We start from the raw sequence: 63,001 nt of genomic DNA on the forward strand, positions 1-63,001 counted from the left end.
GATATTGTGTTTCATATAAATATATAATGAAAAAGAATAATGCATATTTAAGAATTTGAGGCGGAATGGTAAAAAAAAACATTTGTGGTGACCAAAAGTATTGTCCTGTTTATTTAATCCTGTTCATTGGATAGCAGACTCTTTATAGTTTATGATTTTAATTTTTTTTTTTAATCTGTTTCTATATACTTTTCCTCTTTTTGGACAACCCCCACTTCTGCTTCTACTGTACTTTCTGCTACACTAGACTGCCATTTTCATTGTTTGATTTTCCGGTATTAAAAATTATTAGATATAGGTTTTACAGAATTTTATTATTTTCTATACAATCATCTTAAAAATAATTTGTTGCATAATTTAAGCTGATCTTTAATAATTAAAAATTTTACTTCTGCAAAATTATTGGTTTAGTGATATTAGTTATATGTATATACAAAAATGTAACCAATAACAACAAATTATTTTTTTATGACATGCTTAACGTTCTTTTTCTATCAAACATCCTATTTTTGCAAATATAAAGTTTTAATTCGTCGTAGGTATTTTTTATTAATTTTAACTTAAAACTGATTATTTAAAATATCCAATATTTTCGTCAATGTGTATAAAGATATTTCAGTAATATTTTCTAATAAAAGGAAAATACGTTTAGAATTTACCCTATCAAAATTTTTCAATTTAGAACTTATTCTGATTCTTTTTGCTACTTTAACTCTTCTGATTTTTTTTGCTACTTTGAAAGGGTACTTCAAATGACAATGAGAAAGGTTTGTATCTATTGTATTTCTATAAATTTTGGGATATATTTTTAATAAAACTTATTTTAAATGAAAACTTTCATCTTCTGGCTATTGCTATTTTTTCTTGCAAATATGAAAATAAAACTCCAAAATTTATTTATATAGAAATCTTTTTAAATATTTTCAAATGAAAATGACTTAAAACATAAAAGGGCGGTGAAATTTTTTTTTTTCTTCATATAAACTTTATATTGGTTTTTTTAAAAATCATAAAGGAAAAATGAGAGTTGCTCTCTCTACCCACTGGCCTTATACGCACCAGGGTAGTTTACCTACCTACAATTAATTTTTTACACAAATTACTTAACATTTGATATGCAAGATTTTAAAAAGAATAATAAAAACAAAACCAAATGAAACTATAAAAACGTTTAGCTATTTACTGCTTTATTGAAAAAATTGTAAAATTTAAATTTATAATTTTTAAAATTGAAAAAACAAAAAATAGAATAAAGTTAATGTATAAAGTGAATTAGTAGGTTAATATTATATATAGGTTAGTTATTATGTAAAATTATATATACAAATTATTTATGATTTCATTTCGCAGTTCCAGCGTTTATAAACTTGTTTTATTATAAATTATATGAAAAATATATTTATTTAATAACAAGCTTTGAATTTATTATAAATAATTAATTATCATTTCTTTTTTAAAGCAAAAGTATAGTACTTTTATTGCACCATTTATACAACAACGCAACAAATTCTAAATTATCAATTACTAAGCATACTAATTACTTACTTTAAATTTATTCACTTTATTTCTTGAGTAATCGTCAATCTTTTATATCAAAATTTTTAGGTGAAATTACTAGTTTTCTTGTAAAGATTTGCGTGTACTGCCTTCGTTAAATAAAACCGCAATATTTGCTAATCTGTAGGAAATGTTCGTTTCGTGTTCCACGCGAAATAGTTAAGAAATGTCATTTTTTATTTGAGCAAAAATAATTTCATGTAAAAAAGAGCCGGACCCTAAACTTTAGGTCAAATTCACTCAAAAGTACAAAATTTTTGAAAATGTTGTCAAGATGCGATATTAACTTATACACTGTTATATTTTTGCATAAAAATTAAAATATATTTGCACTGATACAAACCTATTGCTTGTAAAATAGAATAGATCAATGAAAATGATATATTGAAATGATATATGAAAATGATATATTATAATTTTGCATAAGTTCCGGAGATAACTTAGAGAAAATTAAATCTTATCTTTTATACGAGTATAGAAATTCAATAGAACCTGTATAATGGGAAAAGTGTGAAACCGAAAATTGACATCTCACAAACTACGAGAAAATTTCGTATTAATACAATGTAAAAGCTTTAAGGACTAGCGTTAGTGATGATGATTATAAATTATATTGAACAATTAACTTTAATTGTCAAACAAAATTTTCAATAAGAATTTTTTTTTGAAAATTTACTTCAGAAATTTTTAATTCTGTAGAATTTTTGTTTATAAATATGACAAACACGCCAATAAATATATAATATTAAAATAAAATATTTGGAAATATTTACATATTTACATCCAGTAGAATAAGAATAATTTTTTAAAGCAAATTTTAAAGGATCGACCAATATTGAAATATAGGAGTGCACAGATAAATATTCTGTTACAGACCAAATGTCTCCGAAAATATTATAATTTTATTTCTCTATCATGAAAATTTCCATTGAAAACTCAACATATAGAAATATGATACGATAGCGATTGCTTTATTAAATACCATAGAGTCGATAAGTATATAAAGGAGATTTTTTTTTTAAATCTTTTCAATTTTAAAGTTGCGTATTAATAAATTTTCTTAAAATTAACATGATATACGTATAAAAATTTTATATATATTATGTACGTAATTATCAACAACGGACAAATAAACATTATTTAGTTGTAAAGTTTTTTAACAAGATTTTATTATGTATCATTAAGTTAATTATTTTTATACGAATTTAATAAGTATTAAATAAAAACTTGTTAATAGTTTATGTTTTTACTTTTAGATAATAATTATATCTAAAGACTTTAATTTACCAAAATTAATAAAAACAGTACATAACGTATACACAGTAACATAAAACCGTTCAAGATAAGATAAAAAAGCAATATGGAAAAAATACACCTACATTTCTAATAAAAATTCATATATCGACTTATAAAATCTTCAAATGAACAAAATGAAACTGGTTTGATACATTCTTTTTTCAAGTTTTTTTTGAATTCTTTTACAACCTGAGTTTTTAGCGTAAGTAATTAAATTATTCACATTATACAGGGTGTTTCGCATAAGGGGACAATTAATTTCAAGGATTATTCTTTGATCAATTTCCAGTGAAAAATTGTATGGATGTGCCGTCCGAATTATGCGTAAAGTTCGTCAGTAACTTCTGGTAACAACTATAGAACTCAAGTATTAAATTTCAAGAAATTCTATCAATCTATTCCGTAGATATGGTAAAAAATGAAAAATCGTAAAAAAATTTCCTAGCCTTGATCTTTCTAAAAAAAATTTATAGATTCATTGTTTTAACACCTCAAATTTAAATATTAAATTTGAATAAAATCGGTTGATTATTTCTATTTATATACGCAAAAATGCATATTTAGCCCGAAGTAAACGTCCAGTTGCCGACACCTGATTTCATCCAAAAGTTAGGGCGTTCCGCGTAAGGTCGAATGAAGCTTATATATGAATATATATGAATATAGCTATTTCAATTAAATCTGTTGAATATTTTCTTCAAAGTAATCAAATACGTCAAATACAGGCCGACTAAAATCCAGTTCCCGTAGCCTTATATATCCCAAAAGTTGATCAATCCATGCCATAGTCGAAATAAACTTACATATAAAATTTCATCAAAATCGCCTCAGCAAAACTTGAGATACAGGTGTGAACACACAGACCGACAGGTTGCTAAAAATAGTTTATTTACACTTCCCTACCACGGAGAAGTGCGTTCCTACAGAAAGCTTGATATGCAAAATTTGTTGCCATCACATACACAGATACGGAAAAATATTCGTTTGCGACTATCAAAATTTGAAAAAATTTTCCAAAAAAATTTTTAGAGCTCAATCATAAATGACATGGGTATAGGTACATAATGTCATAATTATGTTGTCAATGAATATATCATATTTTTTATTATTTTTTACTCGAGTGACCCATACTCATACCCACATAGTACATAAGACAAAAGTCTTTCCAACGGTTGACATAGAGTAACAAACGTAGGCTGGTTCTAAATAGGTAATTGATTTCTCCTTATTTTCGGTCTTTCAATTAATTAGATTTAAGCCATATTTTTCGAGATTAAGCTCGAGAGAAGTAATTTTAATTTAAAACAAAACAAAAACAGGTGTTTTCTTTGCTAAATTAAAAACTTAATAAAATTACAAATTATTAATTAATCAAAGCACTATCGAATAAATATTTCTTTTAATTATTGAAATGAATAATATTCACATGTACATATGTATATGTTGTAATAAAAGTATGGATTTGTTTTTACAATTGCAGAACTACCAACCTTTTTCTTTTTCAACAGATTTTTTTCTTTTTTTCACTTGTTATAATTTTTTTATAAGTTTTCATCAAAAAGTATTATCTTTTTAACACTTATTATGAAATATTTGAAAATTTTTTTTACAAACTGCACTAATTTTATAACTAAAATAAAAAAAATCTTTGTTTACTTTCTATATAGTGGCATCATTTTCTAAGACATTTTGCATTTAGAGTTAATTTCAGTTTGACAATGTTCTGAGCAAAAAAAGAGACTTACCTAAAATTTTTGGCTTCACTATGTTTTTTTAAAGATACGATTTTTAGTGAGTGTAAGCGAGATAGAAACAAAGATAGTCTCTTTCTTTGTTGTCAAATTAAAATTGATATTAAGTGCCACTGGTTTTTTTTCTTGAAAAAGTTTAAACCAACGGCGAAAAAATAAACAAAGAAATTTCCGTGAGTTTTTTTTTAACTTATAAAAAAAAATAAAACAAAGCGAAAAAAGAACAAATTCTTTTGGAAAAATGAAAAAGTACATACCAAATTTCCACCATGATTGTGAAGATTATTTATTTCATTCATCAAAAAAAAATATTTATTCAATAGTGTTGAATAATAGTATTAAATTTTTAATTTTGGTTAACATTTGTTTTTTTTTTTGTTCTAAACTAAAATTACTTCGGATGACATAATTTTACCAGTAGCGGATATTTTCCTAACCAAAATTATTGTGTGGTCAATGAAATGTACCATGCACACAATATTTAAAATGGACATTTTTAATATACGGTATAACCCGTTTAAAAGAAACTTCACTTTGCCATTCATTTTGGTTCTTATAAGCGGGAGTTTCCTTTAAAAGGTACCCTTTTCAATAAATTTTGTATACATTTTAGAAAAAAAGGAGATACACAACATGGAATAACTCTTCCCACTTGAAAATTATGCAGACGAATATAAGCCAGTGAATCACTTTTTTCTCACTTTGCGAGTAAAATAGCGAAATGGACGATCATGCTCTTAATTTAAACTGATTGTGAATTTTATTTTAATTGGGTTTTTTTGCAGGCTTATATGAAGTGAATTTCTATGTTGTGTTAACATTTTTGCCATTCATAACTGCCGCTTTTAAGAGGGTTTTTCTTCTAAGGAAATTTTAAAAGAGTAAAAAGAAAAGCATTGGTGCAGTGGTTATGGCGCCGGCCCTTTAACCGAAGGGTCTCGGGTTCAAACCCCGGTCAGCTCACTATGAAAATTACATTCAATATTTATAACTTAATATACAATATTTATAAATATTATAAAAGTAATTTTCATATATTCATAATATTCGATATTAAAAAATAAAAAAATAAACAGTAAATATTAATAAACTTAAATACTTAATATAAAAAAAAACTACGACAGGCTAGTTACCTACCTAGTTAAAACTCTATGACGCCATAAAACTAGTGCATGATATCATGCGCTAGCCCTATGCTCCTACTAGGAGTGAACAAGGAAAAAAAATAATAAAAAGACATTAAAATTTATGTAAAATGACAAGTGCATGAAAAAGTAATTATTTAAAGCAAGGGTTTCTTATAAGCGGGTTTTACTGTATTTACAGTTTTTCTAGAAATGGTGAAACGAAAATAACGTGCAATCCAATTGTTAGTAAAAAAGTTTTCATTCGCAATATTTTATTAAATTGTACTTTGATTCAAAATACAAAAAGAAATTATTATTAATATTGTTTAGAGTTGTTCAATAAGATTGTCAAATAAAACTGAAAGATAAAAATTCATTTTCAAGTGTATTTTGATATTAAGATCCATACATTTATGTGTGTAATTTCAATTTATAAAATAAATTTATCTAAAGAGAAAAATAACAATGGAAATAAATGTGTTTTGTTGAAATTTAATTTCTTTTACAGATATTTCAAATAAATAATTTTTAAAATATTTTCAATTTTTACTTTAAAAAAAATTTTTAGCTTATCTTTCTTAGATTATATATGTATTTCACATATTTTATAATGAAGTTCAAATAAAAAAAAAAAACAAAATAAATACAATCCAGTTACAAGTTTGACAATGCTTAGAACAAAGAAAGAGACAACCAGAAAGAATTTCGTTTCATTATTTTCTCAACGAATTAGAAATAGTAAAAGAAGGAGCATCTTTATTTCTACCTCGCTTGCACTGCCTAAAAAATGGCATCTTGAAAAAAACATAGTGAAGACAAATATTTCAGTTAAATCTCTTTCTTTGCTCTAAGCATTGTCAAACTGAAATTAACATTAAGCACCAAATGTTGTTGTTTATTTTTCTTAGAAAAGTACGTTGTATTAAAAGTAAACAAAGAAGATTTTGTTATTTAATTTATAAAATTGATGCAGTTTGTAAATAAAAAATCATAAAATATTTAATAATAAGTAATATTTAATAAAAAGAATACTATTTGATAAAAACTTATAAAAAAAATATAAGTGAAAAAAAAAATCTGTTGAAAATGAAAAAGGTGTATAGATCTGAATTGTTATTCCCATTTTTAAAAACAAATAGTATTGTTACGCTATATGCATATGAATATTATTGATTTCATCATTAAAAGAAATATTTATTCAATAGTGCTTGTAATTATATTAAATTGTTAATTTTGAAAAATGTTTTAAGAAAACATTTATTTTTGTTTTGTTTTAAATTAAAATGACTTCGAATGATATAATTTTACAAGGGCCGGTTTTTTTTGAAGCAGAATGAATTTGTGTTTCATAAAATCAAATATGTTAAATTGATGTTTTGCTTTTTGTATAATCACAGTTTTCCTAGAAACGATGAAATGAATATATTTCCCATTATAGAGTGAAGATTTGGTCAAAAAAAAATGTATGAAGACGGCTCGATGCCCGTGAATTCAGTAAGTAAAATAAAATATGAGCGTGAATTATTTAAGAAATAAATTATTTTAGAACAAATTAGTATGCGAAGCTCAATTAATGAACAAGGAAGAATACAAGGACATACCATTTACTTCAGTGAGTAATAACCACATATTAATTAAAATTTGTTAAAAATAAAAACTATGCTGTTTTAGATTTATTAAAATATACATATATGTATTTATATTTATTGTTATTAATATTGTTTAGAGTTATTCGGTAAAATTGTCAAGCAAAACTGATAACATAGGAAATTTTTAACAAAAATTTCCAACTTATCCTTCTTACAAATTACACGTAGTAGAAGCCGGATAAGAAAATAAAATAAATACACTAATGTTGCGACTTTGACAATGTTCGGAGCAAAGAAACATACAACTAGAAAAAATTTGGCTTCACTGTTTTTTGAAGATACTCCATCCCTTAGTATTTCTAATTTGTTCTAATGTGTTTGCGGTTTCTTTTTTATGTTTTGATATTTCTTTTTCCTCTGTTTTTTTTTTCTGTACATCAGAAATTGAAATCTGGTGCAGATTTCATCCAAGTTCAATTGATACGACTAGCAAAAATGGGAAAATCGTAAAATTTTTCATATCCAAAAATTTTATACCAGATTGGATAGTCTGATAGACACATGTATGCGTTTTTGGTTTTTACTTACACTCTCATTATTTTTCTTAAAAAAAAAATTGAGAGCCGCATATTAATCCGAGACAGAAACCACAGACAATAAGATTTTTTTACGTTTAAAAATATAATACTCTCTCAACAAAAACGGCAACACATTCAAAAAGAAAAATTTATGACATATTTAAGATCAAATGTGACATTTTTGAAATGTCATAAACTTGATTTTGTATTTGTTAGCCAGAAAATTTGTAAATATTTCTTTTCTGATATAAAAAAAATAAAGAGAGAAACAAAAAAAAAAGCCATTTACAAATTAAATCTATAAGATACCTTTGTTTTTTTTAGTAAAATATTAATTAAAGGAAACAAAATGAAACAAAGGTAAATAGCTTTTTGAAAAATAGAAAAAAGAAAAATTCAAAAGACATGAATTCAGCAAAAAAAGGTAAAAACTTAATTTTTTTTGTAAATATGAAGCACATGAACGAAAATTGTGAAATTGTTGAATTTTTTTAATAGTTTATCAAATTAAAATAAAATAAAAGAGAAATAATTTCAATAAAAAAAACAAGGAAGTCTCAATGAGCTTGAAATTCTAAAATAATAAAAGGAAAAAACTTGACAAGAAAATTATTGTGAAATTAGATTATCATTAAATCAAAATATACCATATTGAATGAAAAGTATTCGCTTTTTAATTTTAAATTAAAGGTAAGAATCAAATTAAATAAAAAGTAAAAATTGTTTTGTTTTCTTGATTTTTCAGAAAAAGATCTAGTCAGATACCTATGTTTTTCTTGTGGCATCCATAATATGTATATGCATATCTAAAAGAAAGAAAAACATGAAAAAAAAAACACAAACAAAACACAAACGCGTATAAACAATTAATAGGTTAGCGCTTTAATTTATATAAAAGTGGCTGTTATAGAAACCCTAAATTAACCAAATTAATTAGGATATTTAAAATTCGCAAAATTTTATTATATTAATGTATTTTGTATACGTATAGTGTGTGTCACTATATATCTTTTTCCATACATACGTTATTTTTTAACTATTTTTTTTATACGTTAACTATTTAAAAGTTGAATCAAAAACTGTGCAAATTGTTACCAAAGAAATGCATAGACTACTGTAGTAACGAAAATTTCATTAATAGAAAAAAATTATACGTTACTATTTGAAATTGGTCTTATTTAAAATTACATATATTTAATTTTTTGTTAAAAAAATTTTTAAGTTTCATTAGAAAATTTTCTTAAATTTTAAAAAACATGTTCCGGAACGCATTTTTCTCTCCTATTAAGTAGTGGGATTCCACTCCATCCCGCCTCACTTCGAGCACTGCTATAGGGCATAGACTGTAATGTGTTCAAGCTCTCTTATATGTATCTATTTTAATATCTCGAAACTTTTCTTTATGAATTTCTAAACCATTTCAATAATTTTGATTAAAAAAACAACATTATTTTAATAAAACTTTCTTTGTCAAAACTAACAAAACAAAAATAAATAGGTACATAATACATAAAAATCAAAAGTTCCAATCTGAAACCTAAATCCTCTAAAATCAACTTATTAAACCTTTAAGTAGTCTTCCATATCCTCATTCAACATGCAATATGAAAATATATAAGTACCTATTTATAGTAAATTTTGTAGCTAACATAAAAAAATAAAAATCTTACCCAACTCATAGCCCTGATTAGTTTTATTATAATTGCAATCTACGAAAAAAAAAACAAGTTATTTATAAACTTATGTTATTTTATAAACTTTTTACAATAATTTTATATTTTTTATTACCATTTTTAAATTGTTTTACTAATCCGTTTTCTTCTTCGATTTTTACTTTAAGGGAGCTCGAACATCACACGGAATAATAGCAAAGACACGATAATGATGAAGAAAATGCAATTTTGTGTATTTTATAATTTTTAATACTTTTAATTTTAAATTTTTAATTACAAAAGAAATTCATTACATAAAAAGTTTTAATATTAATCTTTTTCTTTCTATATTGTTTGATATAATATCAATTAAATTATAGAAATTATTAAAAGATTAAATACCATAAAAGTAAAAGACTGAGTTAAAAAAGTTTTAGAAAAAAAAATTGGATAAAATTCCATAATTGGAAAAATTTTCATAAACCGTTCGCTGTTTTACTTTTAATACTAAAAAACAGGATTTAAAAAACTTAAAAAATAGAAATTTAATAAGAAACAATTTACGGAAATTCATAAAATTCATAGCTACATAATATAAAAACTGTAATTTGTTGGTTTTTCTCCTTTTTTTTGTGTTTTAAATTTTATATATTTATATTTCATTTTCTAAATATATTTTATAAAACAAAAAGACATTGTAAATATTTACAAAGATTTCCAAAAATTTGTTAAAATCTTATTGAACTTTGAAACTTATTGAAAATTTGTAATAATTGAAATTTATGATATATGAAATATATAATTGATTTATGAATAAATAAATTGAAATTATAATTGATTTATGAATAAATAAATTGAAATTATAATTAATTTATGAATAAATAAATTGAAATTATTTGTAATACAAAAAATAAATATAAAATTTATAGTAACTATATAAAATAATATTTAGAGTGGATTATTAAATATAAATTACATTTTCTACTTTCTCGCTTTCAATCTTTCACACTTGTAATTTTCAAAAGTAGATGTTAAGATGTATTGTGTGTTTTAAGCATTAATATTAAGATAACCTTCTCCAGTAAAATCAAATAGAAAATTATTTCCATCCATTTATATTATTAAAAATTAGAAAAAAATTTATTTCAAAAATATTTTTTTATCCTTTTATCATTTTTATCTTTTTCTAAAATCAGAAGGAGAAAGAAAAAGTTGTATAACATAGAAAACATCTTAATTTTTATTAAATCTATTAAAAATATTTTCTTTTTGTTTATTGTTTAATTAAAAATATAACTCACGTCTATTCAGAAACTTTATGGAAATAAAATAGAAAAATATTAAAAGCAAACTATTTGGAATTTTTGTATTCAATAATTTGCACAAATTTCAACATAAGTAATATCGCATGTTGTATTTTAGAAAAAAAGTAAAAAATTAAAATATAAAAAAAATCAATTGGTTGTTTATGGTTATTGCGTTAAATAAAATAAAAAAAAAAATTTTTAAAATCAAAATTTTTTTTACATTACATTTATTATGTTGTAATATTATACCTACATTTGCATACATATATATATATATATACATTAATAAATTGAGTTTGTTTTTTTCTTATTTGTTAATTTTTGAAATTAAATATAAAATTATATATTTAGCATATTATTATAAGCAAATAACTTTCGTAATATCTAATTATGTAAAACGAAATTATTCGTGAAAATTGCCTAAACAAAATTTATTTAAACAAAAATTTTCAGAAAATCGTTTTTATACAAAACCAACACTAAAATAGAAAATGTTTAATTTTAAATTTAAAAACTTTTTGTGTAATATCTAAGGAAATGTGCAATTTTTACTAATTATTCCTTCTTAATTTTTTTTTGTACCACAGAAATAATAATTTATATAAATATTTGATATGATAAATAATTATATATAAATTTAATACAAATAAAAAAAAGTTAATTTGATAAAATAAACTTGACATCCATTTACAATTTTTTGCTTTATTGTCAAACAAAATAAAAAAAGAAGAGCTTTATATAAAGGAAACATTAACATAATTTTATAAAAGTAAAAAAAATTCTCTTTGTGCCTTGAATTAACAAAAAAAAAATTAAAAAGTATATTCTACAAAGAAATTAATTCAACTAAATTTTTTTCAAATTTTATATAATTATAAAAACAAGATGTTTATGAAATTTCATATCCTCAAATTCTTATCTTAAATTAATTAAAAAAAAAAGAAAAAATAAGAAGCTTGATTATATTCAAAAATATTAATTTTTTGTAAAAATCACTATTAATGATTTATTTATTTTTTTTGTTGTTGTCAAAAACAAAAACTTTTTTCTTATGAATTTCTACATATATTCATTGCATTTATCATTTCACTTTCTATGTTCATTTTATTATTCTTAAAAACAATATTTAACAAGATTTTAATACTTTAAATTGTATTTGCTATATAAAGAAAAATTAGAAAAAGTAGAAATAATATTAGAATAATTATTTAAAAAATTCTAAAAAATAAAATTATTTCATATTCTTATTATATAATTAAAGGTAAATTAGAATAACGATTACCAATATAATCTCTGTACCCAAAATATTAAAGTAATTTTTATTGATATTTAATATATTATATTGTTTGTACGTTTATTAAAAAATTATAAATTCTGAAAAAGTTGTTGATTTTGAACTAAAAACAGAAAAATTTATTTTATATTTGTTACGCTCACAATTTGTCAATTTTTTTTTTTGATTTTATGAGATATAAAATTAAATTAAATAGAAAATAATAGAATATTTATAAACTATATAGGAAAAAAGATTTTATGATTGTATTTTTTATTTTGTTTGCTTTTTTCTACTAAGAAGTCAATTTATATTTTATTTGAATCACAAATGTAAGTTTATTAAAACACAATTCATTTCAAAGAATTGGCAAAAGAAGAAATATAAATTTTCTAAGAATTTCATAAGAGAAATTTAATAACAAGATAATAATGAAATATTATACATTATATTTTTAAAAGAAATTAAATCGGCCAAAATATATATTAGTTTAAATGTAATAAATAAATAAAAATAGCAACAAAACACACTGAAAACAAATATAATATACAAACAGTTCGATCACATAAAATGCTTTTGAAAAGTTTTCCTTTATTTTACTTTACGTAGGAAATTGCAAAGACAAATTTTGAAATAATTTTAGAAAAAAAGGCAAAATAAATTTTATAGTATATTGCAAAAAAAGAAGAAATTAAAACTATAATTTCATTAAAATGTTTAAATACTAAAATATAATTTCACAATATTAAAATTATCAAGTTATATATTATATATTAAAAAGTAGTTATTTTTTTTTTCTTTTTTTATAATAATAATTTTTTTTTTAAACATAAATTTTATTTTTTTTTTTGTATATAAATTAGAACAACAAAAAAAAAGAAATCGAATGTTTCTTATTCTGTCTCTTAAATAAAAATTAACTATATATATATAATAAATTAAATATTCTTGTGACACTTACTATTTTTTAAATATTAAATATAATATATTCTTATGTTATTATGCAATATATTCTTTTTTTTTTTCGAATATAAAAAAGCAAACATTCTCAAATTACATTCGTGATAACAAATAAAAAAAAACGATTAACAAAATATCGTTTTACATTTTTATTATTCGCTCAGGTTCTTACATTTAAGTATATATTTATATATATATAAATATTTATGTTATATAAATAATATTAAGTTAAATATAATAAATTATAGTAAATTATATAGTTATAATAACTGAATTTTTAAAATTAATAAAAATTTATCAAAAATTAAATTGAAATAGTAAAGTTGTAAAAAAAACATAAATACGGTTGTTAAATAAAATTTAAAATATATATGTTTAAATTATTTGTGAATTTTGCGCAAAATTAATTCATAAACTATTGCTACTTCTTTTAAATTTATATTCAAAATTTCCGAAAATTTTCTGTTTTATAAAAAATCAAAAACATTAAAGTTATTATATGTTATATATTGTGTATATTATATAATATATTATACACTAAAAAACTAGCTTTATGTAAAATAAATTACAAATCTATTATATAAGAATATACTTATATATATGTATGTATATATATATAAATATATAAACATTTCAGCGAAATTTCAAAACTGTTACAATATATAATATATTTTACAATTATAATTTTTTTGTGAGAAAAAATAAATATTAAATTTAAATTCGGAAACAAAAAATTTTATTATCTATATATATTAAATTAATCAATGAAAAAATATTTAAAAAAGAAATAAGCAAATAATTAAGAAATGGTTTTTGTTTTTAAATATTTAAATTTAAACATAAATTAGTAAACATTTTTTTTTTGAATAAAATTTTTTTTTCCAATTTCGACAAAATAAATATTTAAACAATATTTGGGTTACTGATTCTGTTTAAAGAGGTTCGACCTGAATTTTCGTAATTGCAAAATATTAAAAATTATAAAAAATTATTTATTTATCGTATATAAAAAAAAAAGAATGAAAAGTAACCGTGCCATTTATTGAAATATATTAATAAAACATGTAGTTATCGTTTAAATTCCTAAGTTTTTTTAATTTTACATAAAAGTTTTTTAATTTTAAGTGATTCAAATGTTTTATTAATATACATTTATATTTTAAAATCTCGAAAAATATCATATTATAACTTCATATTTCTTTAATTATTATTATTGTTATTATATTTTTTAGATAAACGTATTTTATATAATATTAATTAACATTTAAAACAATGAACTAAACACAAAATAGCAAACATAATATAAAATATTCAACAGTATTAAAAATAAACTTAAATTTATTTACAAAAATAAAAGTAGAATACAAATAAATGTCGAACAAAAAAAACGGAATAAAAAAAAACCGACTTTAATTAAAAATAAAATTACAACTAAATAATAATTAATTATACGTAAAATAGAAATCATATTTATTTAATAATATAATAAAATAAATTAGAAAGAATAATTATAAATCTCGTATTAAAAAAAGAATTTTTTTTTAAGAAAATAGCGAACAAAAATATAAATATTAAAATTTAAAAAAAGTAAATAAGTAGGGAGAAAAAAAAAATATTTAGCATAGATTTGAAATCTTAATTTTATTTTCATTTGTTTGTTTTTTTTTCAATACGACATACAAGAAAAATGTCATTTTGGAATTGCTTTTCTTGTTTACGTTTTCCAAATGATGATATTATAAGACAATTAGATTATACTAGTTTATCATTACAAGAATTACCACAAGAATTATGGCAATATGATAAAACATTAGAAATATTAATATTATCATCTAATCATTTAAACGAATTACCTCAAAATTTATTAAATAATTTTCATTTATTGAAAATATTAAAATTTAACGACAATGAATTAGATAATATACCAAATAATATCGGTATATTACGTCAATTAAAACAATTAGATTTATCAAGAAATTCAATAAAATTAATACCAGATACAATAAAATTATTAAAAAATTTAACACATTTAGATTTAAGTTTAAACAATATACAACATTTACCAGATGCCATAACAAATTTATCACAATTAGAAGAATTATTATTAAATGAAACATATTTAGAATTTTTGCCAACAAATATTGGTCGTTTAATTAATTTAAAAATATTAGAATTACGTTCAAATAATTTAATAACATTACCAAAATCAATTGAATTATTAACATCATTAAATAGATTAGATATCGGCGCAAATGAGTTTACTGAACTTCCACAGGTAAGATTTTTCTTATAAAAGGGTAAAAGTAAAAATATTTAAATAGAAATTTTATATTTTGTGTGATATACATAAGTACACATTTTTTATATATTTTTTTTATAGGTAATCGGTAGTTTAAATCAATTAAGAGAACTTTGGATTGATTTTAATAAAATTACACATATACCAGTTAATATATCACATTTATGTGAATTAATACATTTTGAAGCGAATAGCAATCAATTAATTTCATTACCGAATGAAATAAGTAATTGGAAAAACTTGCAAGTAATGTCATTGTCAACAAATGAGCTTAAGGATTTACCATTTTCAATTGGAATGTTAAAACAGCTAATAACACTTAAATGTGATAATAATCAATTAAAATATATACCAGATTCAATATGTAATCTAATAAATATTGAAGAACTAATATTAAATAATAATTCAATAATGCGTTTACCAAATACAATTGGAATGTTAAAAAAATTAAAATTTCTACAATTAGATGAAAATATATTAAGACGTTTACCTAATGAATTATCTAATTGCCAAAATTTAACAGTATTATCAGTGCATAGCAACAATTTAAATGAACTTCCAGAAAATATTGGTCTTTTAATTAATTTAAGGGTTATAAATATTATTAATAATGTGATACAATATTTACCAGTATCAATATTAAATTTACAAAATTTACATGCACTGTGGTTATATGAAAATCAAACACAACCATTAATACCATTACAATATTATGATTCAAATCAATTATATTTAACATGTTGTTTATTACCTCAACAACAACAACAACAAATAAATGATGAAAGAAAAGTTCCATTATATGTGCTAGATAATGAGGGTAATTACGATCAAAATGATAATCAGCAAAGTGATGAAGATAATAATATGAACATATCAGAACATAAAAATCAAAATGATGGAAATCAATATGACCAAGAACAACAACAGCAGCAATTATTGTTGATTGACACTCAAAATAAATTAAACTACAATGATAAGCCACAGCCACAGTGGTTAAATTTTGTACGAAAGCCACAGCAATGTATTATGAATAGAAATAATTATCACAATTCACGAGAACATCAAAATAATACAGTAACAAGTCCATTGAAAAAAATTTGTTTTGCTGATGAAAATAATAGCATTAAAAGCAATACAAAAAGTGGTAAGTAAAAAATTATTTTAATCGCTTTATTATATATTGTACATGTGGGTCATTATACAATTGAAAATAAATCATTATACATTTTAAAATCTTTTTTAATCAACTAAGTTTTAAGATATACTCAAGCAATATTTAGGTATTATTCATGCCTTTTTGGTTTTATTTTTCAGACGATAAAATCGACGTTAAAAACAAAAATACTAAAATAAATACATCTTGTGGAATAAAATCAAAAGCAAATACAACAACAACCGCTGGAACAACAACAATAAACACTGGAACAGACGTATCATCTATTACATCAAAATTAATGCGTTCTCCTACACCATATCCAAAAGAACTACGCATAATGGCAAAATATATACGTAACCAAGTGCAATATCAACAACAAGCACAACAACAGCAACATCAGCAACAAAAGCTACAGCAGAATTTTAAACAAAATAATACATCACAAGATTTAGAAGAAAATTTACCTTTAAAATCGAAACAATTAATAACACAAATTAGTGATCATCAATCACTTATCAATGATGACATTATTTTAAATAAAAGTAGTTCTGATTTAAATACAAATTTATTGCAGAATAATGTATCAATTTTAAATCAGAATCATCCTAATAATAGTATTATGGAACAGCAACAATCGATTAATTGTCACCCGCCCTTACAAACACAGCAGCAACAACAACAATTAATATATGAAACTCCTCTAAGGCAAAATAAACAGCAACAAATTGCGCAGCCTCAGATATGTAACTCGTTCGATATTGTTGATTATTCGAAAATCGACGAAAATAATATATATGTTAAACATCCACCATCTATAATGTCAACACAACACCCAATACAATATCATCTGCAATTAAGTAATAATAGTATTCATTTTCCGCAACAAGATCAAATGCAGTATGAACAGCAACAAAATTACAGTGGTATTCATTATCATCATCAAAGTTATAATTTGGCAAATAATATTCAAAATAATTCTGATAATAGTTCATATATTGAATATCCCTCAACAAGTACTAGTAATTATAAAGATATTAGTCATATACGTTATTTGACTTTAGTTGATTCATTATCATCAAATTTAACGCCTTCGTCAACTGGAACAATGCCACAAGCATTACCAGCAACAGTTACAGCTCTATCAACACCAATTGAATATCAAAAACATCAACAACGGATACAACACCAACACCAGCAGCAACTTTATCATCATTCTCAGAATGATACCCAACTTCAACAAAATCAATTAAATATACTGCCAATAAATTATTTAATACAAAATAATGAAATACAACAACAGAAATCAATAAATGATTTTACCAGTCCACCACCGTATTATGTAGCAAAAAATTATACAAAAAAATCCCAAGAAGATTTATTAAATTACGACACTCTAAGAAATATTAAATATTCTCAACAAAAATACCAGCAAGAAAAACAACAACTACATCAACAATTACAACAACAGTATGATCAGGTTATTCCAAATAGTGGAAATGATAATGAAAATGGTGATTTCAATTTATTAAAAAATAATTTTGATAATATATCAGTTGGCAAAACTAGTAGTAATAATAATGAAAATAATTTAAACGATGATAAAAAACAAATGCAACATAATTTGAATTATTTGAATAATAATAATTTAAAAAATAATACCATTAATTTAAGTAATTATGATAATGAAGAGAATATTTGTAATGCATCGCAACCAAAACAAAATATTGATTCATTACAATCATTATCGAAATTATCAAATTCGAATACCGAGGTTATTAATAAAGATGATAATAAAATTGAAGAAATAAATGATCCACAAAATAATTGTAAAGAAAATAATTTTAAATTATCATCAAAACAATTAATCAACAATAATACAAATGAACTAGAATATATAACATCTGTAACATTTAACGGTGATGATAATAATCAAGAGCAACAGCAGCAGCAACAACAGGAACAACAACAATTAAAAAAGTTAAATTCACAAAAATGGTTATTTGGAACACATAAAAATCCAACAGTGGTAATTATCTCACAATCAAATTTAACAAAAAAATATCTTAACACTTCAAAATAGAATTTAAATATTATAATTTTCATTATCTGTTTTATTATTTCAGAAACAAGTTTTAGTTAAAAAAGATCCCACAATTGGTTTTGAAATAAAAGAAATTCAACATCAAGGAATTTTTGTTAACACAATAATTCCAAATACTTCAGCAGATAATTTACTTAAAGTTGATGATAAGATTTTAGATGTTGATGGTAATGATTTTACAAAATTGGATTTCAATGATGCTAACCAAATTTTGATTGATTCTGGTCCCGTTTTAACTATAATGATATCTCGAAAATAATTTAGTTATAATATATAATAATTAGTATGTAATGTAACAATTAAAGTAAACAAGAAATATTAAAAAGCTCAATATATGATAATTCTAGTTTAATATATTGTTAAAAAACTATTAATAAAATTAATTAATAAACAAAAAAGTATATAATTTTCAGCTTTAGGTAGCTTCCAAAATTAGTGTTTAAACTGAAACTCACAAAATCTTCCTTAAAATAAAGTCCAATGTAATATTTAAATTAAAATACAGTAAAGATTTATTTATCTACTAAATTTAAATAAAAAATTTTATTAAGAATTTTCGGAACATTGTAAAAATTGTACTTAATCATTATTTTATACTCTTAATGATATACATTAGTTTGAATTGTGAAATTACTTTTTGGGTGTTCAAATGCGGAAAAAAATACTTTATCATAGTAATTATTCCACGTACGTCTTTTAAAATTCAGATAAAGAAGTCGTAAAATTATTTAGCTCATTGGTTCGTAAGACTAAGCAAGAAAACTGCAAGTTAATTATGTTGCAAGAATCAGTTTTAAGCCACCAGAAAATAACAATACCTGTTAAGCATTTGTAAGATTTTTCATTCAAAAAAGTTGCTATGCGTTTAAATAAAAGAAGGCATAAATGAAACAAATTAAAATGGTAATAATAATTTTTTTATTCAGTTCATTATAACAAAATTATGCTATTAATTATTTATTCAAACAGTTGTTTAATTAAATATTTAAAAAAAAAATAGTATAATTATTTTAGTTTTATATGTGTATGTATTATATAAATATTTATGTAAATAACAACAAAAATACAATTTTAAAAACTTGAAATTTAAAATTATATTTAAAAAACCGGGCTTCAAAATTTCGGGGATATACTATATAATTTAACTATTATCGCCTATAAAATGAATTTCGTAATAGTACAGTATTACTATAATTTCAAAGTCAATAATTTAATAAATTGTTACATCCTTTTTAGTTTAGAAAGTTGTTTAAATATCTCACATTATTTTCTCCATTGTAATTCAGTTTAAAAATAGAGCTTTTTCGGTATTTTAGTTCTTAGTTAGATTTGACAAGGAGTATGTTTTTTATTGAAGAATTACAAAATTGTGTTGTTCGATTTTTAAGTATTGTTTTGCAGCATGTTCTGTAGCTCATGCTGCAAGTAAAGTTTTAAAAAAGCTTTGGCGTATGAGCAATTTTAAAAAATTTAGTGCAAAAGTGATTTTTGACATTAAAAATTATTTACTAATGTAACCTGTTTAAATTTTTAAATTAATTTGAAATTGATTAATTAAACGAATAGCTGACTTAAATTCTGACATACTTGCGCATCACACAAAAATGGGAGCGTCAAATTTTGTAATAATTGAAATACATATTGCAAAAAAGCTTTTTTAGTTCTGATTAAGAACTTGCAGCGCATCATGCAATACCGAAAAAGCCCATATTTTGCTAACAAGTTACGAATTATAAGTGCGTTCGGTAACATTGGTATGTATCTGTTATCATATTCTTGAATTAAAAGAAATTATTAAATTTATTAATAACCAATTAAAGATATTTATGTTTTCTATAAATTTTTTTATTCTTTTTTTTTTAATTTTATTTTTATGCGTTGCCGTTTTTTATATAAAGTCCAGAAGTGGTTAAATTGCTATCAATTTGCTTTATTCACAATAATTCGAATTAAGTTGCCGAATAAAGTAAAATTATTGCTAAAAATTTTTAAGCAAGAGCAATCAAGCAATATAAGATGGTAAGTTCGTGTCATTGTAAGCACATTGATGTACTTTTCAATTTGTTCATTATTTTTATAATATATGATATTTAAATAGTAACATACATTTATAGTGACTTTCAAAATGTATTAAAAGTAATACGATTACACGATTCGGTATTTATTTCCTATAAACTATAATATTAAAATTTTTTAAAAATCAAATCGATAAATTTACTCATTTAAATTGATACTTAAACAATATCATATTCTTTGTTTTATAACTACAATAGTTAGTAGTTTGCTTAAGTACTCGTTCATTTGCTTTTTTTTCAAGAACAAAAACTTGCAAAATGTCACTTGTTCTTTCAATATTATAGTTTTCAAATAAGTTCAATAACGCTGATGTCAAAACTCCAGTAATACGGTACTAATTAAAATTCAGAAATTACATCTCATAGGTTGAATTCCGTAATAGTATAATATTGAAGACAGAGTACAAAAATAAGAAATGAGCGCAAAAATAAGAAATAATATCTTAAGAAAACCCTGACGTTCAAATTTTAGCAATACTTTATTATCGCATAATTCCATCAAAAAATACTTAGCCCTGTCATGAATTTTGTTTGAAATTTGGAAAATTACGAATATTATCAGCCCGAAAATTACGGATATCATATTACCAATAACGAATTACTAAAATTCTGCTCCGAATATTCGTAGTAGACTAATCATAAATTACATTCGTAGCTCGAATTACACTAGAAAATCTATGAAAGAAATAATCACTCGTAGCAAGCAATTTAAAGAGAATAGTCGTATATAATTTTCAAATTTTGAATTTGTTTGCTTGAGTTTGAATTACTCTAACAAAGCTACCATTAAAGGAAATGACTTCATATTGCCAAATTTTTTTTTCCATTTTTCAAAATATTCTAAAACTAAAAAAGTTGCATAACTTTCATACAAGAGGATATTTTAAAAATATTCTTTTGTATGATGTATGAAAGTTATTTACTGAAATAGCAACCAAAACAAAAAAATAAACATTTGGTATTAAAATAATATACTGATTTTGGCACTCCGAAAAAATGATACTGCCATTGGCGATTCATAATCTCCATGAAATTAATTTTGTAATCATTCAAAAGTCTACATCGTAGTTATTATCGTAATTCGTTCAATTCTATGAGTGGAATTCATGATAGAGCTGACTATGTATTTACAAAATTATATTGTAACATAATTTTATTAGAATTTGAACGTCAAAGGAAATAATTCCTGATTTAAAAATTGCAGTAATATGGTATCCATATGCAATTCGGTAAGTACAACTTATAAGCTGAATTGTATATTAAAATTATATTTCTGCAATTTTGAACTCTGAGTTTGTTTCGCACATATTATTTTATTTATTATTTTGTTTTTTTAATTTCGGTTTTAATTTAATTAAAAATTATCTATATCTTAAAATTTAATTTAAGACAATTAAAAATATATTTACTTGTATTTATTATTATAAAAAGTAGAATAAATCAAAACAAAATTTTTATCTATATCTCAGCTGCAAAAATTTATTTAAGGCACCAAAGTATTTTACTGCAATGAAAATTTTAAAGAAAAAAAGATAATTGTATAAGTTTCAGATTATTTTAATAAAATGTAAAAATGTCTGAGCCTACAAAATTGCGACAATACTAATACGCGTATTAGTATTGTCGCAATTTTGTATTCAGCTAACAAACTTGTATTCAGCTTACAAGTTATAATTCCTGAAATGTGCTGCAATACAATATCAATGCATTCTTGATGTCATGGTATATTTTAATTACGGCACTATTAGAGCACGTTTTGTATTATTTTACATTTCGGGAATAATATTTTATAAGCTGAATTATAAATATATTAATACTGTATTTTCTGCAATATATATATATTTTTTGGAAAATAAGTTTACTTTAAATTTCGCTACTTACAACAAAACGATTAACTTGAATTCTTGGTCTATTTGCGGTAATTGTTGTTTGATTTTTTAATTCTTCAAATTTAGCTCTTAATCTAGAATTAAATGTATTTAAAAATGAAAATAATATGAAAATATATAGATAATATATAGATTTTACGTTTTAGCGCTCTCTGTTTGACTTTCTTCAATATTTTCATGTATATTAACACCATTTGCGGTTCCATTGTTCATTTCACGTTTAATTTCATTTGCTTCCCATTTTTCAAATTTCGCTCTTAATTGTTTTGCTCGGGCAGCTGATTTAGCCTTCATATAATATTTAAAAGTATATCAAATTATGTTTTTTAAAGTAAAATCTATTTTAACAATAATTAGAAATCAAAATTGTAAGAAACCGAGAAAAATCTTTGATTTCAAAATTTCATCAGCACGGTATTAATACATAATTCAGAAATTAAAAGTTATAAGTTATTAAAAGTTGAAATATGTAATAATACTCTTATTTGAAAAATAATACTGTATGTTAGTAAGCAATAATACTGTATGTTATTCAGCTTGTGAATTTTGATTGCTGACTTGTGTAACAATATGTTACAGTGTTTTTTCAATTTTGCAATTTCAGAAAAAAAATTTAAAAATATGTATTATTACTAACCATTTCAATGAATTCATCATGATACTTTTTATTTTTTTTATTATATTCATCTTCATAATCGTCTTCTTCAATTTCTTCATCATATTCTTCTTCAACTTCTTCATCTTGTTCTTCATCATCATATTCTTCTTCATTTTCATCATCGGAATTATAGATTCGTCGATTACCATCTGGTGGTGGAGTAAATCTTTTTAATGGTTTTATGCAAGAACCTTGATTCGAAATGAATTTTTGTTGTTCCAGTTCACGAAAACGACTTAACATTTTTGTTGCAGTATGTTGTTGTTCAGCTATTATTGGGTCATCATTATAATTTGATTCATTTTTATTTTTGTTATCGTCATCATCCTCTGGTGATGGCATTTTAACAACACCTTCTCTTGGTGGTGTAATACGAAATTGTTTTTTAGGTTTATAATTCTCTTGTCCTTTATACGTTTCAAAAAATTTAAATTTCGATGAAATTTCTGATGTTTCAACTTTAATATCTTCTGGTTTTTCATCATATTTTACTAAATTTTCACCATTAAAAGGCTATTTATTTAATAAAAAAAAAACAAGCATGCTTATCAAGAAATTGTACATCAAATATTTTAAAAATGAGTTAAAATGATCTGAATTCAAAATTTTATAGTAATACTTCAATTAATAGACACTTAAGGTTATAAGATTTTAATGCTGAATTGTTTAGAAACGCGGTATTAAAGTAATACGGTATTAAAATAAAATTCAGCTTTTAATTTATTATTGCTAAATTGTGTAACAATACAGTAATATACTAAATTTTTGAAGTCAGGAATAGTTAAAACCACTAAAAATATTTTATTCAAAACATAAAAATTAAAAATCATCTCTAATTCTACAAGTGTTCGAAATTTTAAAAAATTATTTTTATATATATGACTAAAAATGCGTACGCTTGTATTCATTTAAATTCTTATAAATGTTTAAAATACCCTTAATAAATCCTCTTGTAATGGACTCACAGCTATATTTGATCTTGAATTATTTATTCCAGGTGTCCTAGGTGTTGATGGCATTGATGGACTTTTTGTCGCTGTCGCATCTAATTCAAGAAACAGTGAGCGACTTTGTTTACTAATACCAGATTCAAAAACATCCATTTCATCTTGAATTTTATTATGATCATGTTCCTTAAACATTTCACCTTTTTCAAATTTTTCTTTTAATGCTTTTGCTTTATCCCCAATATCAATGTCGGGTTTTTTAATAGCAGTTTTGATAGCTTAAAAGTAATTATATTATAATTTTACTATTGCAGTTGTGAAGTAAGAGAGTATATGTCATTAAATAAGGGTAATTAATAGTTAAATTAGGATATTGTTAAATATAAGATTAATAAAAAATCACTTACTTTGTTCACTATCAGCAACAGCTTGTTGATATTGTTCTTTAATTCTAGCTTGTTTGCCTAAAAATAAACGTGAACGAATATTTTGTAATTCCTGTTTTCTCTCTTCGCGACGTTCTTCACGTGTTTGTAGTGTTCCTCTTTCAAATTTAGATTTAATATCATTCATTTGATCAAAACGTATTGGACGCTCTCTTTGCGCTCTTTTAGCTCTAACCAAATCAGGATCTTCTTCATTTGAATCAATCGGTTCTTCGTCTTCAATATCTGAATTATCAGATAACTCGCTATTATTTTCGCTATTGTCATTTTCATCTCTATTACGAATGTTTGGTTGCTTTTGAAATCTACGAAAAAAAAATGTTTTATATTTTTAAGCTTAATTGTGCAGTATATTTTATTGCTAAAAAATTTATCTAACAAATAATAATTTACTGAAGTTTGTCGGAATACAGTAACGCACGGATAAGAGCACACTCTCGAAGATTTTAAATTTGTGCACTTACGTGTCATTTGCTCTTACGCATAAATGCACAAATGTAGACATAAATGTAATTTGAAAATTGGGAAATTTAAAAAAAAATAGTAGTATATTTTTATATTAAACCCAAAAGTTTGTTGTAATTCACATTTTATTGAAGTATAGAAAATCCTTTTTTTAATTTTTTCTTATTAAGGTTTCGGTTTTTTAATGATTTTTGTTAGTTTAACATGTGATTTAATTATTCTAGATACGGTACTAGTATTAATTCCATATTTCGTTTCGATCTATTAACCCAGTTAGCAGACCAGTTGATCAGGGAAATCCACTGTCATCGGAGATCGGTCCCATGGATTCTGAGGGACTTGAACATTGCCTTCTTCTATTATTTCCTGCAGGAGTTACATCCTTTAACAAGTAACAAGCGTGTATCTGAATCGGCCAGTAATATTGAAAATAAGGCCAACACAACTAGTTCCTCACTTGATGCCCAAGTAGCCGCAAAACTTACAACAGACGAAATTTTGGAATTGATATTAAGAAAACTTGACGATCAAACGTAGGAAAAAAACTAACGTAGAAATTTATGGTTATAAGTGCTATAACGCAGTTCAACCAGATAACAAAGGATTTGATGATTTCCTCCATCTACTGTCCCCAAAGGTATAATTTAAAAAATAGAGGACTACAGGTCAATGCTGGTCTACATGGGAAAGATCGGCACTTTCTGATCGGTGGCGATTTTAACGCTAAAACTACTTTTTGGGGTTCAAGACTTACTACTCTTACGGGTAGGACTTACTACCCTATATGAATCAGCAGCTGAAATGGGTTGTGACCTTCATTCCAAGTGAAAGCCCACTTACTGGCCGACAGATAGAAACAGAATTCCAGACCTTCTGGATTTCTTCATAAGTAGAGAAGCCTCTGAAAGCGAAAGTAACGGTCTGAAGTCTGACAACTTTCCAGTAATCTTGACGATCTCCGAAACAGTGATACTCGAAACAGATATTCACAAATTAATAAGCAATACAACTAAATGAGATTTATTCAAGGGCGTAGTTGAAAACAGCACAATTCTGAACATACCTCTAAAAAATAAGTATTAACATGAAGATGAGCTAGATATATTTGTTACTAACGTGTAAAACGCTGCTTGGAATAGCTCCTTAGAAATCAAAACAAAAGAAAAAAATATAAATTATCCTCTTGAAGGAACCTAGTAGCTGAAGAAAGAAGAACACGTAAAATATGGCAAATTACTAGACTTTCCCAGGATAAAACTCGTAAACCATAACCAAATCTTTAAACAATTTATTAGCTGACAAAGAAAACAGTTATTTCCTATGGAAAGCTGACGAATGTTATTGAAAATGCATTAGAAAATAAAGAGAATTGCTCTACAGCCTTTTTGTGCGTGATCCAATCATTCGACAGGGTATGGCACAGGGGTCTCAACTTCAAAATAAAGGAAAATCGGCCGGAGCTGTTTCCCAGAATGCTGAAGTCTTACCTTGTAAACAGGCTATTCATGGTCAAATTTGAAGGGGAATACTTAAGTTTTAAAAATTTTTGGGCTGGTGTACCTCAAGGAAGTGTCCTAGGGCCTCTTTTCTACCTTATTTACGCTAGAGACATCCCGCAAAGTGATGAAACTTTTCTGATAACATTTGCGGGCGGTACAGTGATACTGTCAACTGCAAAAACTGTTGGCGAATCCACGTATAAGTTATAAGGATCCTTAAACAAAATATCTACTTGGACCAAAAACTGCAGGTTTCAGCCTAATGGATCTAAGTCAGTTCATGGAAACTACACTAATAAAAAAGGTGAACCGATTAGGGTCCTACTTAACGGCTTGGAAATTGCGTTGTAATAGGGAACAATGGAAGATGCGCCCATTTCAAATTCAACCAAAAGAACTGCTAGATAGGAATCACTTTCTTAATTGCAATAAAATAAGAATAAAGAAAAATAAAAAAAAAGGTTGGACGAGTTCTGCATTTATCCGAGTTACACTTAAGCGTGTTTTACTGTATATAGAATTATTGCGGGTTGTATGTGAGGAATTGTTCACGTTAAAGAGTAGTATGTATTTATTAATTACCTTGCAACTTTTTGTAAAATTGATTGACTTCTTTTAATTTCCGGAAGACTTTTTTCTTGTAATTCTTTTTGTTGCTGTTTACGATTTTCTTGAAAGTTTTCGAAAACTTGAAATCTTGACCGTACATTCAATTGTTGTAATTCTTCTAAACCTAAATCAGCTTTATCAGATGCTCTTGCAACATCAGGTGGTAATTCAGTTGGTTGATTTTCTCGTATAATTAGCTCATGTTTTTTAGGTTTTACTAAATTGCCGAATTAGAAAAAAAACACAGAAAAAAATAGTAACATAAGAATTGTCTACTAAAATGAAGATCTAACATGAACTTAAATTTTTTAGCAATACAATTTCAATTGCTAAATAGGTAAGTTTATGATAATTCTGCAATCACAGCATATTTTATATTTGTATGCGATTTTTAATGTTACCGATAATAAATTTCCCGTTATCTAAATTGCAGTAATAATTTCTTACTACACAATTCAGCAATTATCATTTGTCAGCTGAATTGTATATAAGTACAGTATTACTTCAAATTTGATATTAGAGAATTTAGTTTTTTTTTAATTTTTATATTATCAAATTACCAGGTTCGTTATCCTCAACAGCTTTTGGAGCCATTAAAATTTTAAAATGTGGTTTACAGTAAAGAACACCCTCATGACTTTCAAATGTATCAACACTGATAAAAAAAGTAAATGAATTTTTAAATCGTTTAGCATATTAATATACAACATTTACATTCATTTTAGCAATTTATGTTTAAGCTGAATTGGACTTAACTATATGTATGATATTAAAGTGTCTACCTCAATACAGATTTAATGTCAATTTATTTTATTCAGAAATGTATTTTTAGTTGCTGAATACAAGTTTAGTTAATGAATAATTCAAATTGAACAACTAAATCTGAAAAAATAAAATAAATTTCATTTATTCAGCAATTTAATTGTTTTTTATTGGAATTGATCTTAAATCTGTGTTTGTCTAGTGAATATTATTAAGCCTTACCGTGATTTCAAAATTGCAATAATAGGGTATAATCGGAAAGTAATCGATGCAGCATCGATGTGTAATCATGTAAAAATCACAAATTTTCAAAAATGTTATCGCATCATATAAAATTAGCTGTGCATTAATTTTTTTTGCGATTTTATATTGATGCAAAGTTTTTTATGCAAAGTGGAAGCTCAGAACCAAATAATTTATTATTTTAACTCAATAACTAACAAAGTTAATTATTTCTTTATGTACGGTATTAATATTTTTAAATATTGCATTATATTAAAATCTCCAAAACTTAATTGAAATTAAAAAAAAAATTTTATTAGATTTTCAGTTGTTAATAATTTTGATACTCTTATACAAAACCTTTTCAAAATAAACGCCAAAAAACATATGATTTAGAAAGTGTCCAAAAAGTCAAAATATTGGCAAGGTAAACGCATCACATCGGTACAGTATCAGCCACTTTTTTTGAATCGACGCTGCATGGATGCAAATTTTTGATTACTTTCCGGTTATACCCATATTCTATTGCTAAACAACTCTGAGCAATTACAACTCAAAAGCTAAAATATCTATGCATTAACATCATATTACTTCATTTTTGAAATTAGAAATGTACATATAAATAAAATTTATTTAACTTACTTTAATTGTTTATTGCAAACAGTACATTTAAAACAAGATTTATGCCAAGATCCACGTTCAGCCTTAATTTCTTCCATTTTATATGTTATTTTACCGCATTTACGGCATGTTGGTTCACCTTGTGGGATTGTTGGATCCTAAAGATTTTTATTTATTCATTTTTTTTAATAAATTTAGAAATAATAACTATTTGAAAAAAATGGTACACCAATATTTACAAAATAAATTCAAAATTGACTCATACAGCTATATATATTTATATATGCCCTGATTTCAAAATTTCAATAATGCAGAATTAAAATACAACTCAGCAATTAAAATTCATAAGCTGAATTTATACATTATTACTGCAATTTTGACACCAGGGAGAAAAAATAAAAAATAATGCGACATTTAATGAAAAAAGGTGAATGACACAATGCACATAAAATAAGTGCAAAGCAAACTTCTTAGTGCATCAACAATATTATTGCAAAATTTCATTTATTTATTCTTTTTACTATAATAGTATATATGTAAATATACATATATTGCATACAATAATAGCATATATGGAAACATAGTATACACGTTACAATCAGTTTAAAAAATTTTCAGTTCAAAAAGTTGAGATGAATAAATTTTTAAAATAATTTAAATATAATTTCAAAATCTCCTATGACTTCAAATTTGCAATAATAAGTTATATATACATATGTATTTCAGTTTATGTGTTATTAAATTTCGGAGTTCTGTAGCAATACAGTTCTACCATAATTTCAAAGTCATGAAATATTTGAAAGTTATGGCGATTCAATTTTACAAAATGGTGGAATCAAAAAATTTTTATCAAAAATTGTTGTCAAAAATAGTTGTCAAAAGTGAATTGAACAAAATGCTGATTTAAAGCGAAATTTACTTGTTCAGAAACATAAGTTTAATTTTTTAACTAAGACCAAATTGCAGAATAAGTGTAGCTTGGCTTATAAACTGAGTGTAACGTGTAAAAAAAGGATTGAATAAATAAATGGATTTCATTAAAAAAGCAAGCTAAATTGGCTTAACGTCAACATTTCGAATGAAAACAAACCAAAAAAAAGCAAAATTAAAATATGTATATATGTACATATTTATGTATTCATTTTACAAATACAGTGAAATCATACTTATATAGATTTTTATTTTTTTTCAATTACAAAAAAAATCTTATTACGAAGTAAGCATTCATTTTGCGTGATTCGCTTCATAAATTAAACTATAAAGTAAAAATATTATGAAAATGGGATGTTTTATTTTGAGAAGCAAATCAGGTATAATTGGCATTATACTCGTATAAGTATTGCAAAAATTTTATAAATAAAGCTTATGCGTAAATTAGTTTGAGCTTAATTATTATTGATAATTTATTCTCTTGATAATTTATATTTATCAAAATAACTTTTTTTGAGAAGTTAATCACTTGATTGACTTCTCAAAATAAGCCCCATTATTAACAATCATAAAACCACATTAATAAAATATATTATTTTTTGAGATAGCCGGCGGAGATTTTACGATATGTAATTTGTTTTTATGCAGACACCCTTCTCATTACAAATCACAATGGCAAATATTATTAAAAGAGTTACGATATAATAATATTTTAATATTTAAAAAATTTCACTGTACTTCTGTTTTTCTTTTTTGTTTCTGTATATTTTTATTTATTTATATTTTATGCATTTTTATTTAATTAGTCAAATATTTATATATACAAGATATACTACACATTCTTTTTAAAGAGAAACTAAATTTATCATTAACGAGAAAAAATAAAGTTGACTTTGTCAACTCTGTGATACCCGTACGAATTTGTTATCCTGTGTGCGAATAAATATGCCATAACTGATTATGGGACAGAGTATGACTTTAAGTTGCCGTATTACCATATTAGTTTATGCAAAATTTCAGTACTGTATTTTGCAAAATACTGTGTGTGCCAAATAACTTTTGAAGTTGTACAGCAGCTACCAGAAGGATCCAAGCAATTTCAACGACTTTTATCAAACACATTGGCCCTACTAATATATTCGTTTTTTGTAATATTTCAATACCATAGCTTTTATAGTCTCTGAGATAGATACAAATAATTTTTGAAGTTGTATGGCAGCTACTCGAACCAGTACCCCGATCATGTCCAATTTAAATAGGGTTCTGGCACTTACTATAATAAATCAATTGTGAAAATTTAGTGAACTTAGCTCAATTAGTTTTTGAGTTATCGCTGTGACGGACGGACGGACAGACAAAGCTAAATCAACTCATAATTCGACGCTGATCAAAAACATATACTTGAGTCTATATCTCAAAACATTATTTCTTAGCGTTACAAACGGTAAGGCAAATTTAGTATAGCCTTCGAACATACGTTCGTAAGGGTATAAAATTATGTTGATGACAATAATTTGTAGTTTGCGCGATTATTATAGCTACAGTGATGCCTTATGTATGAAGCACATAGCAAAACAAAATAATTACAATATTATGGTCATTACAAATCGTATCTAAGCTTATCGTACCTAAATCAGTCGAAGTAGCAATGAAACACGTGTCACATAAAGATCGGTTCTTAGTACCCCATCTATACCAACACTTTCAGAGAGCCTATGACTTTGAAATTGTAGTACTACATTACTACACAGTTCAGTAATCATAACTATTAAACTGAATTGTGTTTTAATATTGCATTACCAAGATTCTTAAGTCAGGGAAGATCACTAAAAAAATGAATCCACAGCTATGATACTTAAGAAAAACTGATATAACTGCTACATAAATCAACAATTATAATATATTAGCTGAATTTTTTTAGTAATGTAAAATATTTAGCTACGATAATTATTGATGTTAACGAATATTGCATTATACAAATATTTTATTTGTATATATATATATAATCGCTAGTCAATTAGTATATCCTGTATATTATATATATGTGTGTATGTAAAATATTCCGTGACATTCAAATTTTACTGCAAAACTATGGAACTTTATAATATAATATATAATTCACTTTATAAATACTAATTGTTGAATTATGTATTTTTATAATATTATTGAAATTTGAATGTCAGAGGATATATCTTTATGAAGATATAATGAATGATTAGAAAAAAAAACATATACATCAAATTTTTTTTTGGGCGTTTACCCGAATCAAATTTATATAAACCTACATGTATAGAGTTTTTCTTTTGTAATGCATCAAATTTTCTAAAACTTGATTTCTATATTGAAATAAAAAAAAAGAAAAAAAAAAATAAAAACAAAATGTAAAATAAACAAGTTTATTTACAAATTTATAGAGATAAATATAAAAATATTTTATATTAAAAACAAAATACCTATATACAGGGTGATTCACAAACAAGCTAGGAGCCATATACCATCGAATGGAGGGTCGAAAATTAATAAAATTTTTTGTTCGGAGCAGTGTTAATGTAACTGTTTCCGAGCTACAGGGATTTTAAGAAAATTCAACGAAATTTTAACATACTCCAGTTTTTTTGCTTATAACTTCCGTACCAAAAAAGATAGAAGTTTCAAAAAATTGTTTTTAAAAGAGCTTCAAGAGGGCTGCAATTAAAGAACAGTTTATTTTTTGGTTGTACATGTTTTTTTTTTCAAAAATACAAGCATTCGAACTTTAGAAAAATTCTAATTTTTCTCAACTTTATTTTTTTGCTTTTTTGTACCGACAATTTCTCATGAATTTTTTTGAGACTTCTAAAATTCTCTTAAGCGTTAACTTAAGTCCAGTTTCTTAAGTTTCAAAAGGACAAAAAAAGTAAAAAAATAAAAGATGAGAAAAATTGGAATTTTCCTAAAGTTCGAATGCTTGTATTTCCGAAAAAAACATGTCAAATCCTCTCAAAGATCTTTCAAAAACTATTTGTTTGAAACTTCTATCTGTTTTGGAACGGAAGTTATAGGCAAAATTTTCTTAAAACCTTGCAAACGGTTCCGAACAAAAATTTTACTCATTTTTGACCCTCTACCCAGTATATGGCTCCTAACTTGTTGGCGAATCAACCTGTATAATCCGTAACTTCAAAATTCCATAGTAATTCTATAGTTATACACAATTCAGCAAATTCAAATTAAAAGCTAAACTGTGTAATAAATGCCTCAATACTATACTATTGAAAGTATAGTATAGTGAAAGTATTGTACTAATTACTAGTGTATATATGAGCTATATACAGATTAATATATAAGATTGTTGCATCATAATATAGCAGTGTTTTTACGCTGGATACAAATATGCATATGTATCTACGCATTCTCCTTATGACTGCATAAATTCAATTATATATCTTTAATTTTATTTCTTAAGCCATTATTTCCGTGTTACTGAGTAAAATAAGATCGATTATTCAATTTTGAGTTCATATACATAATACATTGTTTATTAGTGTATATTAGTGCATTTTTAAAGTCAAAGATTCCTGATTATATATTTAATGCGTTTATGAAGGAACTATTAATTTTATTTATATAAAACTACAATTATATTATATATACATAATTTCCCCATATGTATGTTGACATATAATATGAGATTATAACGAATTTTGAATATGATATGAGATATAACGAATTTTAAAAATAAATAATTATAAATTAGAATTATATATTTTTAACAAATGATTTTTGTAATAAAACTAAAAACTTCTCAATCTTATATCCCTCAATGCGTTACATACACGTTATAAATCAATTAAAATTACAATTAATACTATATTATGAGTGCTAATTGCTGAATTTTAAAGTTACACAGTATTAAACGTGGCTTACTCACAAAATTATTTTAAATGCTTAAAAAATTCAAAAATTGCATATGTTTAGGGGAAACATGTACGAGTATATATTTTTTACGTACTGAACACAAAGAGAAAAAAATATTTGTTTAAAAAAAAACGAAAATGTACAAAAAAAATGTGAAAAAAAATTCATCGAATTTTAAATGAAATTTTATACTTTTTGTAATAGAGGTAGACAATTTTATTGCTTCACTTCAGATTTGAACATTGAATTCGTAGCATAAGAAAAATACAGTTAATTTCTAAATTGAATTTTAAAGTCCTATTAACAGCAATATTAAGAACTTGAAGCAAAACTGTACAATTTTCTTCAGAAATTAAAAGTTTCTATATGATTCAGCCCAATAATGTGATTGTTTGAATTAGATTCAATTTAGAAATTTTTTAGTGAAGAGGAATATACTTTCTATAGAAGAAAAAAAATATATAAATAATCGATCAATTCCCATGTAGAGCAATCAATTCGATTTCATCTTATCGTGTGGAAAAAGGGGAATATTATTTAACAATTCGTTACACTAAACATACATATGGTTTGAAAAGAATGGCAATAAATAAACCTTCTAGGGTAACATTTTTTCTTCTCACGAATTTTTTATTTGATAAGACAATGTCTAATATAGAAATATTAGACATTGTCTTATCAAATAAAAATAAAACGAGAAATTACAAGTTAATTTTGCGCCTCGCTATGAGAAATTATGCATTGCTGAATCATACAGAGTAAAAACAAAATATCCGATTCCAAAGGAATTCCAAATGCTGAATAATTTCATTTGCTGAATTATATAGGAAATATTTACAACATATTAGTGTTGATAAAAACTTATAATTTTAATGTCATTGTTTACTGGAGAAAATTTTTTCTTTTGTTCCTTTTTCGATTTCTTCGTTGTGTCATATGAACTTTTTATATGTAAAATTTTTGACGTACTCTATAACCTTCTATTTAATTCAGCAATTAAAATTATTTTGCTGAATAAATCAATATAGTTGACTTTAGATAATCATATTTTTTGTTTTGTTTAACTTCTTTATTTTTATATGTAATGTATATGTGCTAGCATATATTTGGTGACTAAATAAAGCAAATTCGTGTATTAAAATATAGTAATCAGGTATTTACAAAAATTCAATAGAGGAATGAATTTCTAATGTAATATTTTTTTGGGTAAAAAAAAGAGAAAAGAAAAACCTTATAATAATAGAAAAAATATTAATTTTACGATTATATCAAAAAAATTTGATGGCATATAGGTAATGAGGGAACAAACACCAACTTACCACTGATATATTTTCTTTGGTATCGTCAGATTTTTTTGATTTTTTCAATTTTTTTTTACCATTTTTATCAATTGATTTCTTTCTTGATAGTTTTGTTGTTATTACTTGATCATTTATATCATTATCATCATTATTATCATCATAATTATTATTATTATCATAATTAATATTTGTTGTATATTCTTCTTCAATTGAATCAGTTTTATCAATTGAATCAGTTTTATCAATTGAATCAATTTTTTTACTCAATGATGATGATTTTAATTTTTTACTAGAAGTTTTATTTAATAATTTTTTATTACTTTTTGTTGCTGTTACTGATTCCTGCTGTTTTTGTTCTTGTTGTTTTAATTGTAATTGTTGTTGTTGTTGTTCATCACTTTCATATTCTTCTTCATATTCAATACTACTATTATTAAAGTTATGTTTTTGTTGTTGTATTGATGATAATAATGATTGATGTTGTTTAAGATGATTTGTTTCAATTGATGACGATGTTTTCAATGATGAAGTTTGAGTAATTTTTTTAATTTTCTTAGTAGCAACTTTTGTTGTTACTGTTGCTGTTGATGATGATCCTGAAGATACAATTGATTGTTGTTGTTGCATTAGATCCATATTTTTTTTATTGCTTTTTTGAAATACTGTTCTTTTTGTGTTTTTTTCCTTTTCGTTCTTTATCTAATATCTATATACGCACAAGTGTTGTATTATACAACACAAGCATGCAATAATCATATAGTAAAAGAAAGAAACCAAAAAAATTAGTAACATAAAATTTATCCTCTGAATTCAAAATTACAGTAATATAGTATTATTTTACAGCTTTAATTTTTTAATCAAGTTATTTTGTTAACATATGTATATATTTAATAGTATACACTTAAAAGAATCGCTGCACTGAAAGTCTGAGGAAAAAAATTTTGTCATGAAAAGGCAGAAAAAACTGTCAAACGTCAAAGCCTGTTGTAGTTTTGTTTGAGTAAATAGAAAGAATAATTTGAAATGAAGAAGTAAAATTCGATATATTAACTCGTAGAGAAAAGTACTATGTATATACTATGTGTAGGTTTGCAAACTTTGAAAATGTTCTATTCTACAACGTTTATCTGCCCATGCAGATTTTACTTGATTTAGCACGTGATAAAAATTACATATGTATATAAAATATTAGAGAGGCTGAACTATAATATATATATATATATAAATATACATACATAAATATATATACATATATATATATATATAAATATACATATATAAATATATATACATATATATATATATATATAAATACAAAAGTAAACAAAAAGGCAATAATTGAGATGATCACTTGCAGTACAACATTCACAGAGTAATTTACAAAAAAATCTGATGTGGTCAGCACATAACCGACCTCAATGTGTATTCTAGTTTAGCCAAAGTATTACAGAACATTATAAAAATGCCTTTCAAGGACTTCTTTCCAATTTTAAGTAAGTTAGTAAGCTTTTAATTAATATACCTATAAAAATGTTTATTTGGCTAAGTAGAGTATCGCTTTTTGCCATCCGAATTCCCTGAAAAGTTCGCCAGTTAGTTTTGCTAACAACCAGAACTCAAATATTAAGTTTAAAAAAATTTCATCATTTAGCTCTGCAGATATGGTAAAAAGCGTAAAATCGGCCCCTATATCGGTTTTCGAACCCTGATTCCAAAAAACTTACTGGATCATTATTTTAACATCCCGAATTTGAATTATAAATTTCAAGAAAATTGGTTTATTGTACAAAAAATTTCCGGATAAATGTATAGTTCCCTGATACATCCTAAAAGCTGATCAATTCGTGATATATCCCAAGTAAATTCACATATAAAATTTCATCAAAATCGGTTAAGCCGAACTTGAGATATACGCGTGCACACCAATGTTGTTATTTTTATTGCAACTGTACTTTTTTACTATATTTTAACATTCTACACTATTGTACTATTGCAAAGTCTTTTTTACTACTTTTTTGTTTTTATACTAGAAAAGGCTATTATTTGTATTTGTATTATGAAAATGTCTCTTGTATTGATAAAAAAATTTCTTTTGTATTGGTTCTACAAAGACATCTTGTACTACAAATAAATTAAATTACTTTGAAATTTCATATTACTAAAAGAATATGTCTCAATTAAATTTCCATATTACCGAGAGCTCACGATTTTCATTTTTAATAGGAAGTATAAACGCAAAAGTGCTGAAAGCGGGTGTAAGATTAAAGTTTATTGAAGTTTGTTTGAAATATAATTTTGTGATATCGTAAATAAAATTCTGCACAAAGCTGAAAAAAGTAAAAATATGTACTCCAGTTCATTTATAATTATAAAATATGAATTGAATTACTTCGTTCCGTCCATTTGCATTATATATATATATAGTTCTATGATTTGACCTACACATTTTTTTCTGTTAATTCATTTCAAAATTTTGTTCCAAAGTTGTTCTTATTTAAAATTAAAAAAGTTGACAAAATAAAAATATAATTTTCTTCATAAATGAAATTTGATTTGAAATCAATTTTAAACAAATGGTAGTGTGAATTAATTTTAGGGCAAAATGAAATTTCGATAGCATTTTTTTCGAAAATTATGCTTTTTATTTATTTTCAATTCAATTTTCTATAAAAAAAGTTGAATTTTTGTTGAAAAAACCTAAAATAATACCTGTGTATAGAAAAATATAATTTAAAGTTTTCTTAATCACATGTCCAAAAAAAAAAAAATCGTAACTCTTTGTTTGGTTTTAATGATAATGGATAAACTTAAGCCAAATTACTAGGCTTAAGCTCTTCATACTACTTTTTTGAGACAAAATGCTACCAAAAACAAGTTAAAAATAACAACTCTGGTCACATAATCTTCCTTATTGTATGCAATGCGGTCGGTAAAAAATAAAAAAAGCAATGTAGTAAAATAGAAAATACTTTAAAAGAATGTAGAAATAAAGGAGAAAAAAAATTTAATTAAGTATAAAAATAGAAAAGGTATAAAATGGCATAAACACAAAAAAAAAATAATGAGAAATGTAGAGAAAAAATAATATAGAATAGAGTATATTCTATATTAATTATATATTTGAATATATCATCATACAAATTCATACAAAAACGGACACACATACACACACGTTATCATTACATTGATCTTTTTTGTATATATGAACGGTCAGACCGATGACCTAATATTTTAAAAGTAGGTACCCGATTTTATAATTTGTTTTTGTTCTTTTTATATACATATCATACTTTATAGCTCTATGCGGTTTATAAATATTCCTTCCTTGTGATATACAAGAACAAACTCCAACAATAAAACATTAAAATATTTTTAAAAGAGTTTCCGTGTTTTTTTTATTTTTTTTTTGTCGTGTTTTATACGGAAGAGTGAGTTTGCATTTTATTGTTATATGTTGCGCTACTGAAATTTTACATATTTTACATGCGTGTACTCTATTTTAGTTTCTTATGTATACCAAATTTAAAATCATACCACATTTTTTATTTTTAAAGTTATTGTTAATTTTGAAAATTAATAGAATACATATATTTTATTCATATATACAGATATCCCCCGTATGAAGCGGTTCTATTTCTACAATGCGTTTTCGATATAAGTATATTTTTTTTTAAAAACAAAAATTTTTAATTTCATTAGTGCAAATTACATAATAAGAAATTTTGACTTACATAATGAGACAATGACAGATACTATTATGTCGAAGAAAATTTTTCTATTATACGAACCTATTATAAAATGCTCGAAACTGAATATAATGGCGTTAGAAGAGAGTCAAACGAAAAATTTATTTGAACATAACCTTCGAATTTATTATGAAAGCTTCTAAAATCTTCTATAAATTGACCTGTATATGGAACATTACCGCCATGCTGTACAAGGAATACCATACTAGATTGGTATTCCTTGTATAATTTTGAATGTATTACTTTGAAACGTAAGAAATTGTTATATGTAATACACCTACTTCTGTTTTTCCGTGATCACATATATAGAAATTTGAAGTTAAATATAATTCACGGTTATACGAAATGAGTTTTTCTCTTACTATGATATATAATGATTGTGCTTCTTTTAAGAACAAATATTAAATACTCCTATTTAATTATATACATATGTGTGTAACGCTCCTGCAAACTATTATATACATATATGCATATAAAATTCTTCAATATATGACAACCTACATATATATAAACTATATACTTTATAAGAAAGTGATTGTGAATTGTATAGAATATATACAGACCATTTATGTAGATATTGCCACAGAATAGATGGAAGCAATGATACGATAAGCTTCATAAATCGAATGGCTTAGCATATACCTTGCAAACACATCTACTCATCTCCTGCACATATATGTCGTATATGGGGTATAACGTGGGCTCTACTAAATAATGTCTTTCTTTTTCCGGACCACACTATGATCTAATGAAAATCCTTGACTTACAGAGGTATAAAGATATGACCGAGCTTTCCGAAAAAATGTTTCACAAAATGATTATACAAAAGATGGCATTTGAAATCATTCTTTTTTCGGACTTCAATGTAAAATCAATGCAAAACATATTTTTCAGAATATGTACGGCCGTCTCCTCGTCATCCTGGGGGAATGAAATATACAAAAGGGAGTCCGATTTGCCCAGTTTGTACAAATGATATTACACCGAACAGTGTCCAATGAAAAAACTAGTAACAGCACGAACCCGATTACAGTTCGTACCAAGCAGCTGTGAGGAAAACTCCTTTGAGCAAGGTGAAAGAAACAGCTTCGTGTGATAACATTCCTCTAGCCTCCCAAATATATAGATGATGAAATGTTTTTTAGGACAAAGAAAAGAGTAAATAATAAATACATGACGCAAATATAGAAAAAGGTGTTGTTAAATAAGATAAAAAATTAGTAATGAATTTAAATATGGGAAAATGAGTTGTTTTTCTTTGAATTTTATGAGTTGTTTTTGAAATTTTTCTATATATATCTACATACATATGTACATAATAGAATTTTAATTTTTTAATACTATGTATACATACGTATGCAAATATATGTAAATCACATGCATTATTAAAAATAACATATAGGTAATACGAGCTAAATAAGAATAAGCAAAACCAGACAACTAAGAATTTTTATCTATATAAATATATATAAAAAAATATTGCGAGGGAGACAAAAGATAACATATAATTCTTAAGAAGTGTGATTAAAATATAATTAACGAAAACTATATAAAGTGAAAAATCTGAAATAGAATTTGTGCTGAATTATATAATTCAGCACATATCACTTAATTTTCTGTATTATGTTATAATGCAAATTACAAAACACAAAAGTCAAAGAGAGAAAGAGAAAGAGAAGGAAAAAAGGGCAAATAATGGAGATATCGTATTAATATTACTACTAATATTGTAATTTATTTTTATAATATCCAGTAAGTTAAGGGATTTTTTTATTATTTTATTAGTTTATTACTTCAAAAAATCTGAAGTGGTCAACACATAACCGGCCGCAATGGGTGTTGAGTTAGTGAAAGTGTTACAGAAAATTATGAAAATGCGTTTCAAAAACTTCTTTAGAAATTGAAAGATACTAGTAAGCTTTTAGTTACCATTCCTCGAAAAATGTAAATTTGACTTAGTAGAGTTTTGCTTTGTGCCATCCGAATTTCTTGAGAAGTTCGCCAGTTAGTTTCGGTAACAACCAAATATCAAATATTAAGTTTCAAGAAATTTCATCATTCATTTCCGTAAAAAATGTAAAATCGACCCCTACATCGGTTTCCCAACCCTGATCTTTGCGCAAAACTTATTGGTTCATTGTTTTAACATCCCGAATTTAAATTATGAATTTCAACGAAATTGGTTGATTATTTTTCCTTATATGTGCAAAAATGTAAAATCGGCCCTGAAAAATGGGCAATTCTCTAATATATCCCAAAAGTTGATCATTCCGTGACGTGGTTAAAAAAAAGTCACATTAAAATTTCATTAAAATCGGTTCAGCCGAATTTGCGATACACGCGTACACACACAAAACCGACATTTCACCAAAAATAATTTGTTTACACTTTCCTACCATGGAAAACTGCATTGCCACCGAAAAGTCGGCATGCGAAATTTGGTGCCATCACATAACTTCATTATTGTATGTAATGCGGTTGGAAAAAATGTAAAAAAAAAAAACCCTGGTCGTTTCACTTTTCAAAGTAAAATATCGATAAATACATTATTTTACTGCAAAAATAAAGATTTTTTTTGTAATTGCCTTCAACACTTCCGATTTATTGTATACCGCTCTAAGATTTAAAAATGTTAATTTTTTATCGTCTATTTCTTTGGCACTTAAAGTTCCTCAAATCGATTTCCTGTAAAATTGAAAGTAACATAGTAGTCGCTCGCTTATCAGTAAAATATATTTTAATTTCTTATTTAAAATAATTATAAATCCTAATTAAATTCTTAGACTAGACACAACAGGATACTTTTTATTGCAAATTTTTTTACTTTAATATTCATCCTAAATTTATGCAAAATTATATGACAATAAATAAACTATGGGGAAATTCTGCATTATACAAAACAAAATAGTTTGATCGACTATATTTTTTTTTATTTAAATAAAAATTAAATGCCAATTTGATTTATTCGTACGATATTGAAAAATTGCATTGTTGCAGTTATCAGTATACAGGGTTATTCAAATACCAATTTCTTCCATTTTATATTTGTTTAATTTTGTTCTTCTTTATAATTTTGTGTGAAAGTTTCAGAAACTTTAAATTTTTTTGTTATAGAATTTCGGCCTCTTTCTTAAGCTTTAATTTAAGTCCTCAAACGATAAAAAATCTTTTACGGTACAAGAGATAAAAACCATTTCTATGTCAAGATTTTAGGGGCCCTAATAAAATATAAAAAATCAAAAATATTTCACTGTGTAATTTCACTGTGCTGTAATTATAAAATATTAGTAATTTTTGGTGACAAAAGTCTCTTTAAAAAACAGTTGAAATTTTCATGATTTAAAATATTTTAAATTTTTAAGATTAAGATTTTTTTAAGATTTTAATTATTTTGTTCTGTAGAAAAACTCCAATTATCAATATAAAAATAAATAGACTAAAATATATCAATTATAGCATTTTTGTAACTACTAAATTAATTAATTTTTCTATTTCATACGTTTAGCCTAGAAAACACTGATGTGATGTTCAATCAACTACGAATATTGAAGTGATAAAAATTACTATCACGTCGTATGAAAAGTTTTACAGAAAGAGCACACGCGATGATTTTGATATCTGCTATCACGTCAAAATTGGTACCATTTTTAATTATCACGTCTACGACTACTAAAATAATACATAGAAATTATAGTATCAAACAAGTATTAGTAAGTTATTTATAAGTTTCTCAAGTAAAAGTTTAAAAGTTTTTTTCAGAAATTTTGAAGTACTTTACCAATCTAAAAAAATTAACGTACATTTTATTTTAATTACATTTTATTTTAATATACAAATTTTCTTTGTGGGAAGGTGCAATGGATTCAACAAATTACTAACTATTGCTTTAAAACTTTCTTTTTTTGTTTATATGCAAATAACCATAATATTTTTCATTTTATTCAATCTTAAATTTTGTGAATCACGTCACCTGTTAATGCTACCAACCTAAAAATGTTTTTTAATCTCTCTACAAACACGATTACCAGAAAAGCATCTTAGGTAAAGTGACGTGATAGTTTTTTGTTTTTTTTTATCACGCCGGAGACGCGCCTAGAATTTGGGTATATAATTCTTGATTATATTGTTATGGTAAATTTTAAGCGGACTACCAAGCAAATGAACATTATATAATAAAAACAATTATTCGCAATCTGTTTTGTATCTTAAATAAAATTTCTTGTGTTTTTGCATAATTTTTTTTTCTTCAAACGTCACTCACTTTTTTCTTGTTTTATTTTCATATGGTTTTTCTATGTATTTGTTTGTTTTATTTTTTTAAGTTTTGTGCTGAAATTGTTTCTTTTTTGTGTATTGTTTTACACCATTAAAATGTCATCCCTTTAAATAAAATTTTGAAAAAAAAAATGCACAATTTTCAAAAAAAATAAAAAAAAAAACAAAAAACGCACAACCCAAACGGATTCGGATAAAAAGAAAATAAATAAAAAAAATTTATTACACACAAAAATTACGCGTGTACACTTCTAGTTATTAACTAAACGCCGCAAAGTTGTGAACTGAAAGATTAAAGAGGAAATAAAATAGTGGAAGAGATTTTTTTGGTTTTTGAAAATTAAGAAAATTTTCTTCAACACACGTATAGCGAAAAGTAAAGAAAAGCGAGAAAATTGTTCTAAAGGTGACTAATATCACTTTTAAGGCAAAACGTTATTACCATAAGAATACAAAAAAAAAATTCAATTCTGCAATATTCTTGAAGAAAAATTAAAAGTTGTGCAGAGATTGCTTTTCTGCTATACATAATAAGCGTTTATAAAATTTTATGAGACCACTTCAAAGATAGTTGTACAAAAATGTGAATGAAGAAGAAAATAAGAACTATTTTTTTGAAGGACAATTTCTTTTTCAATGACTTGAAGGAACTAATTTAGGGAAGTTCCATTCCGGCGATGTCATTAAACTCTTTGAGGGAAGATAATATTGTTGGCGAATTTGTTTTTTTTTGCTTTTTATTAATTCGGATTAATACTGTAATACTGTAAAAGTTATTCATAAGAGGGTTCTATTTTATTGGTTGCTTTGCTATTAGTGTTTGGTATGCATAGAGCCGTGTTAGCTGCCTTTATTATCTTAGCTTAGTATCTTATTGTTTTCTTTGTATCGTATCCATTGTTGAGTCTATTGTAATATTGTTTAATACAAAAGTTGTTTAGATACAAAGAGCAGAATGATAGCCATCATAAAAGTAAAAACAATTTGAAAATTCTATTTTCAAAATTATTTTAGAAAAAGGAAAGAGAGAATTATTTAAAAAAAAAAAAACGTGAAATTTTCCACATATTTTTTTTATGAAAAACTGTAATTTTTCTTTACTTCTCAATATTTTGTTTTTTCCTTTTGCTTTCTTTTTTTCAATTTTGTTATACGAGTATATAATATTGTATTTATTGTTTCTAAATTGTTCGTACAAAATACATAGAAAAATTTCACCATTAAATTAAATTTGAATTTTAATACATTTTTAATGAAAATTTGAAGAAAAAAAAAGTACTTAATATTTACACTTCGTCTGTTTATTTATCACTTTGTAATGATTCTAAATAATTAATACAATATAATATCAATACTATTCCTAAAATTAAAAGATTTTCAATTTTTAATAAACTTAAAAAATTTTATTTATCTAAAAAAATTATTTCATGTTCATGTTTTTTATTGCATTCTTTCACAAAATTCAGATTTGCAGAATACCAAATTTAACTTGCATCTATTATTTTTCACAAATTGTGAAATGCAGAACGAATTATATTTTATTTAAATAATTAGATTAATTACAGTTAGATGTATAAAATACTATAAATTATTATGTATAAATAAATTATTAAAAAGAAATGTACCTTTTTACAAACAACGAGCTTCTTATCGAATACATTATTTTGTTTCTGTGCCTTTGTCTTTTTTATTATATTTAATGTTTTTCATATACTTTTTTGTTAAAAAAATGTAACACTAAATTTACAATAATTAATTAATAACTGCATATATAAAATAATTATGTTACATTTGTGTAGGCTACAAAAGTGTATATTATGTAGTTTATTTTTTTACGTCTGCAAATATTTTTTGTTATCATGGAAATTTTGTTAAATTTTGAACCAAAGGGAGTGAAAATTAGTTACGTGCATATTAATTAGTTAAAATATATAGGTATTAAATTACATAAAATAAAATATGTTATATTTATTCCATTCATACTTGTATATGTACATATATTAAAAAATCAATCCAAAATATTTCGGGGTCACAGTTCCTAAATGAATTGAATATACCGTAGTACAGATATTAAATTCAGCAATTTATACTTAAGCTGAATCAAAAAGGCGGTCTTATTACAATATGGAGGCTAGGATAATTTGCATATATTGCATTCTAATTGGTAATCAACTATATAATATGTATATAACTAATAGATTACTAATCATAATGATGATATGGAAATTTATATTAAATGTGCAAACTTAAGGAACTTATGACTGGTATAAGTACATTATACCTACAGTATTACAAATACATATACATATATCAGTATACACATATTATAATTAAATATATGCATATGTATATTAAATTGTGGATATAGTCATAGTCTACTTCTGATTACTAAATAATAATAATGAGCAACTATTTGGGAAAAAAATTAAAAAAAAAATATTTTCAATTTTTGTCGCGCAAAAAACACATACATAAATATGCATATCATGTGAATCAAATTCATATGGCTAACACACATTTTTACACATTTTATGTAAAAGTTTTCACACAAAGGTGATATTCAAAAAAGAAAAAAATTCTTTTTTTTTGTCTTATTCGTCAAAATTAAAAATAAGAGATAAAAATAAAGCTAAAAAAAAATTAAGTGCCAAAAATTTTTCAAATTGAGATTAAGATTGAAACAGGGAGGATGAAATCTATTAATAAAAAAAAAAGAAAAATTTCATTATCTTCGATCCCTTTAATTATCCTATTCAATATTTCCTCACTCTTCCGTTGCACTCCTTGGTCTGCATATTTTGCATAAAAATACACAATTTAGGTTATGAATTTTAATTGCTGAATTGTGGTAGCAATCAGTAATCACTGCATTTTTAAAGTCACGTTCATAAATAATTAATTGTACTTATAAAAAAAATTATGATAAAATCAATAAAACCGTTATTGAATTCTAATATATGTTTAACATATTCCGCAATTTAAATTATATTGCTGAGTATAAATTAATTTGTAATCAGACTTACATTTTTATGCATAAATATTAAGGTATACACGCTCTAAGTTTAATTAAAAGATTAAATTATAATAAAACTAGAAAGAAAGAACAAATTTTAAATCTAATTCTCCACTTCTAGATTTTTTCAAAAGTTTTTAAAATAAAGATTCTTTGACAATTTTCTAAATTTTTTAAAAGTTACACATGAGATTATGAATCCAGAGCCGTAATGGAGCTGAAAAACATGTTAGAGCTTAACGTTAAAAAAAACGTGCTTTGAGCTGTCGCATTAAGAAAAGCACTATGGTTAACTGACACGAAAGAAGATTTAGTACTAAAATGAAGGGATTTTGGGCCTAAAAAGGTATTTCACCATACAGTGTCACCTGTTGAGCAAGAGATTGGATATTTTTCGTTCAGATGTTTGCCGCGATTTTCGGATTATTGGGATGAGAGAGGGCTTGCTAGACAAAATATGCTCTGATATAAGATGAAAAATTTTAATAAAATTTATATAATTATTGACAACGAATTTTTGTGATAAAGCACCCTATACTTTGTTGTAACATATTCAGTAGAATATTTCAAAAAGAAAATGTTGTTCTACTCATAGGAAAAATTTTGAATTATTTTTTTAATTTTTTAATTTATTTAATATATTTTAGACGGAAAATAGAAATAGAACACGATTATTTAAAAAGCAAATTTTGTGTAAAATATTTTTATTTTTATAAACAGAGTATTATTAAAATTTGTGCGTGTACCTATAGTTTACTAGATAATCAGATACTAGCAGTATAAGTCTGTAAATATTATATTATTAGTCTCTTTATTAAATTAGATTGTTATTTTTTACCTACAACAATATTTATTTTTCTAGCTGCAATTTGCCTATACATAAATGTAAAAAATTCACAAATATTTGACCTATAACATATATTTTTAGAGCATTTTAAAGTATATAGCTCAACTTAATATAAACATAATAAAAGAACATAATAAAATTACATATATACGAATTGTTTTGTTCTATAGTCTTATAAATTTTTTTTATTTTTTTAATTATAAAATTTTTTTATAAGGTTTATCTGTAAATTAAATACTAGTAAAAGACTTAATATGATTGATCAAACCCATATGGTTTGTTATATATCATATTCGCCTTTAATAATTTAGGTTTTAAGGTATTTTATTTACAATATAGACAAAATATAATTCTCATAAACGAAAATGATTAAATGATATTTCGTTATTATATCTAATTAACGTATAATTTTGCATAAATTTAGGAGAATTATAGTTAAATTTCTTGAAAAATTTACTATTACTTTATTGTATAATCCGCTCTATATTAAAATGAAATATTTATCGATATTCATATAAACCGTTTAAAATTTTAGACAAATTTGAGTTGACAATGAAGAGAAGAAAAGTAGCTCCAAAATTTAACAAAATATTAAATTTAAGATAACGGGTAATTGAAGGAGTTACAAATCGACAGCCTGAAATTTGTTTATAATTGCTGACTATTATTATTTATTATAGAAAAAATTCCTAACATTTTTGCAATTACGGAATTTAGAAAATCTTTTTGATTTGGAAAGAAGTATATGAATTCTGTGGTACCAGTACGAAACAAATAAAATTATACAAGCCAAATCCGATGGTGCAACTGTTATATCATCAAATCTGATGATATAAGCAAAAACGTGTGTTTTTGCTTATATTATTCATCTTTGGAAAAATAACATATAAAAAGAAAATGAAGAAAAAATTTATTCTGAATTCTCCAAATATTTTAGGTATATAATATATCTTATTATAAACTAGAAGCCACTAGTGCGAATCACACTAATTTAAAATATTTTTTAAAACATTAAAACAATATTAACACGTTTAGATTTATTATTATAAAAAATGTCAAATATACTTTCGTTGAGTTCCATCGTGTAACCGTCATCTGTGAGGCACTTACTTTAAGTCCCTGTATCATAGGTGTAATCCAAAAATTTAGAGAAACCAAGTATATATATAAGTAAAAGAGCTACATATATAAATTTTTTTCTAAATCTAAATTGCCAAAAATGGTAAACATTAGAAAACCTATATGCGTTGAATCATTGCTGAAGATACGAATAACTAAATAACGCAGATATAAATTTGATTACTACGGAGAAAAATAAACTAAAAATTTTATATATGTAGCTCTTTTACTTGTACATATACTTAGTTTCTCTAAATTGTTGGATTACACCTGTGATACAGGGACTTGTCGCTCACAGGTCAACACGGACTCTACGAAGTCTTTTAGATTTGCTCATATGTCACACGATTAAATTCAACGTAAGAAATGAAGCTCAACGTCTTAATATTGTTTTAATGTTTTCAAAAATATTTGAAATTCGTGCGATTCGCATTAAGGGCTTCTATTTAAATTGTATTTTTTAAAAATACTTTAAAAATACTTTTTCAATATTCATATCATATTTATTTATATACATATATATTGTACGTATGATGTGTATTTATGTACATATGTATACATAAATATGAAATTTACATATATAAAAGGGAATATCCAATCTATACTAGTGATTTGAAAATTGTTTTTTTTTGTTCTTTCAATGATTGAATTTGAGAAATAAGGAAATTCTAAAACAGAAAAAACGTCAAACAAAAAATAAAATGAATAAAGAGAAACCAAATACAGAAGTAAGTCATGCGTAATTCAAAATCAAAAGTCATATTACGAGTATGTGACTATACTTTAATTTTCAATCTACAATATACGTAAGAAATTATAAGTACCTGTCTATAATCTGTGAGAAGACTGCGATAACAAATATGAATGTGATGATAACGATTTTGATTAATTTTTTTTTTAATTTTTAGAAATTTTATGATGGGTGTGAGTTTTATGTTCAATATGCTTACAATATGCTTTATACATACATATGTGCATAAATATATATTTTATTTTAAATTGATTTCATTATCGAATCTAAATTATCAAATTTTATTTTTTTAACTTAATATTGTTGACATGGTGACGACAACAATAACTTATTTTTCTATATAGAATACTAGCTAAACTGTCGCCCATTGTTGTAATTTGGAATGAAAGAAACTGGCATTTTTTTATTTATTTATTCTAGTTGTCTAACAAATTATGATAATACTAATTCTATTTTATTCATTTTATAGATTTCTTTGGACCTCAAAGCCTTCTCCGTGATCGAGGTGGCCTCCTGATAAATTTTTTCTTAAACCTACTAAAATCCTAAATGTTAAAATACTAAACCTCTTTTTCTTAATCATATACTATATTGGGACCTGTGGCAGGATTTAAAAAATCTCCTGAAATAACATATGTAAATCTCGTTGAGATGTTTCCAGATAGGATATAATCCATAAACAGAATTTTCAAAACAACTCGACAAATATAATTCATAAGCTGAATTGTTTATTCACATTGTGTTACAACACTTTTGAAATCAGCGGTTTTATTTCAGCAAATTTAAGTTGTCATACTTAAATTAGTGTATGATTCTGTAAATAGGATTTATTAAACAGTTAATCTTAAGGATTTTTTTTTTTAATTCGTATACTTATTCCCAATGTATTTGCAATATTGTTTATTCACATTGTGTTACAACACTTTTGAAATCAGCGGTTTTATTTCAGCAAATTTAAGTTGTCATACTTAAATTAGTGTATGATTCTGTAAATAGGATTTATTAAACAGTTAATCTTAAGGATTTTTTTTTAATTCGTATACTTATTCCCAATATAGTTGCAATATTACAAGCAGAAATTTAATGACGTCATAAAACAAAAAATTATTTCTTTGTTATATTATTATTTTCAATGAAAATTTTATCTATATATGTATTTATCAAATAAAGTATTCTTAATTTGATTACTTAAGTGTTCATAAGTGTTCTTAATTTGATTATTTTGTGTTTACTTAAGTTTTCATATGTCTTATATTGTTATGCAAATTTTAGATTTTATCGAATTATTTATTAAATAAAGGTCAAACCGATGATTTGTATTGTACCATTTTTCCCTTCAACAAGTGAAAATAATGCTTCTAAAAACAATCTAGGTAATACACCCAACTCTCTTTTTACACGGTCTTTTTTTACACGATTTTGAAATAACACGGTCCACAAAAAGCAAAAAATATTTTTTTTTTACACGAATTATTCTAACAAGATATTCAAAAACATTTTTGTACACCCAGTTAAAAAAAAATATAACTGGGGAAATTTCCAGAATTTTTTCAGTCGCACTTTATATTTGTCTGTTTTTCAAAATTGCGTTATCATTAAGAATGTAAACATAATTGTATTTAAAAGTGTGTCGAAGAAAAAAATATTTGTTTTATTGCCAATATAATTTCTGTTTGGATTTACTTACAACAAAACGGTAATATTATTGCGTCAATTTAATATTAATATATTAGAATTAAATTTTGTTTTTTATTTATTTTATACTTTTTTAATTATAATATGTTTGAACTGTATTTTATTTTTGTTTTTAATATTAATGTACATGAAATATGTATATGTTTTTTTTTCATTATAATAGTTGTTGGTTTTTAACATTATACATACTTTTTTTGCACGGTTTTTAGGTTTTAGTTTTTGCACAACCTAAAACTCTTTTTTTAATCTTACACGGGTTTTTAAAATTATGGAACACATCTTCAATTTCAATATGAGTAGCATGTCTTTTTTTACACGTTTTTTTTTACACGGTTTTTGTTGGAACGTATCTACCGTGTAAAAAAAGAGTTGGGTGTACCTACTACATTATTAAAATACTTTTATTCATATACTATTTCAATAAATATTGCATATATTTAGGAAAAGCGATTTTTGCGCTTTGAAAAAAGCAAAAAAAACTTAAAGAGGTGTTAACATAATGCTTTTATATAATTTTAATGTTTAATTGCGTGAGTTAAGGAAAATTAATAATATTTTTTAATGACATGGAATAGAAATCTGAAAAAGCTTGCGATTTCGGAAATATAAGGCGCCAAAAATTCGAATTTTACAGACGTTCAATTTCAGACTCCTACAACGTACGGTGTAAAAGAAAAACGGTATCAAAAATTTGGAAAAAACGAGCTTTAGATAACGGTAAATTTTAGCGGCGATTTTGTTTTTATTCAGAATTGTTGGGAGGATTTTGGACTTTTATAGGGGAGATAGATAGATATTTTGTTTTACGGAAATAAGTTTCTAGTAAAGATCTATGTACATACAAAATTTCGGCTTTCTGTCTTCAAGGATGTATAAGTTGTAAACATATCGACGGACGGACGGGCGGACAGAGTGAAACTAATAAGCACTTTTTTTCAAAAATACTAAAAAGTACACAGATTTCACAATATTTTTGATAATATTTTTAAAAATTCATACGATCGCAGTTTTATCAAAATAGTATAATCAATAATTTCGATGAATAAAATGAATTTATGTTTAATAAATGGTTTAATAAAATATGAAAAGTTTGTAATTTAGACTTTGATCGTAATTAATTTTTTTTTGCCAATTTTGTGAGTCACTTTAGGACTTTATAATTATTGTAATAATTTGTGTAGAAATTCAATTGTTCAACTTTTTCTATTTTAATCTTCATTTTTTAAGAAATCGTATTGCATACGAATAAGATATGGGTTTTTTTAACTAAAAATTATATTCAACAAGATTTCTGTATGTTGTATATAAAATTATGTATTTGAAGATGTATTTTAACTTGATAATTTTTTAAAAGATTGGACTCTAGGTTGAGCGCCAGCATTTAACAATAAATAAATTGCTATATATTTTATACTTGTTTATTTAAAGAATGTAACAGAATCGGACTAAATCCAAAACAGAAATTCAATTTATCTTGAAATTTTATATTTTATCGGATACAAAATCAATAAATATCAACAATTTAAATGGATTTAATAATGAAAATGAATTACAATTTCTGTTAATGAAGAACTTCAAATTCCAACTCATTAGTTTAAATCGGCTATATACAATTATAACGATTTTCTCAATGATGTGATGATGATGAATTCTCGTGAAAACAAAATGTTGATGCAGTCAAATGGAATAGCTGCAATTCTTTCTTATAACCGCCCTCTTACCCTTGAATTATTTAATATTAAAATAATTTACATATTTTGGAAAAAAATTTGGTCAATTTAATTGTTAATTTTAATTCGTTTTTTTTTCAAACAATTCAATATACAACATAAATGTAATTACGTATGTGCATTTATATAAGAAAAACAACTAAAACATAAAAAACCGTTTTAATTCTTCATTAATTCTCCATTTCTGATTTTTGTATTCTGTTTATCGTATATTTTGTATTTAATTTTTTTTATATTTTGATTTTTACTTAAAGAGCAAAATTCTTATTGATTCCATAGTCCATTTTTGTATCATGCGTTAGTTAAATGACCAATTCGTGAAATTGAAGAACAAAAAAAAAATAATTCACAAATCTATGTACACGTAACATATATATGTTATACAATATCAATTTTACAATATTATAATAATATGTATGTACACCAACATAATACACATGCATATACACATCCATGTGTAGGTTATACTATTAATTTTTATTTTTAAAACCAATTTTTAAAACTCGCATAAATGTACAAAATAATATTTTCATTTATGTATAATGTTATATGTATTGTACATATACATCCCGTTAACTCTTAAATGAATATACGTAAGTATGTATACATATATGACAAATGTAACCATAAAAATAATGTATGAAGAGTATGCATTAACGATCATGTATCCATAAATTTTATATCTTTAACGATTTGTACACAATTGTCATAGTATTTATGTTTATAAGCATTTTAATTATATCTTTGATGGACATTATCAAAATTGCATTAATTCTTTATTGCTATACTAGTAAAACCCTGCAGTGACGGTGTCACCCACCCGCCCCCCCCCCCCCCCTTCCTCTGCCCTATGTTCGATGGAAACGCTTAAGTACAATAAGTACAATAACAATTTTGAGTTACAATAACAATTTTGAGTTAAATTTTTCGGGTAGTTTTTTTTTGAGTTTTTTAACGGTTTTTTTGATGGTCCGTTTGGACGGACACAGTTGCCCTTCGGGACGGTATTACGGGAAAAAAATTTTTGAGTACTTAGTTTATTTTTGAATATGATGTCTGAGTGATTTTTTCAAGATGATGTCATGAGTAGAAGCATCATGAGTGAATCAGGAATTTTAAATGAAATTGTTCCAGTTACCTTTTTGAGTTTTTTTGACAAAAATTGATTTTTTAAGTATATTCTAGAATAACATTTTGATTTTAAGAAAAACACCAATTTTTGGGTATTTTTTTGTGCATTATGGCACTGTCACACCGGGATATTGTCAATTTGTAATCGATTTGTAAATCAGTGCCGTGTTCTCACTTTGAGAGTACAAACCTTTGTGGGGAAGTTGCCGTGATTACTTTTTTTAAAAGTCATTTAAAGCAAATCAAAATTTTTATTAGAACAATTACCAAAAATCTCTCAAAAATGTCACTCTAAAATTCACTCAAAATATCACTCAAAAATGTCACTCAAAGAGCTGTGTCTAAAGGTTTAGACTCCAGCTTTCTACGTTAAGCCGTTTTCATGTTAGAGCTATTCAAAAATGTCATAAAGAGTGTGCGACTGACAAACAATCTAACATACAACATTGGACTATTACTATAATAGATAATTCAGCGGTTGACCTTTTTAAGCTGAATTGTATACAACAACAATATTCACACATTTTAGAGATAATTCAGCGGTTAACATTTTATTTAGATAATTCAGCGGTTAACATTTTTAAGCTGAATTGTGTACAACAACTATACTCATACATTTCAGAGGGTATGTATAATATACATGAAGAAAATTTTGATAAACAGAAATTTTGAAGACGTGCTAAGAAGTAGAGTTGCATCTTTAATATTCCAAATTGCAGATCTAGTATCAATTTGACTTATTCAGCTATACATTTTTAACAGTGTGAATTTAAATTTATGTTGAATTTAATGTTTTCGCATATAATATCAATATTGTTTCGAAATTACAATATTATTGCATTGATACACAATTTTCAGCACAATTACAACTCATAAGATGAATATTGTAAGTGACAAAAAATATTGCATTTATCGAATTCGGTTCCAACTAAACTCAACAGCCCAGGTGGACATTTCAATGAACTATTGGTATTCTATATATGTATGTACATATAATTATTTTAAATTTGACTTACATATGTTATTTCTTATGCTTGGTTAATGAAAATTGCAATATTGCTTATACTACTACACTATTTCAGTTTATTAATATGAATTGCAGAGTTATCAATTAGTAAATTATTATTGGAAAAACAAAACTTTAAACAAAAATATTTTATATTTTATTTCATTTCATAGGACACACCTTATTATTAATATTTATTAAATTATTCAACACATAAATTTTTAAATATTAAGTTTAATTTTACATTAATTTCGACTACTTAAAAAACACGAAATTTGTTTTTTACATAAAAGATATTTTTATAAATACATACCTACTTATACCTATATCATTCATTATAACATTACAGTAATCTTATAGTAATCAAGTACCTACACATATGTATGTATGTATGTAAACAATAAGATTTACACATAATATATTAAAAAACTAGTATTAAATTATTAAAAAATTAACAAAAAAAAAATAAAATAAGATTCAAAAGAAAAAGAAAGAACATAAAAATTGCATACTTTGCACAAAAAAACGTCATACCACAAGAACATATGTCCAAAAGTTCCAAAGTTCAATATTGGACATATATATGTACATATAAACATATACATACACGTATATAAAATAATAGCTATTACAATTTTATTACTCAATTTTGAATGCATATAATTTAAATCATACATCAATAAAGTGTTGTCAACTGTTACCAAAATTTCAAAATAAATGATATCTATTTTAACGCATACGATCGTTTTCACTCACTGACTCTCATTTTTTTTGCGATTTTCTTCTATAAAAATCTCTCATCAATAGTCTATCAAAATGTTTAAATCTCGCCCTTTATACTAATTTGTATTATTACTATTTTTATTTTGATTTTTGAAGCAATTCGTACTGTACAATTGTCATTAAATTACTGCGAGTGAGGGTGTGAATAACAAATTTATATAAATGTATATTAATTTTGGCCAATGTTAATATTTTCCGAAAATTTAAATCGAAAAAGAAACTAAATGAATTTGATTGTTTTACACACAAACTAGCAATGCTAATCACAATTTAATATTTTTCACAATTTTCAAATATATTATTTTTTGATCCTGTTAAAAAAAAATAATGGGTTTTTAGCCGTTGCTTTGCTAATTCCTTATCATTTATCTCTCTCTCTCTCTCTCTCTCTCTCTCTCTCTCTCTCTCTTTCTCTCTCGCTCTCTCTCCCCAACCATTACCAGCCACTATATTTAATTACTGTTGTTTCTCTTTAAGTTAAAAAGAAAACAAGCAAAAAAAAATTACTCATTTTTTGTTGTTTTTATTACGATTTTTTATTTATGTTTTTTTATGTTTTTTTTTTTTGGTTTCTCATTTATACCGTAAACATGTTAACTGACCATCAGAATAAATAAAATTTCAATCACAGTTAGCGTGGTAGTAAGCTCAAACGATTCAATTACGGGACGACGACAACAATTAAAAATATTTAAATATTTTTTTATTTTTTTTTTTTTAAAAATTTAAATTAGTTTATCGAAATTACGCAAAAGAAGTACAACATTACAAAATTATATAAAAAGTATTATTTGAAACAAAACATTTTATTTTACAAAATTAAAATAAAGAAAAAAAATCTTTTAAACTTAAAATAAAATAATTTATGATTGGCAATTAGAATAAAAAAAAGACACAATTTCAACTATAAGAAAGTATAAAAAATATTTTAAAATTAAAAAAAAGTACACAAAAAAAATTTTTAAAATATTTCAAAAACCTGCGGTTTCTAAAACAATTATTCAAAATTATTAAGGATAGAAAAAAAAGTAAATATCAACAAAACGAGAATTTTTTTCAAACTTAAACAAAAATCATAAAAAAATTAACGGTAAGAAAAGAAATTTTTTTTTATTTTACTACTCTAAATTTTCTATTCCAAATTTTCTATCATCTTGTTTGTATGATGCAATTTTTTTTTAAATTTACAAAGATTTTCTTTGATACAGACATGAAACTCTGAACAAGTGAATAGTCTATCTGAAAGAATAATTTGTAAAAAATCCCCATTTATTAATAAAACTATACGAAGGATTATGTTTTGTGTCTAGTAACTTCCCGTTTGATGTTCCAATTTTTAAGTTAATTGAATTATTTAAACCAGAAGAATTTGTATTACAAATGATTTTTACATATTGATCAGTAACTTTAATGATTTGTCTTGCAGTGGTATTCACTTAATATACTTATACACGTTCATAAGTGTATATACGATATTTTAAACTGAATGTACGCCACTAAATGGTATATTGAATGAAAGAATTCTTTTATAGTAAAAATTTAACTTTTTAATTCTTTAACACGTTTCCAATAATAAGAGCACCAATCTACCATGATTCTAATTCATATTTTATTTAAAATAATTCATTTAAATACATTATTACAAACAAATATATGAAAAAAATCTTTGTATATAAAAGATAGCATCGTGTGTTCAGAGTTGTAAACTTTTAGATTTATACTAGTTGCTAATTAATAGCTAACTTGACTTAGTATATATTTAGTGATGTCAGAGTGCACAACACTATTATATTGCGTAGAGAATTATTATTATTAAAAATTGATATCCAAATTTAATAATGATTAACTTTTTTTTTAAAAAGTATGATAATAAATATACAAATTATATACATTTATAAAATAATTTTGTTCTAAAACAAAAACATTATTTCTCAATTCTTAACCAATTTTCATTTCTGTATAATTTATTCATGATTTTTTTAATATATAATGTGCGCAGAATAATTAAATTAAATTATAATTATTAATATTAAATCTTTAATTAAGAAAAATATAAAGAAATCTTAATGATTTGTGTCTAAAAAGCAAAAAAAAAAATTAAAAGAAAAAAAGGTTAAGCGTACGCTTGATCTGATTTTCGTATAACGTACATCCATATGTATATAAGAATAATGAGATAATACAAATAAGTTTGAACTCTTTCACATTATAACATCATACCTATGTATGTACATGTAAATATATGTACACAATGTGTACAATGTATGATGTATCTAATATACTTAAATTGTAATGTTTTTATTAAGATGATCAATGTTGAACTATGTATTGTAATTAATAAACGAGAGTTTCAATAAACGGAATTAAAAAAATTGCGAATAATTTGTAATCAAAAAATTATAAATGATTAAATAATACAATTCCGAATTTATCAATATTAAAGAAAAATTACGTATGGGCATATTATAGGTATTAATATAATTTCAAATAATTCCCGAAATAACCAATAAATAAATATATCGGAATAATTGCGAAATTTGTGAATTCAGCAAAAGGAACAATTCTGAAGTACAAAATAAAAAAATTAATACTTGTATTCGGATAAAATTTTAAGTTTATTCAAAGTTTCAAAATAAAAATGGAAGAATGTTACTCTGAATTTATATAAATTCAGGGTAACACCCCATGCTTGTATAAGATATTATATAGAGTAACATAACATTTATATAGTACATATATATATATATATATATATATATATATATATATATATATACATATATTATATATATATATATGTACATTCCAAGTAAAACTCGGAGTAACGAAAAAACTAAAGACTATATAATACGATAGACATACGGGTTTAATTAAACATCACGACTGAATTCAATTTTAATCAAAAATATTATTTAAGCTTATGTTTTTCAAGTATAGTCAGCAAATGTCTAATTAATTAATGTCAAAATAGAGCTACTTTTAAAAAGTGCAATATAATTTAAAGAAGGTCAAATTTATATTTCACAGATTTTAGATTTTAACTTGTTAAATTTGACCGATTTTTTTTCTCTCTACCCATTCATTATTTTTTTATTATTTTCTTGCAAATTTCGCAATACATAATTTTTTGAGATTATAAATTTTTTATTTAAAATATATTTTAAGTTATAAAATATGCTAACATCATTTAAACAATATTACAATGTAGAACAAATTAAAATTGAAAATGATTTTTCTAATTTTATCAGCTAATTATACATTTAAATATTGTATTTTATATGCCAGTTTTATCAATTTAATTAATAAATAAATGCAAGAAACGTGTATATTGTATTCAGGAACTTGTAAAAATTTATATACATATAAATACAGGGTGTTCAGTTTTTAAATGCAACATACCATTTAACAGACTCTCACCAGTATGTAAGACTTTTGTATAAAGGCAATCTTTGCATCTCAATAAGCCGCGAGATACGGGTGTCTTAGATCAATCTCGACTTAATTCTTGATTACCAACTAAATCCTATCTTGATAATGCCACGAAATTTTGAATTTCTCCCTGACTATGAATTTCGTATACGAATTTCCTTAAAAATCATAGTTATTAATTAAAATCTCGGACTGATATTTTGTTGAATTTTCGACAGCCGAAAAAAAAATATAGTTTTTATTATTAACGGGTCAAAACTAAAAAATCTGATGTAGTCAGCACATAACCGACCGCATTGTGTATTGTCTAGTTAAGTGAAAGTGTTACGGAATATTATAAAAATGTCTGTTAAATACTTCTTTCCTATTTTTAGGGCATTAGTAAGCTTATAGTTAACATCCCCAGAAAAATGTTGATTATTTCTCCTTATATTCGCAAAAATTTATATTTGGCCCGTAGTAAACGTCTAGTTGCTGACGCCTGATTTCTTCCAAAAGTAAGGGGGTTTCGCGGACGGTTCAACGAAGCTTATATATGAAACTTCAAGTAAATCGGTTGAATATTTTCTTCAAAATGGTCAAAAATGTAAAACTTGCAAATAAAATTTCAAGAAAATCGGTTCGGCCGAACTTGAGATACAGGCATGCACACACAGACCGACAGATGCTAAAAATAGTTTACTTACACTTCTCTACTATGGAGAACACCCACCAAAAACTCGATATGCAAAATTTGTTGCCATCACATAACCTATCTATTGTATACACAATACGGTCGGTAAACTAATCAAGTTTAAACACGTGTAAACTAATCAAGTTCCGAAAAAAATTATTCATTATATATCTTAACTTTATTATCTAATTATAACATAAAAATTTATAACTTTTAATTTAATTTAACCCTTTTGAGAAAAGAAGTGCATTTATAAAAAAACAGACTCCCTACACAAAATATTCCACAAAATTATCAGTTTTGAAATCTTAAAATAGCATAATTTATTCGGCATGTAACATAATTAATTATTTTAATTTTAACTTTGACAGTGGAATGACATGCTGTTACTATAAATTTATTTATAAAAGAAATTTATAAGTAATTTTGTAAAGTTTAAAATTTTGTTTAATTTTTTTTTTTTACAAGTTTTCAGGTATTAAGAGTTGTGTATATATGTAAATAGACAGCTCATAGTGTTAAGATTTGTGTGTACATGGTAATACGTATCCTTTTAAGAGAATAGAAGCAGGTACTTCTTTTGAGGTCTTATAATTTTGTAGTCCAATTTTTTTTGACAAAAATAAAAAATTATCCACGATTTTGTCAATTTTAAAGCATAATTTCGCCTTCGAAAGTTCATAAAAAGTTATATGTCAAAATGTTCATACAATATAATATATTTGAATAAAATATTCGATCGCATATTTACTGACTGCAATACATAGAATGAAGGAGGTTATGTGATGGCAACAAATTGTGCATATCAAGTTTTCGGTGGGAGCACACTTACCCATAGTAGATAAGCGTAAATAAACTATTTTTAAAGAAGTGTCGGTCTGTCGGTCTGCCGATCTGTCGGTCTGTCGGTCTGCCGATTTGTTGGTATGTCTGGCTGTGTGCGCACGCGTGCATCTCAAGTTCGGCTGAACCGATTTTAATGAAATTTTATATGTGAGTCTGCTTTGGCTGTATCACGGATTGATAAACTTTTGGGAACATATCAGGCCTTGGAAACTGAACTTTTTTGCGGGCCGATTTTAGATTTTTGCCCATATAAAGAGAAATAATCAAGCAATTTCCCTGGAATTTTAAATCTAAATTTGGAGTGTTAAAACAATGAACATTTAAATTTTTTTGAAACATCAGGGTTCGAAAAGCTATTTGGAGGCCGATTTCCCATTTTTTACCACATCTACAGAACGGATTGATAGAATTTCTTGATATCTGAGCAGTAATTGTTACCGAAACTAATTGGCCAGCTTTTCAGGGAATTCGGATGGCACAAAGCGAAACTACTAAGAGCCAAATTTACATTTTTCTAGGTATGTTAACAAAAAGCTTACTAACGCCCTACAAATTGAAAAGAAGTGTTTAAAAGGCATTTTTATAATTTTCTGTAACATTTTCATTTAACTATGAGTCGGTTATGTGTTGATCACATCAGATTTTTTTTTCGTTTTCAAAAATGAAGTTGTCATTTTCCGTTAGGTTTTTGCATTTTATGTACTAAGAAAAAAAACTGTTATAGGAACGGAACTCTATTGTTTTACACTGAAACAAATTGTATTCTTTTTTTTCTGAAAACTAACATGGTAACCCTGTACATAGCGTTCTTCAAAATCTCAAATGTTGAATGTCAAATACGTTCATATACATATATACATTCAAGTATATATGTATAAAATAATCTTTAAAATAATCGGAAACGTAATTTCGGAAAAAAATATCTATAAAATCATTTTAATCGGAAAATGCGGTGAACCTAAACAATAATGTTAAAACAATAATATGTGGCACTTATAATTGGCCGAACTAATCAGTGGATTAAATATAGATGTATATACCAATTTGTATATGTATATATATATATATATATATATATATATATATACATTTATGCATATTTAACTAACATGAGCTTAGAAAGTTAAATCAAATTTTATAATACATAATTTTTAAGTGATTTCGTAATTTCAACAAAATACTAACACATTTAAATAACATATGTTACATATACACAGCTTGAACATTTAAATAGTCTTACAGTAGCAAGATTTAAGTAGATACATAATTCAGTAATTCACACTCATATTGCTTAACTGTGTATTAATACCGTGTTACTGCGTCCATTTTGAATGGTGGCTAAAAAAGATTTCATTACATATTTCATTCCTATTACAAATTTGAAGAGGCCAAAAATCTAAGATGGAAAAATTTCTCTTTCTACTTTATTAGCACTTTTCCAAAAAAATTTTGAAAAAAAGTGCTTATTAGTTTCACTCTGTCCGTCCATCCGTCCGTCCGTCCGTGGACACTTTTTTGGTTTACAAATCTCCTACACCCTTGAAGATAGAAAGCTGAAATTTAATACGTATATAGATCCTTACTAGAAACTTATTTCCGTAGAAGAAAATTTTTACCTATCTCCCCCCCTCTAGAAATTATAGCCAAAACCCTAAAAATGCCATTTTTTAACTATTTAGTTCAGTGAAACCATAAACATTTTTGAAATTTTGCAGACACTGAAAGACAGTGGCTTGCTTCCCCTAGCGCGGTATACTATAGTTAAACTTTAGAAAAACAAAATGGCCGTTCAAATTTACCGTTATCTAAAGTCCGTCTTTTCCAAATTTTTGATATCGTTTTTCTTCTAGAACCCAGCATGTAGAAGCATCATATTTTAGAGGTTTTTAGACACTAATAAATGCTTCATTTCGTTAAAAGAAAATATTTTTCCATCTCCACCCCCTCTCTAGTTATCGCCTCTCGAAATTTGTAAAATTTGAATTTTTGACACCTTATATTTCCGAAACGGCAAGATTTTTAAAATTTCTATAAACGCAAAAAGCTAACGATAAATTCCATGACATTAAAAAATATAATTATTTTTCTTATCTCATACAATTAACCCTTAAAATCGAGCATTATGTTAACCCCACTTTATATAAATTTTCGCTTTATTTCAAAGACTGCATACATTGTTCATCCTAAATATATGCAATCCTAGAAATAGTTTCATTTATGAATGAAAACAATTTTTATAGTGTGGTGGATATAATACATAGACTGTATTTAAAAGCAGAATTTTCATTCGTTGAAGGGAAAATTGCTACAATGCAAACCATTGGTTTGATCCAACTTTATTTTATTTAGAAACAATTAGAATTACAAAAAAAAAGGAAAATTATATAAAAATCATAATAGCTTTTTGTTTAAATTATAGTTTATTAATATTTATTTTTTTTTCTACTTTAATTCGTATAGAATAAATAATCAAGGTGAAAATAAACATCTCATATAATACAAATAATTTTCAACTATTTTGAAAAGAAATTGGAAAGTGGAAAAAAATAAAAAGAACATTTTTTTTATATTTAACATAACCAATTAAAAATTTTCTATTAAATGTTTTTCCAAACACAAAATATTCAAAATATATTAACTAAAGACTATAATTTATTTCATTTTTAGTTTATTAAATTTTATTAAAATATTTAATGAATTCATTATTTACTTTAAGAACACCAATAAAAAATATTTTGATGTTTCCAAATAGATAGTATAAACATTTTTAGTTCTGTGTGTTGTGTTTTTTCAATTATATATATTAAAACAGAAATAAAAAAATCTAAATTATAATAATTTTTTTTTCTTTCTCTTCAACCTTTAAATTAAAATAAGTGTATAATAATTATTAACTATATATATTTGATACTTAGTAAAAAATAAAAAAATATTTTTTCTCAATAATTTTCAAATAAAAAAAATTAAAAACACAAACTTAAAGTGTTTCA

The 63,001-nt window shown here is 24.6% G+C and overlaps 2 protein-coding genes and 1 long non-coding RNA gene across 8 annotated transcripts; 2 read left to right on the forward strand and 1 right to left on the reverse strand.

Annotated features, from left to right (window-relative positions):
- Positions 1 to 8,166: 8,166 nt before the first annotated feature.
- LOC129616774 (uncharacterized) lies at positions 8,167 to 10,218 on the forward strand. Its single transcript, XR_008697631.1, has 3 exons — positions 8,167 to 8,322; positions 8,397 to 8,588; positions 9,739 to 10,218. It is a non-coding gene; the product is annotated as an uncharacterized LOC129616774 (long non-coding RNA).
- A 4,265-nt stretch (positions 10,219 to 14,483) lies between these two features.
- LOC129616759 (putative uncharacterized protein DDB_G0282129) lies at positions 14,484 to 19,052 on the forward strand. The gene is made up of 4 exons (XM_055532320.1): positions 14,484 to 15,365; positions 15,471 to 16,533; positions 16,704 to 18,571; positions 18,669 to 19,052. The coding sequence occupies exons 1-4, from the start codon at positions 14,778 to 14,780 to the stop codon at positions 18,903 to 18,905; spliced, it is 3,756 nt and encodes a 1,251-aa protein (XP_055388295.1). The 5' UTR covers positions 14,484 to 14,777; the 3' UTR covers positions 18,906 to 19,052.
- Positions 19,053 to 22,093: 3,041 nt separating this feature from the next.
- Positions 22,094 to 43,282, reverse strand: LOC129616760 (DNA ligase 1). Of its 6 annotated transcripts, none has more exons than XM_055532326.1 (12): positions 42,975 to 43,282; positions 34,986 to 35,673; positions 32,055 to 32,105; positions 28,861 to 28,997; positions 27,795 to 27,889; positions 27,208 to 27,451; positions 24,623 to 24,966; positions 24,234 to 24,493; positions 23,248 to 23,781; positions 22,750 to 22,898; positions 22,603 to 22,684; positions 22,094 to 22,225 (listed from the first exon to the last, which is right to left on the reverse strand). In XM_055532326.1, the coding sequence occupies exons 2-12, from the start codon at positions 35,601 to 35,603 to the stop codon at positions 22,223 to 22,225; spliced, it is 2,517 nt and encodes an 838-aa protein (XP_055388301.1). In that variant the 5' UTR covers positions 35,604 to 35,673; positions 42,975 to 43,282; the 3' UTR covers positions 22,094 to 22,222. The 6 variants fall into 6 exon arrangements, with proteins under 6 accessions (XP_055388301.1, XP_055388296.1, XP_055388298.1 ...); XM_055532321.1 differs by having other exon boundaries at positions 24,204 to 24,493; XM_055532323.1 differs by having other exon boundaries at positions 24,204 to 24,493; positions 43,215 to 43,239.
- Between the last annotated feature and the right edge of the window lie 19,719 nt (positions 43,283 to 63,001).

This window comes from Condylostylus longicornis, unplaced genomic scaffold (assembly GCF_029603195.1).
Source record: "Condylostylus longicornis isolate FDR11 unplaced genomic scaffold, ASM2960319v2 ptg000286l, whole genome shotgun sequence".
Classification (NCBI taxonomy): Eukaryota; Metazoa; Arthropoda; class Insecta; order Diptera; family Dolichopodidae; genus Condylostylus; species Condylostylus longicornis.

Coding starts and splice junctions, on each gene's coding strand:
- LOC129616759 (XM_055532320.1), top strand. CDS start 14,778: ATGTCATTTTGGAATTGCTTTTCTTGTTTACGTTTTCCAAATGATGAT. Junction 16,534..16,703: donor TAAAAGCAATACAAAAAGTG/GTAAGTAAAAAA, acceptor TTTATTTTTCAG/ACGATAAAATCGACGTTAAA. Junction 18,572..18,668: donor CACATAAAAATCCAACAGTG/GTAATTATCTCA, acceptor TTATTATTTCAG/AAACAAGTTTTAGTTAAAAA.
- LOC129616760 (XM_055532321.1), bottom strand. CDS start 35,603: ATGGATCTAATGCAACAACAACAATCAATTGTATCTTCAGGATCATCA. Junction 28,998..32,054: donor AAAAGAAAAACTCTATACAT/GTAGGTTTATAT, acceptor AAAAATCTTTAG/GATCCAACAATCCCACAAGG. Junction 22,899..23,247: donor ATGATGAATTCATTGAAATG/GTTAGTAATAAT, acceptor TATTATATGAAG/GCTAAATCAGCTGCCCGAGC.